Source organism: Zophobas morio, unplaced genomic scaffold, assembly GCF_036711695.1.
Source record: "Zophobas morio isolate AGI-343-1 ecotype UQ-CSIRO unplaced genomic scaffold, CSIRO_AGI_Zmor_V1 ptg000031l, whole genome shotgun sequence".
Classification (NCBI taxonomy): Eukaryota; Metazoa; Arthropoda; class Insecta; order Coleoptera; family Tenebrionidae; genus Zophobas; species Zophobas morio.
Window position 1 is genome coordinate 13,043,369 of NW_026972136.1, and position 62,711 is coordinate 13,106,079.

The following is a 62,711-nucleotide window of genomic DNA, read 5'->3' on the forward strand; positions in this document are numbered from 1 at the left end:
TCTTCAATTCTTCGATTTTTCGACTTCGCTTTATTGGTTTGTCGATTTCTCAATTTTTGGATATTTCTTTCAGTTTTGATATTTTTCAATACTTCGATTCTTTCATTTTTCGACTTCTAGATTTTTCTATTTTTTATTTTTGGATTTTCAGTTTTTTGTTTTTTATTTCAATTTCTCAATTTTTCAACTTTTTCATATTTTAATTTTTAAATTTCTAGATTTTTCAGTTTCTCGAGTTTCCAGTTCTATATTTTAATTTTTTAAATTTACGAATGTTTAAATTTTTTGAGATCTCAATTCATTGAGATTCGGATGTTTCGATGTTTTGATTATTCAATCTCGCTTTATCAATTTTTCCATATTTAAGTTTTCGATTTTTCGATTTTGGCCTACTTCGGTTTCTCAATTTTTTGATTTTTCGACTTCTCGATTTTTCGACGCCTCGATTTTTTTTGTCTTTTGATTTTTCGATTTCTCGATGTCTCAATTTTTGAATTTTACAATGTTTCTATTTTTCGATTTTTTGCTTTTCGGTTTCTCGATTTTTCGATGTTTTGATTTTTGATTTATCCGATTTTTCAATTGTGCAATTTTTAAATTCTCGATTTCTCGATTCGTTGATTTTTCAGTTTTTCGATTATTAAATTTTAGATTTTTATTTTTATTTTTGATTTTTTGATGTTTGGATTTCTTCATTTTTCAGGTTTAGGATATTTTAACTTTTCAGTGTTTTAAATTTTAGATTTTTCGATTTTTTAGTTCTTCAATATTTTTTTATTGTTCAAATTTTGACGTTTCTGAATTTTTAGTTTTCAGATTTCTCAATTAATCTATTTTTTTTATGTTCCCATTTCTCCACTTCCTAAAGTTTCGATTTTTCAGTTCTTCAGTTCTTCAATTTTTCGATTATTCAGGTTTCTGATTTTTCAATTTTTCGATTTTTTAAGTTTGCGATTTTTAGACTCTGCTTTTTTGACTTTTTTGTTTCTCAATTTTTTAATTTCCTAATTTTTTGATATTTCGTTAAATTTTGTGATTTTTCAGTTTTTCGATTTATCAATTTTAACTTTTCAATTTTTGAAATTATTAATTTTTTTCGATTTTTTGAGTTTTCAGTTCTCTATATTTCAATTTTTCAATTTTCGGAATTTTTAAATTTTCGATTGTCCAATTTTTTTTTTATTTTTCGATTTTCCAATTTTTCGATGTTTCGATTTTTGAATTAACCGATTGTTCAATTTCTCGATTTTTAAATTTTAGATTTTCCAATTTTAATTTTTTTTATTTTTTTATGTTTCGATTTCTCGATTTTACAATTTTCCCATATTTGAATTTTTCAGTGTTTTAAATTTTCAATTTCGAGGATTTACTGTGTTACAGTAGTCATCAGTCATTACTCATCAAGAACGATTATTGCTGTGCGTTAAAATGCCTACATACTGATAAGCACGTACATACAAGACACATTTAAGGCTGTTTTAGTATAATTTTTGCAATTTTAAATTTATTTCTTGATGTCTAAATCGTATATATTTAAATGGTGATGAATATTTTGTGATACAATCTTAGGATAAAATGCATTTTAGTTTCAAAAATAATATGTATTTAATGATTTGACTACTGTTAATAAAAAAAATACGTAAGAAGATGTTCATATTGAATTAATTTGGTATTCATAGTTTGATGATAATCCATAGTTATTCTTGACTTGTTACTTATTAATTAAAGTAGTGGTCGTTTAATTTCGTATACCTTTAAAGTGGAAGAAGGGACGCATATATTACAGTATAGTCTTCAACACGTACGTTTGCTTATTTTGTGACCATTTGTGACTGCTCCCCGTACAACGTACTGATTAATACGTCCGTTTACTACCTTATCGGCATCACGTGCTTACGGACTATTTTTACCCCCTTTCGTAAGGTACCGCCACTTCATAGTGAAGCGAGTGAGATGTAAAATATATATTCATTCTTTTCTACATGGGAATGTGATTGTCCGTATAGGTTGTCCAACTATAATATACTTAAACAATGGTATTACGTATTTTTGATAATATTTTTCTGAGTCAGACTATTATTAGCATTGTTTGGCGTTGCTAAAATACATCAATATATCATCTAATAAGATACTGATTTCAGTATCTTATCAAATGAGATATTGATTGCTAAGAGACCAGTATTTCATTGCTTTACGAATTTACTAATAAACCACTATTTATTATGAAAATGTACAACGCATTTATGAAATTCAAAAACTGATGCAGAACCAGTCGATGGTCCTTGAAGTTTAACTCCTTCGTCGCCGTTTGCACACCATTTTCCACAACATCACATGAAGACACACTGACAGAAGAATCTATTAGTATTTTCGGACAATTTTTATCTTCTGCTCTAAAGAATCTTCCACGTAGCCTGTTGCAACTTTATCAGAGGACTATCCACCAAACCTTTTAAGCGTAGTCATGTCAGCTCCCTGGTCCACAAATAACGTCTGTTGACCTGTCCCTCATCCATTGCTTAAACAGTTGATATTCACGATCGTATAGCTCTTTGGAAGTATCAGGAAGCAAATTCTGCACCACACTTAATGCCTTTTTACGGATTTCTACTGGAATTTCCATTATTTTTTCTTTGATAAAACTTGATGACAGTTTTTTTAAATTCCACAATTGTTTATTTACAGTTCTGTTATAGTAACTGCCGCCAACTGCATATTTTGATTCCGAATATATTTACATTTTATGAAGGAAATTAAAGAATATAAGCAGGTATAAGAGAAAATTTAATATTATACACGTGACAAAAATGCCATTATAAGCTCGTGAGTCAGTATAACACTCGCACTATGTGCTCGTGTCATACATACTCACTCACCTATACTGGCTTATTTTTGTCACTTGTATAATACATAACTAATATTTTTGTGCACTCAAATTAGCCACTACAAAGCACCCCACGAGAATAAGCAACTCATCTGCAGCTTGACAGTTTTGTACCATGGTCTAACAAATCCGTACTTGAGTTGAGTACCCGTGACAATTCCATTATCAGAGTATTGTGGGCTAAACTATACCAGTCCCTTTTTCAAACTTCTCCCTTCCCTTCTCGTATTCTACCTCCATGGATTCAACCCTGTGTTCTACGCTTCACGGGCGGTATTAATACAGAGTGGTGTTTTCTCAAGAAACGTAGGAATAAAGCAGGTTTGATTTTTATGTCAAGAACGTGAAATGTAACGTACAACTACAATATGTATAAACAGATAAAATAAAAATAAGTAAACACTTAAGCTTGGCAACTTGAATAATGAATAATAGGCAACCAATAATGCTGTCGGTCATGAAAGGTACGTTCTTATCACGTCTTATTTTCACCATGGTTTATGTAATAATTTGTGAATAGTATGTATAACTACAAATACACTTGAATAATCAATTTTCGTGTTTTAATTCTTTTCAACACAGTGAGCTAGTGAAATTTTTGATCCGTCTATGTATATATGATTGCCTAATAGCGGCACATTTTAGCTATCCCCTCTCTATTCTTTCTCCCAACCTGTGCTCCCAACAATGAGCGAAAAGGAGGTACGTTCATGAAAAAAAATACACGCAGCAGAGTGTTGTGATTTGTTATTCATTTTGATGGTCTTGTCAATGGTCCGCGGTTTATAGTTCTCGAATTGTGTACCTTTTTGACTCGAAATGGCTTCGAACGGTCTTTCGTTAGATGATCATCAAAGATTCACGCTGATGAAGGTAATAATTTATTAACATTAATTTATTTTCTAAAGCACTTTTACTTTTTCAATGTAGGTAAGTAGGAAATAAAAAAGTATATTTTAGTTTTGTCGTTTTCTGTCCATGCAGATTTCCAGTTATTACGATATTTTTGTTGCGTTATTAGTTTTATTTTTATTTGATCACTGTCTTTTGTATTGTATATGAGATAACTGTATCCGCATTGTTTAAATCTTGGTCATATTTTGATGAAAATGTAATAGAGATAGTTTTGTTTAATTTAATTTAAAGAGAAGTCAGGCTGTCGAACTGAACCGTTTTCAGTAGGGAAGTGGTACACCTATTCCTCCACGACTGTTATTAACAGCTTTCACATCTGACAATAGTTAAGTACCTACATACAATTTTGCTACAACTATTCAGAAGAGTGATTGTTACGTTATTAAAATAAATATAGAAAAATCATTTTGGCGAACTCTGTCACACCTGGATTTGTATGTAACTAAGTCTTAATCTTAAGGATAACAGTTCCACTACACAATATTACACAAACCTTGATTATTGGACGTACTTTGATAACGGCGGCTTTAAAACCGATTTCTACTAATTTAAAAGCAATGTTGTTACATGTAACGTATACTTATCTAAATAATATAATAATAAACACAACGGTCACGTGGTAGAAGAAACAGTTTAATAGTTCCTTTCTCATCCACTCTCTTATCTTATCTATCCCCCATTGTTTGTTGTTAGTCATAATTTAAACAAATCTTGATTATTATCTGTTTTCTGCTTTTCATTTAAGTTATTGCCAAATAGATCTGAGAAGCTACATGCATAATAAGGTTTCTGGGTATAATTTTTAATAAGTTAATACGGCATCAACAAATTATGAAAACTTCAGAAAAAAATAGCTCATCATATTACATAATTGGATGCTTTAACGAAATTATCTCGTAATATTATAATGCGGGATTATAGCATTCATGAAATTAGCACATTCGTTGCGCTCATGCGCTAAACTTTCATTCATGCCATAATCCTTTGCATTATAAACTAATATCATAATATACTATTAAAACACGTTACCATGAACGACGTGTTCTTAAAACACGCTACCAATAGCGATAATATTAATTGTTTATTCAGTCAAATTAATACAAAACAATAACAGAACCACCATCAACTGCTGATAAAATTTAGCATGAATAAGAAACACTGGAAAGCTCACTTCTCATTTATGTGAAAATGAAATTCACATTACGAAATAAACCCATACGCCGCCCCGGTACGACGCCTGTGGGTTTTCTCGAGGGCTGTCTAGTATGCACGGCGATGATGGTGACTCATCGTCGGTGACGGCGGCCGGGCGGCGTTCGCTAAAGAAAAGCCCGGAAGCGGAAGTCGCAATGTGTAGTCTAGAAAAACCCCCACTACGGAACATCTGGAAAAGAAATATGAGTTTAAATAGAGACCACATGTGATACAGTTGACAATGTCAGCGGCTACATAAAACCCCACCTTTTAGATTAAATATGTATAGAAATGTAAGGAAAAACGGTGGTCTTTGTTGCTATTGACAAAAACTTGAATATACCTTTTCGTAAATATTCACAGGTTTCAAAGGTAACAGTTTTTCTCGTAAAAATTTGGCTTTTTCTAATACATTTGCCGGAATTTGATTTTCACAACTGTGTATTTTTTTAAGCATTCAAGTCATTCAGGTTTGTTTACAAAACAAATCGCATTTTCCATAGCGATGCATCACTAAGGAGACCAACAACAAAAAAAATAATTGTTCCCTTGCAACACCGGTAGGTTTTAAACTTACCTTCACGCACTAAATATTTTAATAACATAATAACTATAAATTATCCTACCTTGGATTTGCCGATAATATTAATTTAGTAGCTTAAATAGGTAAAAACAAATCATTTGCTGTTGTCTATATTATCAGTTTTTTTTTGGTCTGTAATTGGGTTTAAATATGTTAATTAACTGACATAATAAGAATACTAATAATAATAAAATGTTGTTATTAAAAATTTTGATTTGTCTTGTGAAAAATCTCGATGCGAAGGTAAAAATTCAAGACGGATTCATAAGCCACAAGTACAGCAGTATTTTATATATTTTATAAAATTTAATAGCATTTACCATGTAAAATTTTGTCATTCCTACATACCTCTACAATTTGACAACAGTTGGTCTCGGCAGTTTAGGAGAATATCTGTCTTATATAATAAATTGACATGAATATGGAAACATGATACTTCTTACTTATATCTGGGAAGTGAAAAAAAAACATCGGGAAAAAACAACAAGTCTTATCACACGGTCCAGCGAATGTTTGTATAACGGATTAATGTAAAGTTGGCCGATTTGTTATGTTATTGTGAAATATGCTTGGTCAATGACTGGTCAAATGACAACGAAACGGTTAAATTCAAGATAATCGTTTAATAAACATAGATTTATGACGTTAAAGTTCTCATTAATTCTAAATACAAAAATAAGTTTTAACACTCCATAATAAATATTCTAGTTTTTCTTAGCTATTGATTTTCGTGACAGGACAGAAGAGATGCATCAAAGAAAATTTTAGTTGTATAACGTGTAATCAAACGTTCGGGACAAAGAGTGTTGGACGCTAATTGTGTTACTTGTAAATGATCATGTTACTATGTACTACATACTAATTAAAATGAACAATGAGGACTTACTTTCTAACGGTGCCTATGAGCACTCTCTTTTCTTGCATAGGCAATTCAGTGTCTAAAAATGAACGTAATAAAATTCTGTATCTCTTCCATAATATAGCGTCCGGAACTGTAATTTGATCGAAGTGAGTCAATTACTTTTTATTTGTAATATAATTAGTAATTACCAACTTCGGGTACTTCATATACATGTTTTAGTATGGAATATTTTTTTATTAGCGGACATATACAAACTGACTATCCTGACCTGACCTATCCGAGTTGCGCCCGCTATCTGAGTTTTCGAGCTCAAAAAGTCCGAATTGCGCACTTTTAACTGTATCTGGAAATATCACATCTATCCCGATTTATCCCTCATGAAGCAGGTAAAATTTTGTTCCAGGGTTTTTTTTTTCATAATTTCTAAATATGGTGTTTTTCTTCATTACAGAAAATCAAATTGCTTTAATACTTCACACACCACTGGATTTTCCAATGGATTTTTTACTTGCATTAGTAGGGTCTAAGAACACGGTAAGGGAGCAATTCGGACATTTTCCAAGCGGTAAAAGGGCGCAACTCCGATCTTTGTCAGGTCATGTGCGTAATTCGGATTCCCCCTCGATATGCACGAGATACTGGTCACGTATCAGAAAGCGACGGAAATGTTTAAACTCGTTTAAAATAAAAAGGGTAATTAATTTAGGTATTAGTTTAATTCCGTTTTAAAAAGAAATGAAATCTCTGATCGAATTAAACGAATTCGTTTATTAGTTCTCCAGGTGGTTAAAATTGTGCAATAACAGCCCCGTAGCTAGAAAACTTATTCAAGGGGGGCAAGTTTGTCGACAGAGGGGGCTTCATGTAAATATTTATATTTTAATAATACACTCAGATAACTACTTTATTTTTTCTGAGTTTTTATATTTGAAAGAACATTAAAATAATTGGAAACGTCGATTTTTCACGCTAAATTTTCGTAAAAACCTGTCGAAGTCCAAAAAATTAGTACGGTACTTGGTTAAAATGCTGGTTAAACAGAGAATGTAGATTCACAAACAGCTGTACTGCATCCAAAAATTTGTGTAGTGACCATATAGGTAACATCCAATTTGTTTGAGTTTATTTTTTTGCATGTTTAGTACATATTTTAAAAATCCGACTTCGAAACCAAATATTTCGAAAATTTTGGTACGGAACCATGAACTCGTCATGTTTTTTTAAACTCGTCGAGATGTGTATTTCAGAATTTTTTGTCAACTTTAACAAAAGCTCAATTTTTGGAAACCCATATAAAATTTTTGACTTTTCCCAAGCATTTTCGAAAATTACCAAAAGAATTCCTTTGTTCATCTCGATTTCTTCCAAAAATCGTTTTGGATTCAATTTTTTTGAAAATTCTTAATTTTTTGCAGAATCGACAGAAGAAAAATGGCAATTTTTGAGAACCTGTATCAAATTTTTGACTTTTTTCAAGCACATTCGAAATTACCAAAAGGGATTCCTTTATTGATTTCGATGTCCAGATGTTGTTTTTGGTTGTTTTTTCGAAAATGCGTACAATTTTTCCACAATCGCCAAAAGAAATATGGTAATTTTTGAGAAATTTTGAAAATTCGAGCTCGAAACCGAGTATTTCGAAAATTTTGATTCGGAACCATGAACCTGTCATGTTTTTTAAGCTCGTCCAAATCTATATTTCAGAATTTTTTGTCAACTTTTACGAAAGTTCAATTTTTGAAAACCCATATAAAATTTTTGACTTTTCCAAAGCATTTTCAAAAATTATCAAAAGAGATTCCTTTGTTCATCTCGATTTCCAGAAATCGTTTTGGACTCAATTTTTTTGAAAATTCTTACAATTTCTCCAGAATCCACGGAAGAAATATGGCAATTTTTGAGAACCTGTATCAAATTTTTGACTTTTTTTTAAGCACGTTCGAGATTACCAAAAGGGATTCCTTTATTGATTTCGATCTCCAGATGTTGTTTTTGGTTATTTTTTCGAAAATTCGTACAATTTTTCCACAATCGCCAAAAGAAATATGGTAATTTTTGAGAAATTTTGAAAATTCGAGCTCGAAACCGAGAATTTCGAAAATTTTGATCCGGAACCATGAACCTGTCATGTTTTTTTAAGCTCGTCCAAATCTATATTTCAGAATTTTTTGTCAACTTTTACGAAAGTTCAATTTTTGAAAACCCATATAAAATTTTTGACTTTTCCCAAGCATTTTTAAAAATTATCAAAAGAGACTCCTTTGTTCATCTCGATTTCCAAAAATCCTTTTGGATTCAATTTTTTTGAAAATTCTTACAATTTTTCCAGAATCGACGGAAGAAATATGGCAATTTTTGAAAACCTGTATCAAATTTTTGACTTTTTTTTAAGCACCTTCGAGATTACCAAAAGGGATTCCCTTATTGATTTCGATCTCCAGATGTTGTTTTTGGTTTTATTTGGTTGAAAAGTCGTACAATTTTTCAGCAATCGCCAAACGAAATGTAATTTTTGAACTTTGAAACCGAATGTTTCGAAAATCTTGATCTGGGACCATCTAGACCTTGTGTTTTTTGATTGAGCTCGTCGAGATCAACATTTCAGATTTTTTTGTGGATTTTTAGTCAACTTCAACAAAAGCTAAATTTTTGAAAATCTATAAAATGTTTATGACTTTTCCCAACCGTTTTCGAAAATTAGCAAAAGGGATCTCTTTATCGATTTCGATCTCCAAATGTTGTTTTTGGTTTTATTTTCTCGAAAATTTGTACAATTTTTCCAAAGCCGCCAAAAGAAATGTAATTTTTGAGAAATTTTGAAATGTCGACTTTGAAACCGAATTTTTCGAAAATCTTGGTCTGGGACCATCAAGACCTTATGTTTTTGGATTAAGCTCATCGAGATCTACAATTCGGAATTTTTTGTTGATTTTTTGTTAATTTCAACAAAAGCTCAATTTTTGAAAATCCATATACATTTTTTGACTTTTCCCAAGCATCTTCGAAAATTAGCAAAAGGGATCTCTTTATTGATTTCGATCTACAGATGTTATTTTTGGTTTTATTTTTTTGATATTTCGTCGAATTTTTCCACAATCGCATAAAGAAATAACTTTTTTTTAAGTCACTTTTGAGATTTTTTAGAAATTTTAGGTAGAACCCAATATTTCGTAAATTTTGCTCCGGGAGCATGAACATGTTTTTCGATTAAGCTCATCGAGATCTATATTTCAGAATTTTTTGTCAACTCTAACAAAAGCTCAATTTTTGAAAACTAAATAAATTTTGACTTTTCTTAGCATTTCCAAAAATTACCAAAAGTCTTTCTTTTATTTATTTCAATCTTCAGATGTTGTTTTTGGTTTTATTTGATCGAAAATTTGTGAAATTTTTCTAGAATCGTCAAAAGAAAAAGGAGTATAATTTTTGAGAAATTTTAAAAATTCGACTTGGAAACCGAATAGCAGCAAGACCTTATGTTTTTTGACTAAACTCGTCGAGATCTACATCTCAGAATTTTTTGTAGATTTTCAGCCAATTTCAACAAAAGCTCAATTTTTGAAAATCTATAAAAAAAATTTGACTTTTCCCACGCATTTTCGAAAACTAGCAGAAGGGATCTTTTTATTGATTTCGATCTCCAAATGTTTTTTTTTTGGTTTTATTTTTTCGAAAATTCGTACAATTTTTCCAGAGCCGCCAAAAGAAATGTAATTTTTCAGAAATTTTGAAATGTCGACTTTGGAACCGAATTTTTGAAAAATCTTGGTCTGGGGCCATCAAGACCTTATGTTTTTTGATTAAGCTCATCGAGATCTACATCTCAGAATTTTTTGTCTATTTTTTGTCCATTTCAATAAAAGCTCAATTTTTAGAAAATCCATATAATATTTTTGACTTTTCTCAAGTACCTACATAGTAGGCTATGGAATAAAATGTGACATGTTCATTTTTTTATACGGTCAACATCAACGGTAAGGTGATATTGCCAAATAATATACCCTGTACGAAAATAAAGGTGGGGTGGGTGGGGCCAGTTAATATGCTTCGGCAATCGGCATTATATTGAAATTTTATTACTAATTTGAAATTTATAATGTATAAGTCTTCCAGGGGGGGCAACCACAACTGCTAGGGGGGGCTCAGCCCCCTCTTGCCCCCCCGTAGCTACGGGGCTGTGCAATAAACTGAGGCACTATCTACATTGACGGTTATTTCTATATAGATACACTTGAAAATATTTAATTAATTGCAAACGTCTAAATAAAGGAGGTTGGGTCAACATGTTGGCCTTCACTAAAGCAAATGTATATTTTTATTTATTCTTTTTAGTTTACTACTTGTTTTGTCAGTGGCACCACACAAAACATAGTTTAAAAGATCCCGGAGTTACGTATTTGTGGTAATAATATGCATAGATAAACTACATTAAAAACTCGTAAAAGGTAATTTATGTAAAAGAAAAAAAAACATTTTTAGATTTTATTTTATAAACTAATGGTTACTAGAGAAAATGAGACGCAACTTTTGAATCTCCCATTAAAAATTATGTGTTTAAAAAATATTTACCCATATTTCCGTTTTAAATAACTACAAGTGAAATTATCCGGTTTATAAAGCGAGCCGTTACCGGCATGCGTTGGAACGCTATTTTTTCGCTACTAATATTAGTTCGAATTTTAAATATTCATTATCATTATTCACTGCTTCGCAGTGTTTTCGATTAGCTTTTGCATTTATTTAACAAATAAATAATACCCCATTTTGTCACCAGAATAAAAGAGTTTGCGCTCAACGAAAAAATACTGTAATAAACTCGTTTGTTGATGGGCGATTAACAACTAGTTTAGTAAATTATTATTAAAAATGTTAACAAGTAGCAACAGTATAAAAAACTGAATGATAAATATCTTATTTATTGAACAAAAACAAAAAAGTTCAGTCTGCGAAGGAAATTGTAATTGTAAATTTGGTACCATTTACAACTAGTAATAATTATGAACCGGTGTTCTTGACGGTTTTCCATAAAAAAGTGGTTTATTTTGGTTTTTTCTTTCGTGGTATTTTCTCCTATCCGTTCAGATACTACAGCCTATAAACACAGAAATAATTTATAGTTATTATCTTTATTTACTTTGTAATTCGTAAAATTCAATTATCAAGCCCAAACTTCTTATGACATGTTGCCAACACTACAGACGTCAAGACCAATATCGTCTGCATAACATTCCAAAATAAGTAAGCACATGACGACAATGTCACTACATGTTTTACATTGTATTACATTGTGGCAACTAATTCCTAGTTGAAACGGAAAAAATCGTGTTATTTTGAAAGAATGTATTGTAAATATATATACACAATTTTTCGTAATTTAATATGTAAGTAATATTAAATTTGCATTTTAGATAATGTGTAATTAAGAGCAAAGGGGATGAATCTTGAAAATAGGCTAATCATCTTCTTCTGTCGATGCGTCCCTTGCCCTTATAAGGTGAACTGTTTCCGCTTCCAAGGCCAATTTTCTTATATTGGCTAAGCATCCAGCTGCTGCTTCTTGTAAATCCCAGTCAGTAGTCGCAATGGCTTTAAGTAAAAACGGTACAACTCCGCTTTCGTGCATTGTTATACAATTAAAAGCATTTTTCGATAAATGAAAAAGAGCTAATGCAGTGGTTCTATGAACTTTTGGATTTGAATCAGCCATGTATGCTACCAATGGAGTTATTGCACCCAATCTGTAAAAAAGTAGCACAATGTAAGTCAATTAATGCCTAAGTGAAATAATTTTAAGTAAAAGTTTTTTTTAATAACGGTTCAATTATAGTGTTCACTCACCGTCCGAAAGTTTTGCAATTAGATCCCCATGCGCAACAATAAGCAATTGCGGATGCTAAGTGTTCTCGCAATTCCACATTTTGCGTGTGTACTAAATTTACCAACATTGGAACTACGCCATGATCAGTGATAACGGCTAGATTTTCAATATCTTTCGCTATTTCTGCAATGGCGGCACATACGCAAGCAAGGACATGGCAGTTCTCGGATTTTAATAAATTTACAATGAGTTCTAAGCCCCCCACGAAGCATCGGACCATTTCCCCGGAATCGGTTGCATACCTTATGCAGGGGACCAAGGACCAGGCTGCATTTGCTTGAACCTGCAATAAAAGTGTTACTAGTTATTTTATTTTGAGAGATGATAAATTAGATCATTGAAATGTGAATAACACCCGAGATTCCATCAGAAGTACAATGAAAGATACAACATTTTTGAAAAACTGTAAAATTTGATGTTGCCAATTTTATTTTTTTTTGTATGACGGCCCCTATAAGCTGAAGTAAATATATGTAATGTTGAAGTAAATGTAACGTCATCAGTTTTTTTGGAAGGAATAAACAGATATATTTTGATTAAAAATTTACCATGCTTATGATAACTTTAAAACATATAAATGTTATATGTATAATTTCGATATTTTTTTTCGAAACTTTTAACGTTTCGGGTAAAACTCAACACTTGTAGGACTATGTTATTTGACACAATTAAAGCCCATTGACTATATATAGTTTTGAGGCGACGTCATCACATTATTAGTGGGGATGATTAGACAAACTTTGGTTAGTGTTTTACCTTCTACATGATATTTATAATACACGTATAAAATTTGACAACAACCGGTCCGAATCTGTCATCAGTAACTTATATGGTGATGTAAAAGAAAATACGTTTATTAGGTAGTACCTTTGGTGAATCATTCTTAAGAAGAGACCAAATTAGCCTAACTCCGTCGAGTTCCTCAATTATTCTCATGGAATTTTCGTCTTCCGCACATTCTCGAAGAACCATAGGAACGTTTTCCAGAAGAGGAGGAAATGTATAATTTAGAAGATTAACTAGATAAGGGATACCATCAACTTGTCTTAAGACTTCTCTATTATGTGTAAACTTTAAACATTCACAAAGAGCACCCACTACATTTTTTAAAACCGTTTCATCTTCGTCCGCATTCTCCAGAAGCTTTACTAACACTTCCACTGTTTTTAACTGATCATATCTTTCAACATTTTCCGCACTGATAGCCGTTTTCCAGATAGCACCGGTAACTGCTGCTAATAAAGGTTTATTTTCTCTAGTTGCCGGATCTTTCGCCATATTAACCAGAGGATCTAGTCCGCCAGCTTGTCGTACCAAATTTCTAGTGGTAGCATCTTCAGCACACTTAAAAATTGTTTCAGCGCAGTGTCTTCTTAAAGAAGGATCCTAAAGCAGAAGTGAAAAACTATCTGTACATACCGAGAAATTTGTTTTAACTCTGAACATATAAAAAGAAGTATGGGCTTATTCCCTGTTGTTTTGAAAAATACACATCAATGCTTTGGAAGTATGTTAGAAAAAAAACTCAAAAACTTGTTTGAATTATTGTCTTAAAATATTTTAATTGAGAACAGCTTTTAGTTAGAAAATTGTCTGAATATGAATGTTGCCAAATTTACGATCAATAAGTGTTGTTTCAATAGAAGTGGCAAAAACTGTCATATACTGAAGGACATACTTCACTCATACTTACTTCGGCGGCCAAATGTTGGACGATATCTTTAACCATTCCTTCTGTTTGGATTGCTAATTGGTAAGATGGTTCATTTGCGCACTGCGAAATGGTACCCACAGTGGGAACAATAACATCCATGTGTACCGACCTAACGTTAATAGATGTACCTACCAATAAACACGTATTGACAGTTTTTATTTTTTACCGTAACAGTTTTGCTAAAAGTGGTACAGAACCACTTCTCATCATAACTTGAATATTTTTTCGACTTCTGGAAACCGACCATAAAGCTTTTGCTGCCGCTTTAGCAATATTTACGTTTTCTAATTCGTCTGGAGTTAGTAAGTCTTTAGGAGTTTTCAGACAGTTTTCGTTAACATCTAACAGGTCGACGAGTTTAGGTATACCGTCAAATTTCCTGACATGTTTACGTGCTTTCCTTATTTGAGCTACATTATAAATAGTTTCTGCTACAAGGATCTGTAAATCTCTGGCAGGATCTGTAAGGTTTTGTACGAGAAGTGAAATTCCACCAAGATCTGTAATGCATCTTCGAATTTGTTCATTTAAAGACAGTTCGCTTAAAACACTCAAGGCACCAAGTTTACATTTCAGGTCTTTCGTCTCAAGCAAATTTATTAGGACTTCTAGACCACCTATATCCTAAAATCACAAATGTAATTTTTTTCAGGCGTTAAGTGGCAATACAGACTTGAATGGCCATTTGATTGATTTCTGTGCTTAAATCGTGGTCCTTCAAACAACATAACGATATGACTGTTGCCGTTTGGTTCCCAGACTTCATGTATTTCACTAATTTCTGAATATGCCAATACTCGGGAGGAATTTCGGGCTTTGGACGTTCTCTTTGCTCATCTTCGGAAGAGGTTCTTAAAATGTAGAGTGTCAAAATATTAGTTAAAGTGGATTAGTTTCCTTACTCAGCCACTGAAGAATCGGAACTGTCGGATAGTTCTTCAACAATGAATTCTTTTGGCCCTTTAACTGTCTGACCTTCTTCTTCACTGGATGTATGTGATTCTTCTTCAGACATTGTGAAAAATTATTCTCTGAAACGATTTTATGTTGAAAATGTCAAAGTGTGTTATGTCATGTAGATAACAATAGAAAATGTTGTTTCTAGTGTTTCTACCCAGTTTCTACCTAATTTTTATCTAACCTACAAAAGATGAGTAACACCTACACAAAACGGTTACCAAAATTTGGAAATTTGATTGTTGCACCCTGATATTAATGACTTAGTTAAATATTTAAGATCATGTAATACCGGTAGGTTTTCGTACTAAACGCAGTATCCCTGAATACCATTATTTAGTAAGTAGGAAATCAAAATGTAACATTGTGGACAAAAGTTTGTGATAAATAGATGTCGTTTTGTGAAGATCTTCAGGAGACTTATGTATTGCATGATAAACTCCATTCTTTCAGGGACATAGATCTATCCACAAATCAGTATGTTAACAATATTTAGTTTAACAACATCACGTCGTCAAATCATAAGATCAAATGGTCCAAATATCTTTGATATTCGGAAATTATCTCAGAGAATGAGTTCGTTGCTTTTTTAACGAAGTCTTGTTGTGTTACCATTGTGAATTTTTATACAATTTGTTTGTGAAGACTTATTATCACTCTTCTATTTTAATTAGTTGCTAATTGAACGAATTGATCATAGAATACCCTCCCTCCATCCTGACTCCAAAAACTAATTAATACAAATTTTAGTCATAGAATGTTATGTAATGCGCGAAGATATTGAAACCTGTTGAAACTGATTATGCGTCTTTTTTGGATTATGTAATAAGGTTCGTTCCTATTTTTAGGGTTAAAAATTAAGTACAGAACATTAACTAAATTTATGTACGAGTATCAATCCCCTCCAGAATATTTGATGATGTCAACTCAAAAAATCATTAAATAAATCGTGATTCATTTGCAATAAAAAGCTGTGATTTTTTTTGTATTTATTGTTCACTAACAGTTTTGATAGTTGGTATATATACCGTGTCTGGAAAATGGAAAAATCAGTACGTTATGTGCGGGGGTCCCAAGAGTCTGAAAAAAATAATAAAAAAAATCTTTCTGATGTAGATTACGAAAAAAACGTATTTTTATAAAAGTAAGTTTGGCAACACTACGCTTACCTAAACTGTGAATACCTTTGGCTTTCGGATTTGTGATTACCACTGAAATCCACCTTTTTTAGGACAATAATCATAACCAGTAGTCATTAATACAATGGTTCGTTATAACTCCACCAAAATGTGAGAAAGATTTTTTTACTGTTTTTCCCAGACTCACCAGTTGACTGTTAAGAGACACCCGGCATATCTAACCTGTTGTGGAACAAGTTAATAGTGAAATATTTTATGTGTACGAATAACTTCTATACATCATTATTAGATCCAGATTTATTTTTTAGTTCAAGCGCAATGTTTCTGACGTCATACAGCCACATCACAATGAAAAATTTCTTCTTCGTTGGCTGAGAGGTAATTAATACTGTTCAACAAGTGGTCCTATATGTTAACAAAATTCTGTTTTAGCACGTTCGTGGAATGTAGAGGCAGCAGAAAAGATGCTTAGACAGGTTCTTAAATATTTTTAATATATTTTCGTAAGGTTAAATAAAATTGGTCTTCACAGTCCTTGAAATGGCGCAAGCAGTGGGAAGTAGACGAAGGATTAAAAACGTGGCAGCCGCCAGAAAATTTAATCCCTTATTATCCCTGTGGAACTACAGGTTATGACAAAACTGGAGCACCTGGTTTGTTTTCAATAGTTACTTGTAGTGATTGTAGAAACTTTCGAAATTTTGAGTTGTTATTTTAGTGATAATCGTACCTTTTGGGAATTTGGACATTGTAGGCTTGTTACATGCTTTTGGTAGACAAATTTTCGTAAAAATGACTATTCAAATGTTAGAAAAATATATGCAACTTGCTGCTGAAAAGAGTGGTCATAAGATTGTAGTTATATTTGATATGGAAGGCTTCAATTTGAGACAGTATGTTTGGCGACCAGGTAATGAAAGATTCATACGATCAAAAAGTTTTCCGTGTTGTTATGATTATTGAACTTTGTACAACACAATATCTTTGCGGATGAAAAACTTTTTGATTGTGAATTATATTTCTGTTCTGTAAAGTAAAAATTTGTTGCAGCGGGTGAAGTAGTCATTTCCATGGTGAGGATGTATGAGGCTAATTATCCTGAGATTTTAAGGGCTTGTTTTATTATAAATGGTAAGGAAGCAATTTGTAGGTTCTCGGTTTTAATTTTCGACCGTATTTAACATATGTACAGAGAACATTAACAACATGAATAATGGAAAAATGTAATTAAAAGATTTAAAAAATTTAATAAACACAAATATAGATGTAGAATGACAAGTGTTTTACGAAGAATTTTACAAGATTTATGTATTAAGTTTTTCTTTTGAAGAAGTCCATATATGAATCTGCATAATTTCCATAAAGTCTCTATAATTGCTCAACTATTTGGCTTAAAGTTCCAACTTTATTTGTTAAAATGTTGTAAATAATTTTTTTTCATTTTCATTGTTTTCAAATTTAATTTTTCTTCTGTTTATCACGTCAAATTTTAGATTCTACATTTTTATCTCAGTTTTGCTTACCCAGCGTAAGCTAAGAAGCTATACATAGTAGAGACCCTAGATATACTTTGGAAAAGAGTTGTGACACGGACATTTTCTGTCTCTATCTTTATTACATGACGGTCAGTTATGAAATAGCTATAGTGATTGCTGTCTTTATCTAATTTAGTGATTTAGTTTCAAAAACTTCAAAAGAAATTTATAGGTTAAGTTACATTTTCAAGCAGTGGCGTAGTGCTCCAAATAGTTTCTTTGAAATTTTGTTAACAGTACTGACACTGACAGTGCCTTATATTTAAGAAGTGTTATGCGGTTAAGTACTTCTTACAATTTGCAACCGGCATCGCTGGTAAAACAGAAAAATACGGAATACCTAATCATACTGATTTACACTTTATAAGATTACCTATATCACAATTTGCAGTTAAGTTTAAACACCATTCTGTACTTAGGTACTATCGGTGTTCCCAGCTAAGATTTGGAGAGTGTATCACATTGTCAGTATCTAATCGTTTTGCTTCTGCTGGTCAAAACAACATTTTGTAATTTAACGAACGGCACCGTGGTAAGAAATTTGAAGCATGTTTAGTAGGTTCTCTATCTACTACTCTATGATAAACAGTGTTTCTACAACGTCCTCACATTTCCATCATGAATATTTGCTCTGATATGTAGAATAATCTCAGTAGAAATATATAGATTCATGTGCCTCTATATTAAATATAACTTACAAGTTAAAATTTGTTACATCTTTTAATTAAAATAACAATGAAAAAAAAATACAAAAAGAAGCATGGTCATCGAATTTCTGTAACTCGAAATAATTAAGAAATGTTCCACAAACAATTAATTAAATTGCCGAAGAATACATGATGTTGGATTGAACATTTTTAGATGAAGGTGGAGCGTTAGCAGCAAAATCAACATTCCTACTTTTGTTATTTGGGTTAAATACTGAATTTTGGAACTGCGTTTACAAAAACTACAAAAATTTAAATCAAAAGTACAAACTTTTGATTTTAATTTCTTTTGCAATTCTAGATAATGTGTCTCCGTGTGTGGAATTCCCAGTAAAATGATAACCTACGATTTGCTTCCATCGTAAGCTTACACCTTCTAACATAAAGAACAAAACATAGGTAGCGACTTGATTTAAATTTGTTAAAATGTTGTTTCCCAAAAGTAATGAGGAACGTCGACAGTATTCTTTACCTGGATTGATTGCTGCTTCGCCTAAAAATAAACAATAATCTCTTTCCTAATCGTTAAAATTTTGAATTTAGATTGTTAAATAGGTAAAAATTTCATGTAAAATTCCTGGTAAAAACGGTATGTACTGAATTTTACGGCATAGGGTTCCACTTTGAAGGTAACGGAAAATTTATATTCAAAAGATATAGTTATGTCCTGATGTTCCACAGACAAATTTTTGTTTTAATGGCTTCTTCTATTGTTTTATTGTTGCGTTCTCACATATTTTGCATTCACTTGAAATATAAAATTCTCTTTTTTGAAGTGAACCTGTTGACCAAGGATTAGATGGAAAATACAATTTCGGACAACAACCTCGCAAATGTAAGCCCTTTTGCCAATTTTTCAAGATGGATATTGCATCTCTCTTCTTTCCATTTGTTAAGTAATATCTTGTTTTCGGGGCCTTTAAACAATGAGAAACCATTTGCTTCTGTATTTCTACAGTTTCGTATACAACAGACGATGACTATTCTCTTCCACGTCTATGTACTAAATGACAATTACAAACTGTCAAAACATGACTCAAAAAAGGCATCCGTAGCCAGCATAGTAAAATAAAATTTACCATTAATTTTGACGTTTCGTGTCACAACTCTTTTCCAAAGTATATCTAGGGTCTCTACTCTGTAGTAATCTGCTAGCGTCTGGATCAATTTTTATTAGCCACGTCTCCGAAACTGCTAGTCCGATTGTTCAACTTTGTATGTATGTGTATTAGGAATATAGGTATATGTAGATGGTAAAACGCTAACCAAAATTTGACTAATAATCCCCACCAACAATTTGATGACGTAATTTTAAAAATTATATTTCAAAATGATTTAAATGTTATACAACAATAGAATTCTATACTTGTGGTGTACGTGGCAAAAAAATTAACGCAGTATAATAGCCTTTTATCGCTAAATGCGGATATAGATATAACCGATTATGGCCTCGTGGCCAAGGCGTTCAGATTAAGAACGAGTTACTTTATTTTTTCAAAAACGTGAGAATAGGCATGTCTTTACTTAATAAATTAATAGTGTTATTCAGAACATTTCGTTCGATTGTGGGTTAATTCATAATTTTAGTCCTCTGTTTTGAGGAAACAAACTCATTCAAACCAGACTGATTTCTCTGTGACATTTTTTCGATGTATAAACATAAGCACTAGAGTTATGCTTGTTATTAATTCTGAGAGGACACTTTACCCCGTTAGTTATCTCCTTTAAATATATTTTACATTGTCTGTACTTTGGAGCACAAATTCCAAGAATTTGCATTTTTGCGGCGCAGTATTATTTATGCCGCTTTTTTGTCGGGTTATACTTCAAGGGCGAGGGAAATTATATCGAAATAACCTTCTACCACTTTTTTAACCATAGTACGTATACAGTACAAGAATTTTGAAATCGATCTACATCAAAATTGTAATTAACGCTCTGAAATAATTATTTTTGCAAAACAAGGTAATTAGTAACAAGTTTTCCTTACAATTAATTTTTGAAGTTGAGCGGTGAGTCAACAGAATAACTACAACGTAAGATTTCTGTTATTGTGTTGTGTCCAATATCTCTCGAAATTAAAAATTTGTATTCTTAATGACAAAGATCAAAGTCTTCTTCCTTTCTTTCCGTCGACCGACTCTCTACTTTTACGTTTTTTCGAACTGTCATGACCCCTAGAGTACCAAGAAATAGGTCTCCCGTTTCCGTCTGTCTGTCGTCCTGATTTTTATTAAATTTTATATTTATATTTGGACTATAATGTACATGATAAAACGCTGACCAAAATTTGTCTAATCATCCCCACCAATAATGTGATGACGTCACTTCAAAATTATACATAGTAAATGGGTTTCAAATTGTATAAAATAACATAGTCCTACACATGTAGTTTATGACTCCGTGTTGAGTTTTTACTCGAAACGTCCAGATTTTTGGGAAAAAAATCAAAATTATAAAACATTTTGCAATTTTATTTTGAATCTACTAACCCGAGTGTTTTGAAATGTTGCATATGTTTTAAAGTTGAAATAAGCATAATAAATTTTTAATCAAAATATCCTAAATATCCCCTCTAAAAATTTGATGACGTCAGCTCAAAATTTCGCCGAATAAATCCTATCTAAAATGTCCAAAATGTGATGAGTCTATACACAATCGCTTGCAATTCGCGCCCCCACGGCGAAGGGGCTGCGGGGGTCTTATTTATGCCGTTGGTTTTTACTTTATGTAGGTTATCACAAAACAAACATCGTAAAATCTGATTTTATAATTTTTCAACCAAGCGGAATTTGTTGGATTTGTACTTCAGGAGCGGGGGAATTTTTGTCGGAATAAACAGACAGCAGACAATAAATGTTGACACGGACGGAAATGGGAGACCCACTTTTTCGTACTCTCAGGACCATGAAACGTCGAGAAAATATTCATAACATTGAGCTATTCTCCAAAAAATCAGTTGTAGTATTGAAGTTTTTTAAATAGAAATGTATCTGTTAAATGTGTTTGACTGTTAAAAATCATCATTTTATATAAATTTAAGATTAATTTTTTTGTGAAGTTTTAACTTGAAATAAATCTGTACACATTTTTATTATTAATTTTAGCACCACCAGTATTTGCTATCGCCTTCAATGTCGTCAAGCGATTCTTAAATGAGTACACTTTGGGAAAAATGCAAATTTTCAAAAACGATCCCAAAAAATGGAAAAAAGTCCTATTGGAGAATATAGAAGCAGAAAATTTACCTGAACATTACGGAGGAACCTTAAAAGATGCAGACGGAAATCCACATTATACAACTAAGGTATATCACGCCATCTGTGTGTTGTGTACTTAAATCTTGCAATTAATTTAAGGTAGTACAAGGTGGCAAAGTCCCCAGGCACTTATATAAACGACACTATGAACAAAATTCAGATACCTTACCAGCAAAGCAATACACAACGTTGGTTATTAAAAAGGGCGATAAATTATCACTAGACTTTGTAGCTACCGAAGAAGGAAGCTTTTTAAAGTAATTCAAACGGACACAGTTTCACAGTAGTATTTGAGATGTGAGAAATTTTAGGTGGGATTTTCGAACAGAAGAACACGATATCCGTTTCGGAATAACAATGAAAGACGCTGATGGAAATATTACGCCAGTTATAGATCACAAACGCGTAGCAGCACACCAGGTGGACGAAGCCGGAGTCATCGCGTGCCAGGCACAAGCTACGTGTATGAGAAACAGTTCTTGATCAATTCAATCAATAATAATTTTTCATTGTTTTAGATACTGTTACGTTTGATAATTCATACAGTCTTTTACGAAGTAAAAAAGTGCAATATGACATTGGAATTACTCCACCTTTGGAAAAGTTACACATTTTAGATCAACACGAAATACTTGGTGATGAGGTTGCAGAAGTTGCAGCCACGAGTACCGAATCATAAGATTTTGTTTTGAAATGTCAATGTAACGTAGGTTTTTGTTAAAATAATTCAAAATGTGTTACTTAAGATGCATTGTTTATTCTGCCTGGAAAAATGTGCTATTGTTGTGTACTTAAAAAAATAAATGACTTAGTTTTGTAACTATTTTAAACTACTATTGCTATACAGTATGATTCGTTAAATTTTTATTTAGGGTAAGCTGTGATTAATGTAGCTAAACTTATCCTATTTCTTTTCAATAACCATTGCTTCGCTGTTTATCATGCCCGACGTGCGCTGATCGCAGCCAACTCTAAATTAAAAAAAATTTTAGTGTATGAACAATACAAAGTAGCGTGGTTTGTCAGGAAGAAACAAAGTTCTGACCATATAAAATGAAAAGAGGTAAGTGCAGTTTAGGCAGGAAACTGATACGTCAAAAAAAATTTTTTGCTGAATTTGTTTTCGAGATGCAAGGCCAACTTGATTTTTTTAAATGGCACTACCATATAATTAATGTATTTTTGAATAGCTTTTTTGTTCAAGGTAAAATTTTTGAATTTTTCGCGGGTTATAAAATTTTGCCCACGTATCAAATCAAGGGGACACGCTAGACGAGGTATAACATTTTTTTGGTTTTTTGTATGAAAAAATGATATTAATATAGATGTATCATACATCAAACTGCAGCTTTTTTCATATTCTAGAGCGCAGAGACCAGTTCAATCAGTTAAAAAAATATGGCTGAGAAATATCGTAAAAAAAGCACCCCTGTATGTTTTCTTTTCAAGTTTTTTGAGTCATAGCCATCATAGAATCGCTTGAAAATTCGCACGTGGATAAAACATCACTTTTTAATTAAATGTTTGTTAGTGGTACAATTTGTTTAAATAATAATGTGTTTATTAAAATCAAAATATACCACAAATTAATGCAATACGTCGAATAATTTTAACAGGAATATCAGAGGAAAATTAATGAGCTATTGGTTAGCAGAGTTTTTAACAAAAACTAACAATTATTGAAAAAAATGGATATTAATTCGACAGATTTTGAGCCGTTAGTTCAGTACTTTGCCGATATGAGCGCCACTAAAATTTACGGAAGCGACTTTCGGGTAAAACCCTTATCGCCTGCTCTACCATAAGCTGATTGTTAGCGTTCTCGGCTGATTTTTCTAATTTATGGCAAGGAACTCAGTTTTATAACAAGCCGCCAGGACCGGCCGAAGTAATCTATTGTTAAGGAAATTAACTTTTACGCAATGAGGTACTATCATAAAACCGAATTAAAACTGGGGAACTATAATATTTTTACTGCACTCAGGATCCTGAATTCAATACAGATGATTACTAAAAATTCATTGTAATATTATTGTTAACATATATTTTGCTTTGTTAATTAATAAAACTAATAAACATATTTATAATAATAATGAAAAATATATAAAATACAGCTTTTGTTTAACACGTGTAAGTAGCTAAGTGTATCTACTACTTATCCCAGAAAGGAGGTGTTTTAAAAAGGCCCTACGTCCAGTAACTTCTCCCTTCATTGTTTACTCGAAAAAAGTGCTCGTATATGTTTTCATTTGCCGAGAGATCATTTTCAAAATATATTTATAATAAAAATATGCAAATCTTGGTGATGAAAAAGGTACTCCTAATAAATTATTAAAGTACATAAAAAAATGGAAACAAATGTTATTTATTTTAAAAAAATCTCTCGCAAAAGCAGGTTCCTCTTTCTTCTTGAATCAATTATTTCGGGCAATAATGCGCCAAAGTAAAATCTGCCAAGTTTATCTGCCATCTTTTTACATATTTCTTCGTTTTTTTCCTATATTAATTCCTTTGGGTGTCCACACAAAAAAATAAGGATTTGTCCCTGGACTTGAAAGTAGTAATCATGATTTTTTTTTTGGTTTCAATTATCTGTCTGTCAATGTACAAAATTTGATTATTTTTTTCTAACCGCTTCTTCGGGAGACAAATCTTGCGATTTTGAAGGGCATTTAATTTCGACTAATGCACTCACTAATGCTGAATAAATTCTATCTAAAATGTACAAAATGTTATGAGTCTCTTCTTGTAATTTATCATCCCATTCATATTTTTTGGATTCGGATATACAGGGTAACTCAAAAAATTTAATGAATGCGCAAATGTATTTTATTAATTTAATCAGGAACTACAAAACCCAATGTTTTAAAATCTAATGTGAAAAAAAAAATTGGTCTAAAGAGTTTAGACAGTACTTCCCTCGCTGTCGGAAACTTGACGACTGCATGCCTATTGTGTTTTTTTTCTCATTACATTTTTGTAGTGGGAATTTAAAAAAAATTGTGATGACGTCATCAACATTTTTGCAAGGACAAGTATATCAGTTGGGATAGATGTAGTGTAATACTAAGAATAAAATTATTGTATTCCCAAATTTTCGGGAAAATGAATTGGGTCGTTTTGAATATTGATTTCTTATAATCAATAAAATAACGAAACAATTTACTCACGTATACGGCGCCGGTGTGTAATATCTAGAAAGCGGATTTCTGTCGGGCTAGGCAAGGCCAAACTCGGTACGGCTCGTACGGGATGCGAATTCATTGCGGTTGCGGACTGCACTTCGTTTATTTGAGATTAGAATAACGCTGTTTCGTTGCACTCTGCTGTTAATTCCCGTTCTCATTTACTTAGCCGTTTGATTAATAAATCGTTAATTATATTTATGGAATTAGTACCGATTAAATTCAGTGATTATCTATCACCCGGCGATCCAGCACGTCCCCCCCTATAATCGTGACGTAGCCCGACAGAAATCCGCTGTCTAGTAATATGAGGGGCAACTGAAAATCGTTTATGTATAAACATTCTTAATTTAAGATGACAAGCGTAACAGCATACGTGAGAGTCAAACAGAGAAACTGTAAACAAAACGACCATCGGTTTTATTGCTTCGACTTCCGCTTATTATATAAAACATTGGGTTTATTTTAATTCTTGACGGTGAAATTCACAATTGGTTGATTATAAACATGTCTATTCCACATTCGCGGAACCAAGTGAGCGCATAAAACAAATGCAGGTCTGTAATGTTAAAGTCGATGTAAATAAGCGTGCTACCCTTATGTTTCAACTGAGTTTTTCCTTTAACACATTTTGTGTCTACCAAATTGGGTTGGTTGGGGTGTAATACTAATAATAAGTGTTGCTTTTAATTTAATCAATAAAATAAATTGACTTCATTAATTTTTTTGAACCACCTCTTAAGAAAATCTAAAAAATATGAATGGAATGATAAATCACAAGTACAAACTCATCATAGTTTTTGCATTTTAGATAGGATTTATTCAGCAAAATTTAAGGGTGACGTCATCAATTTTTTTAGGAGGGATGAACAAATACATTTTGAACAAAAGTTTACCATGCTTATAATAACTTTAAAAAAATTCCCAAGATTTCAAAGCATTCGGTTTTGTAATTCCTGATTAAATCGATAAAATAAATTCACGCCTTCATTAATTTTTTTGAGTCACCCTGCATATGCAAATCCAAAAATATGAATGGAATGATAAATCACAAGTACAGACTCATCATATTTTGTACATTTTAGATACGATTTATTCGGCAAACTTTTGAGCTGACGTCATCAGTTTTTTGTAGAAGATAACCAAATATATTTTGACTAAAAATTTATTATGTTCTTTATAACCTTAAAACATCTGCAAGATTTCAAAGCATTCGGTTTTGTAGTTCCTGATTAAATCAATAAAATAAATTTACGCATTCATTAATTTTTTTGAGTCACCCTGTATATGCAAATCGAAAAAATTCGAATGGAATGATAAATCACAAGAAGAGACTCACCATATTTTGTACATTTTAGATAGGATTTATTCAGCAAAATTTTGTGGTGACGTCATAAATTTTTTAGGGGGGACGACCAAATACATTTTGATCAAAAATTTACCATGCTTATGATAATTTTAAAATATCTTCAAGATTTCGAAGCATTCGGTTTTGTAGTTCCTGATTAAATCAATAAAATATATTTACGCATTCATTAATTTTTTTGAGTCACTCTGTATATGCAAATCCAAAAAATATGAATGGAGTGATAAATTACAAGTACAGACTCATCATATTTTTACAGTTTAGATAGGATTTATTCGGCAAACTTTCGAGCTGACGTCATCAAGTTTTTGGAGGGGATAAGCAAATATATTTTGACTAAACATTTATTATGTTCTTTATAACCTTAAAACATCTGCAAGATTTCAAAGCATTCGGTTTTGTAGTTTCTGAGTAAATCAGTAAAATATATTTACGCATTCATTAATTTTTTTGAGTCACCCTGTATATGCAAATCCAAAAAATATGAATGGAGTGATAGATCACAAGTACAGACTCATCATATTTTGTACATTTTAGATATGATTTATTCCACAAACTTTTGAGCTGACGTCATCAAGTTTTTGGAGGGGACAAGCAAATATTTTTTGACTAAAGATTTATGATGCTCTTTATAGCCTTAAAACATCTGCAACATTCCAAAGCATTCTGGTTAGCAGATTAAAAATTAAATTTCAAAATGTTGTTTTATAATTTTGATTTTTTTTCCAAAAAGCTGGACGTTTCGGGTGAAAAGTCGATTGTTGTTGTAAACTACATGTGTAGGACTATGTTATTTTATACAATTGACAACCCATTTACTATGTACAATTTTGAAGTGACGTCATCGCATTAGTGGTGAGGATGATTAGACAAATTTTGGTTAGCGTTTTACCATCTACATGATATTCTTAATATAAGTACAAAATTTCACAACAATCGGTCGAGTACTTTCGGAGATTATCTGTCTAATAAAAATCCGGGACGGCAGACGGACAGACGGACAGACGGACGGACAGACGGACGGACAGACGGACGGACAGACGGACGGACAGACGGACGGACAGACGGACGGACAGACGGACGGATAGACGGACAGACAGACGGAATTAGGAGACCTATTTCTACGTTTTCTAGGGGTCATGAAAGATCGAGAAAACGTAAAAGTAGAGAGTCGGCCGACGGACTCAATTACAATACTTCCTTTGCTTACGCTCGGGAAGTAAAAATGAAAGAACACGGTGGGCGGGGTTAAGTTTAACTTTTTTCTACAATCTTTTATTTACAGACAGTAACCCCGCCCGCCCACCCTCTATTTTATTAGAATCTATTTTATTAGCGTAATTTGTCAAAATTAGGCTTTTTTAAAATCAAATTTTATGGGTATAATTTTTCAGAAAAGCAGTATTTGTTGGGCTGTATTTCAGAAGCGAGGGAAGTTCTGTCGAAATAGCCTTCGACCAATTTTTTAGCCTATACATTGTAAATTGACAAATATAAACAATGTCTAGAAAAAGATTTCTATGAATATTTTAGTTGCCAATAATACATTGATAAATTAAAGATTTAAATTGTGACGTCGGGAATCGTGACGTCACGACATATTCAAACAAAGGAATAGCTTCTCGAACATTCCCGAACGTGTTGTTGCGTCAGCCAACCAGTATTTAACAATTTTTTTAGCCTGTACATTGTAAATTAACAAATATAAACAAACAATGTCTAAAAAGATTTATATAAACATTTTAGTTGTTATTAATATATTGATAAATTAAAGATTCATATTGTGACGTCGCGAATCGTGACGTCACGACGTATTCAGACAAAGGAATAGCTTCCCGAACATTCGCGAACGTCTTGTTGCGTCAGCCAACCGGTATTTAACCAATTTTTTAGCCTGTACATTGTAAATTAACAAATATAAACAAACAATGTCTAAAAAGATTTATATAAACATTTTAGTTGCTAATAATACATTGATAAATCAAAAATTCATATTGTGACGTGGCGAATCGTGACGTCACGACGTATTCAAACAAAGGAATAGCTTCTCGAACATTCGCGAACGTGTTGTTGCGTCAGCCAACCGGTATTCAACCAATTTTTTAGCCTGTACATTGTAAATTAACAAATATAAACAAACAATGTTTAAAAAGATTTATATAAACATTTCAGTTGCCAATAATACATTGATAAATTAAAGATTTAAATTGTGACGTCGGGAATCGTGACGTCACGACATATTCAAACAAAGGAATAGCTTCTCGAACATTCCCGAACGTGTTGTTGTGTCAGACAACCAGTATTTAACAATTTTTTTAGCCTGTACATTGTAAATTAACAAATATAAACAAACAATGTTTAAAAAGATTTATATAAACATTTCAGTTGCTAATAATACATTGATAAATTAAAGATTCATATTGTGACGTCGCGAATCGTGACGTCACGACGTATTCAGACAAAGGAATAGCTTCCCGAACATTCGCGAACGTCTTGTTGCGTCAGCCAACCGGTATATATACAGGTCGGCGGCCACTTTTGGGCAGTCTGAGTTGAACGTTCACCACGTGAAGACGTCTGTTCCGAATAAGGAAAGTAAGGAAACAATTTCGCAACTAAGTGGCGAATTTATTTATTTATTTATTTTTTTTTTAAATTATTCGTTGTGTATAATAACACATGGTGATAAATGACAGATTTACAATTATTAATGAAATCAACTCGTGCAAACACTGCTAAGAAACTATCATGACACAATTAAATAATATTTAAACAATTCAATTTGTTTAAACATTGTTGAATTGCAATTTTCCGGGCAAAGTATGAAAAATAATTTTAGTAATCTCATGGTGACACACCATGACGTCACTGTCACGTGACCACTTGAGCAAAGGCACGGTCTTCGGTCCGTTGTGTTCAGTTTTGATTTCGATCTGGTGGCAGCAACGTCGGAGCATTCGGAGCCCCGTTCTGGCGTAAAACTACCACGTTTTAGCGAATTTCTAATTCATTGATAATAAATATTAATGAAAATGTTCTGCATTAGCTCTGTGAACACGAAACAAAGTGTGCATTTTTCCAAAAATTCCCAAAAACGGAGTAAATACGGTTGTAGTTTTAATTTATATATACTGTTTAAATATGATAAGTATTAATTAATATAATTAAAGCCGTTTTCCTACAAACGTGAACATATTAAAAACGTGCAATGTTCCAGTCAAAATATGAAAAATAATGTTTGCAATCTCATCGTGATGTTTGATGACATCACTGTCACGAGAGCCACCTGAACAAATATTGCGGTTTTCGGTTAGTTTTGATTTCGGTCTGGTGGCAGCAACATCTGAGCATTCGGAGCTCCGTTTTCGCTTAAAAGTAGCCCGTGTTCGCGAATTTCTAATTTATTGTTTTTCTCATGGCAAGACGCACTCCAGACCTCCTCGTATTGTTTGGTTCTTGCTGGGCAACAACAACGAGCGAGCACAGTCATCGCTCTTTGGTGGCAAACGTGGAGAAATTTGTATATTGTAACTTTTGTAATTGAACCATTTTGTACTGTATATTGTATGTGTTACTAACTTAACTTGGGTCTTGCCAGTTTAGCTCCAGTGGTGCAAATGCTTTGTTTTCACGGTGCCTTTGCTTGGGTTTTAATTTTGCAACAGTGCATTCTTTGGTTCCGAGACTGAATTCTCCATGTCGTCAGACGCTTTGGCCTGGGGGGGTTCTCTGGGCCCTTAGACGCTGGGTCATCATCCTAAAAGGATGAGGTTCATCATCCCAAAGGGATGAGGTCAGTCGGCCCTGTATCTATGCGGCTGCGTTCTCCCTTGGGCGTGTGAGCGCTGCGACCTATAGATTTCGTTTCGAGTTCCATCGGTGTGCTTGCTTGGGTTTTCATTTTGCAACAGCGCATCCTTTGGTTCCAGGTCTGAATTCTCCATGTCGTCAGGAGCTCTTGGTCTGGGGGGGTTCTGTTGGCCCTTAGACGCTGGGTCGCATCATCCTATAAGGATGAGGTCAGTCGGCCTTGGATTTATGCGGCTGCATTCCTGCCTTGGGCGAACGAGCACTGCGACCAATAGATTTCGTTCCGAGTTCCATCGGTGTGCTTGCTTGGGTTTTCATTTTGCAACATTCTCAATTTTTGGTGCAATTTCTTCCGGTGATGAATTGGGTACTAACTTTGCATTTGTTTTGTATCTAAATTGTATCTGTATCTGTAGTGTATTCTGTATTGTAGTTAGATTGTAGGTACCTGTATTGTATTTCTTTTGTATTGTACTGTATAACGTTCTATCCCTCATTAACAAATCCTAGCCCTCTCCTTTCCTAGCGAGATCTGCTCCAGACCTTCCCGTGGTTCTTGCTGAGCATCAACTATCGAGGACAGAAAATTCAAATTCAAAACCAGCAAAGTTTCACAAAAATCTTGAAAATCGCTCGTTGGTGGCCAACGTGGAGCAAAAGAGACTTTTGTAACTCAACTAACTTTGTTAACTTTGTATTCTTAAGGAAACAAAAATGTATTACATTTAATTTATTATTTATAAGGACAAATGTGAAGACAAGTTGTTAACAAATTTTTCCTTCATTTTCCTTTTTTTCCTCGGCAACTTCTACCTTTAATAGGAGTCGTTTCTTTGATAAGCGTCATCACTAAATCAGCAATGTTAGTGTTTTGGAGGGGATAAGCAAATATATTTTGACTAAACATTTATTATGCTCTTTTAAACCTTAAAACATCTGCAAGATTTCAAAGCATTCGGTTTTGTAGTTTCTGAGTAAATCAGTAAAATAAATTTACGCTTTCATTAATTTTTTTGAATCACCCTGTATATGCAAATCCAAAAAATATGAATGGAGTGATAGATCACAAGTACAGACTCATCATATTTTGTACATTTTAGATATGATTTATTCCACAAACTGTTGAGCTGACGTCATCAAGTTTTTGGAGGGGATAAGCAAATATTTTTTGACTAAAGATTTATGATGCTCTTTATAGCCTTAAAACATCTGCAACATTTCAAAGCATTCTGGTTAGCAGATTAAAAATTAAATTTCAAAATGTTGTTCTATAATTTTGATTTTTTTTCCAAAAATCTGGACGTTTCGGGTGAAAAGTCGATTCAGAGTTGTAAACTACATGTGTAGGACTATGTTATTTTATACAATTGAAAACCCATTTACTATGTACAATTTTGAAGTGACGTCATCGCATTAGTGGTGGGGATGATTAGACAAATTTTGGTTAGCGTTTTACCATCTACATGATATTCTTAATATAAGTACAAAATTTTACAACAATCGGTCGAGTACTTTCGGAGATTATCTGTCTAAGAAAAATCCGGGTGCAGACGGACAGACGGACGGACGGACGGACAGACGGACGGACAGACGGACAGACAGACGGACAGACAGACGGACAGACAGACGGAAATGGGAGACCTATTTCTTCGTCTTCTAGGGGTCATGAAAGATCGAGAAAACGTAAAAGTAGAGAGTTATTATTGACAACTCTACAACACAGTTTTTTAAGTTTCTTAAAATCAATGCAAACACACAGAAAACTAAAACTGACAAAGTTAGCAAATTTCACTCGACCGTTTTGTTTCAAAATCGATAAAAATGTATGCAATGGTATATGCACTTAAGTACTTAAGTTGCAGTATTATATAATTAAGAAGAAGCGATTACTATGCTCTGCCGAGATGTTTCAGTGTCGTGCATTTGTACAAATAATCGCGAATATTGCCAAGTACGGGTCAATGAAAATATTCACAATTTGGCAACATGGAGGACGGGCAAAGGTGTATGATACCAGAGAACATAATGATACTATGTTCTCTGATGATACCCTGCCGAGATGATGTCAGATTGTGTTCTGAACATAGGCAACTTGTAGGTTTCGTAATTAAATGCATTTTCATATTTTTAATAGCGCGAAATTCTCACATTTAAAAATGTGCTTTCATTTTAGTGGGGCATTGCCCGTTTGCCCTTCCTGCACCACCCGCCACTGGTCAAAACCCACCTCTTCTGGGCCTTGTCTGTCACAACTACATACATTCTACAAGCGTGCTCTACAGTCAGGGATTTATACAGACTGTTCATTTTATCTGTTCACGTCTGAACTGTGCCTGAGTATTTTTGCATAGGCAACCCATTTTACGTTTCATAAACAGCTTTGATTAATTTTTATTACTTCCCGAGCGTAAGCAAAGGAAGTATTGTAATCGAGTCCGTCGGCCGACTCTCTACTTTTACGTTTTCTCGATCTTTCATGACCCCTAGAAGACAAAGAAATAGGTCTCCCATTTCCGTCTGTCTGTCCGTCTGTCCGTCCGTCTGTCCGTCTGTCCGTCTGTTGTCCCGGATTTTTATTAGACAGATAATCTCCGAAAGTACTCGACCGATTGTTGTGAAATTTTGTACTTATATTAAGAATATCATGTAGATGGTAAAACGCTAACCAAAATTTGTCTAATCATCCCCACCACTAATGCGATGACGTCACTTCAAAATTGTACATAGTAAATGGGTTTTCAATTGTATAAAATAACATAGTCCTACACATGTAGTTTACAACTCTGAATCGACTTTTCACCCGAAACGTCCAGATTTTTGGAAAAAAAATCATAATTATAAAACAACATTTTGAAATTTAATTTTTAATCTGCTAACCAGAGTGCTTTGAAATGTTGCAGATGTTTTAAGGCTATAAAGAGCATCATAAATCTTTAGTCAAAAAATATTTGCTTATCCCCTCCAAAAACTTGATGACGTCAGCTCAAAAGTTTGTGGAATAAATCATATCTAAAATGTACAAAAGATGATGAGCCTGTACTTGTGATCTATCACTCCATTCATATTTTTTGGATTTGCATATACAGGGTGACTCAAAAAAATTAATGAATGCGTAAATATATTTTATTGATTTAATCAGGAACTACAAAACCGAATGCTCTGAAATCTTGCAGATGTTTTAAGGTCGTAAAGAGCATAATAAATGTTTAGTCAAAATATATTTGCTTATCCCCTCCAAAAACTTGATGACGTCAGCTCGAAAGTTTGCCGAATAAATCATATCTAAAATGTACAAAATATGATGAGCCTGTACTTGTCATTTATCACTCCATTCATATTTTTTGGATTTGCATATACAGAGTGACTCAAAAAAATTAATGAATGCGTAAATATATTTTATTGATTTAATCAGGAACTACAAAACGGAATGCTCTGACATCTTGCACATGTTTTAAGGTTATAAAGAGCATAATAAATGTTTAGTCAAAATATATTTGCTTATCCCCTCCAAAAACTTGATGACGTCAGCTCGAAAATTTGCCGAATAAATCATATCTAAAATGTACAAAATATGATCAGTCTGTACTTGTGATCTATCACTCCATTCATATTTTTTGGATTTGCATATACAGGGTGATTCAAGAAAATAAATGAAAGCGTAAATTTATTTTACTGATTTACTCAGGAACTACAAAACCGAATGCTTCGAAATCTTGAAGACATTTTAAAATTATCATAAGCATGGTAAATTTTTGATCAAAACGTATATTTGGTCGTCCCCCCACAAAAAAATTATGATGCCACCACAAAATTTTGCTGAAAAAATCCTATCTAAAATGTACAAAATATGGTGAGTCTCTTCTTGTGATTTATCATTCCATTCAAATTTTTTCGATTTGCATATACAGGGTGACTCAAAAAAATTAATGAATGCGTAAATTTATTTTATTGATTTAATCAGGAACTACAAAACCGAATGCTTTGAAATCTTGCAGATGTGTTAAGGTTATAAAGAGCATAATAAATTTTTAGTCAAAATATATTTGGTTATCTTCTACAAAAAACTGATGACGTCAACACAAAAGTTTGCCGAATAAATCGTATCTAAAATGTACAAAATATGATGAGTCTGTACTTGTGATTTATCATTCCATTCATATTTTTGGATTTGCATATGCAGGGTGACTCAAAAAAATTAATGAAGGCGTGAATTTATTTTATCGATTTAATCAGGAATTACAAAACCGAATGCTTTGAAATCTTGGGAATATTTTAAAGTTATTATAAGCATGGTAAACTTTTGTTCAAAATGTATTTGTTCATCCCTCCTAAAAAAATTGATGACGTCACCCTTAAATTTTGCTGAATAAATCCTATCTAAAATGCAAAAAATATGATGAGTTTGTACTTGTGATTTATCATTCCATTCATATTTTTTAGATTTTCTTAAGAGGTGGTTCAAAAAAATTAATGAAGTCAATTTATTGTATTGATTAAATTAAAGACAACACTTATTATTAGTATTACACCCCAACCAACCCAATTTGGTAGACACAAAATTTGTTAAAGGAAAAACTCGGTTGAAACATAAGGGTAGCATCGCTTATTTACATCGACTTTAACATTACAGACCTGCATTTGTTTTATGCGATCACTTGGTTCCGCAAATGTGAAATAGACATGTTTATAATCAACCAATTGTGAATTTCACCGTCAAGAATTAAAATAAAACCCAATGTTTTATATAATAAGCGGAAGTCGAAGAAATAAAACCGACGGTCGTTTTGTTTACAGTTTCTCTGTTTGGCTCTCACGTATGCTGTTACGCCTGTCATCTTAAATTAAGAATGTTTATACATACACGATTTTCAGTTGCCTCTGATACGTAGGTATACGTGAGTAAATTGTTTCGTTATTTTATTGATTATTACAAATCAATATTCAAACGACCCAATTCATTTTCCCGAAAATTTGAGAAACAAAAATGTAATGAGAAAAAAAACACAATAGGCATGCAGTCGTCAAGTTTCCGACAGCGAGGGAAGTACTGTCTAAACTCTTTAGACCAATTTTTTGATATTGTGTTTTCTCGGTTTTTAAATTTTTCGATATTTTAATTTTTCAGTTTTTAAAGTTTTAGGTTTTTAGATTTCTCACTATCTCGACTTTTCGATTTTTCAGTTCCAGTTCCAGATTTTTTGAATTTTTAGTTTTTGATACGATTTTTTTTTCAAAAATTTTCAATTTTTCCAGTTTTTAACTTTACGATACTTCAGTTTTGCTCGATTTCTCAATTTTTCGACATATTACTGTTGGGATTTTTCAATTTATCGATTCTTCGATTTCTAGAATTTCCTCATTTTTCAATTTTTCGATGTTTCAGTCTTACGATTTTTAAATTTTTTTATTTTTCAGTTTTTAATTTTTGACGTTTCTAAATTTTTCGATTTCTCAATTTTTCGGTTAGCTGATTTTTTGATTTTCCCATTTCTCGGTTTTTCAATTCTTTCTTCAATTGTGATTTTTCAATTTTTCGGTTTCTGAATTTTTCAATGTTTCAGTTTTGGATTTTTTCACTTTTCCGATTTTTCAATTTTCCTTCCATTTTTCAGTTTTTCAGTATTTCAGTTCTGGGATTTTGCAATGTTTCGGTTCTTCAATTTTTCCATTTTTTGATGTTTCGATTTCTCGGTTTTTCAATTTTTCGATAGGTATTTTAATTTTTCAATTTTTAAGTTCTAGATTTTCCGTTAATTTTTTTGTTTTCCTTGATGTTTTGATTTATCGATTATTCGATTTTTCAAGTTCTCGGTTTAGATTTTTTGGTTTTCCACTTCTTGGATTTTTAAATTGTTTAATTTTTAGATTGTTCAATTTCTCGATTTTTAGATTTTTCAATTTTTCGGTTTACCGATTTTTTTTCATTTAAAATGTTTCAATTTTTCAATTATTAACTTTTCGATTTTTCAATTTTCGTCTAATTTGATTTCTTAATTTTTTGATTTTTTGACTCCCCTAGTGTCGATGTTTTGATTTCTCGATGTTTCGGTTTTTGAACATTCCGATGTTTCGATTTTTCGACTTTTTGGCTTTTCGAGTGTTCAGTTTTTTATTTTTGAATTTTAGATTTTTGTTTTTTTGATTTTTTGGTGTTTCGATTTCCCAATTCTTCAATTTTTCGATATTTTAATTTTTCAATTTTTCGAATTTTTAAATTTAAAAAAATGACAGTATAAATACAGTATGTTGGATCATGGTCGACCAGTATAAAGATTATGGCCTGTCCAAAGGTACCATACGTGCTGCCATCTATTAATAATTCAAAAACGACAAAAGAATTATTAACACTTTTTGAAAGGCACAAAGGCATTCATACCAAAACAAACGACCATTACACGTTTTGAAGTCTCATAATGTCAAATCAAATTAAAATTTTGCTAAATTATTAATAGATGGCAACACGTATGGTACCTCTTGGACAGGCCATAATCTTTATACTAGTCGGCCATGGTTGGACAAAAGTGTGGTTACTTTTGACATGTATCTTTCATTAAAGCCAAAAAAGCAGTTTAAAATATTGTGGAAGTCATTAAAAACGTCAGGATTTTAGAATAATCAGTCAAAATAACTTCTATTTATTTGTGAAATCAAACGGTTACTCTAAATAAATTAAATTTTACTTTATAAACATGATATTTATTAAGCAACTGGGGAAAAGTAGAATAAGCTGTAGTTATTCACTCAATAAAATAAATTTATTTGATATATACTGAATTTGTAAGGTGTGTCCAACTCATTCCTCACCACTGAGTAGCATTTCTAAAAGGTCCAATTTTTCACACTGGTCTCCTTCCAACCGCTGTGGTTGTTGCCACCGTAAAACGGTTGGGAGCACCATTAATTTAGTTTTTTTATCTTTTCGAAAAGGACAATTCATGTCTTTCCAACTAAAAACGAAAGGCATATTAATTCTTATAATATGACATAGTTCCTATGCTTACAAAGGTCTGTCTCCAACTTGAACATAAATAAAGTGCCCTTCATATTTCGCTTTCTCTAAAGCCTCTTCAATAACTGGGGCAGCTGTGAAATTAAAACATTACAGTACTTCCAGTAAAATAAAAAAAAGTGGAACATTTTGTTGCAATACCTCTTACACAATCATCACACCAACTTTCTCCAGATGGCAGTTTTGAACCTCCAAAATAGATGTGTATAGGCTGACCCTTATCATCAAACTTTTCGATAAATTTACAGAATTCATCATAACCTTCTACAAAGTGTTTACTGACCATTTCCTATCTGTTAAATTTCACTGTAAAAAGTGTTTTCCCTGTATGCACTAAAAAAACAAGATAAACAATCACACTAGGAGCACGTGTTAACATGCACCAACTAACGTTGCCAGAATAAATAATCAGTGTAGTATAAATTACCTACCTCTCAGATAAGTCCAGTTTGATAAGTGTTTGGATAAATTTCTTTATCAGCGCCAAATATCACATTTTTTCTTTACTAGTTATAATATGATTGCACATGTAGTAATATCACCCTTAATTTCTGAGAAAAATTGGGAGTAATAACATTTACAATTTACTGCAATTTTAGAGGTTATGTTTGGCACTTATTTTATATATGGAGACTGTGCCCGAGTTGCCACAATTGTTGTCATGATGGGTAGACAACACACAATACACATTAACGTAAAAAAAACATAACTTAAGGGGGAAACGTGTTAACTTCCGTTTGTTGTGTTCATTTTTAGTGGTGATATAAAACTGATTCAACCGTTTTGAGTTTATATTTGTAGTGACTATTTTTCGAACTCTAGTTTGTATATTATACAGTTTTTTTTATGAACAATTACACTACTTTTCTTCTACTTTTTAGCACAACCAGGAGCGAACCTAATTACGTGATTTATGAAAAAAAAAATCCAGAAGATGCCATTCGCAGACAGACATACAGACAATATGAAATATATTTCAAGCAAATAACTAACGGAAAAGAGTGCATCATTATTAGTGTACATGCTTAATTTCGATTGTAAATGTTTATTCATCGAAAGAATGTCATGCAGAAATTTGTTTAATTTGAATGACTTGTTTCCTCAAAACGGAGGACTAAAATGATTAATTAAGCTACAATGGAACAAAATGTTTTGAATGTGATTCTTATTAACTTATTAATAATCTTATTTGATCATAATTAAATAATGCCGTGACTGTTCTCACATTTTCTAGAAATGGGTTTTAATTTGAACAATAAAAAATTGGTCGAAGGCTATAAGCATAATCCGACAAATCCAGCTCTTTAACAAAATTATAAAATTTTATTTTACGATTTTCGATTTGTGATAACTAGAGAGCGGAAAATATGCAGCAAAATTTTGAGAAATATGATCATATGATATGCACCAAATTTATGCAAATATGCAGTAACTTTCTTAATATATGCAGAGATATGCAGTTGCATATGCTCCAAAAATTAAAAAAAAAAGCTTAATAAGCGAACTAAATTTATTTATAAAATACAAAAACAGGTTTCCCGAGCTTACGTTTTATTACAAAAAATACATAAATCACATTGCATGGTGTTTAATTACATCTCACTAACACATAAATCACGTTTTTAAAGATAAAATTCTTGTACTAAAAAATAAATATAAACAGAACAAATTAAAAAATAGTAGTAATCCACTATTTAATTACTATTTTTTATTCTGTTGGGCAAAATATATTATTATTATTATTATTACTTTGGTACCAATTTATTTTTAAATATTTTTCGAAATATTGTAACAAAAAGTTTTTCCGGTGATTCTAAAGTACCTATATATATATTGGTAAATAGAAAAACTGCGTACTACGTCCAGAGATGTAAAAATACTTACCAATTTAGGGCAGGCGCGACAAAACACAGTTCGTTCTTGAAGAATAAGTTTAGGAAAAGGTTTAATCCATAAATTAATTTGAGTCATCTTCGACATATTGGTATACCTGTATCCCTTTAAATGCTTTCAATACAAACTCACAATGAAATATAATAGTATAACGTCCCTTCGACCACCACTAAACGTACAATTAATACACTTAACTAACGAACAAAAATATTGGGAATGAACGGTATTTCCAAATGTAATTAGGGCGCGAATTTACCTGAAAGGATAGCTTAACACCCAGTGGTGTCTCCAAACTACCATAAAACCCAAACCTTTCATAGTTATTTGAAGCTCAGGACAATATTTGCAATATGATTAATAAAATTTCGTTTTTCTAGATAAATGCCAATAGAATGACAATATTTTTTTTTTTCAAATTAACACAAAAATTGATAAAAATGCAAAATATGCACCCGTTCCGTGAAATATGCAGCAGAAGGCAAATATATGCAAATATGCAATTTTTTTATAGCTGTATTCATTTTTAATTAGCATGATTCGTTCACATATTAAATATCAAGACTTATATGCAAAAAATAACGGATATGCAAATTTCATAAAATCCGCTCTCTAGTGATAACCGCTGTAAAGTAAAAACCAGTGGCATAAATAACACCCCCGCAGCCTTTGTGCCGTACGGACAATGTAGAATATAATTAAAGCACATAACTAACGTGATAACATGTCCTTCAACACTAGGTAATAGCAATCTGAAGCTCAAGCTTTTATTTATGTTTATACATCGAAATAATGTCACGTAGAAATTAGTTTGATTTGCATTTTGTAGGATATGGCTGATTTTGAATTTTTCGACCATTTTCAACATCCAGAACTCATTTAAGACTTCGTTTCTTCGAAAATTTTTATCACTCTTCCAAAATCGCCAGTTGAAAATAGCAATTTTCACAGTTCCAGTAGCAAATAGTGTAACAAAAAATTACGATTAGCGCTTTTTTCTTACCTTTTTCAAATCCTAGATTCTATTAGTTTCCACTCCCACTCCATAGAAGAACATAATTTTCGAAAATAGTAGACAATGGGTCGAAATTTTCATAACGGATTTTGGAAATTTTGAGATGTAGATCTCGATGTGCTTATTCGAAAAATATAGGAAGTTAGGAATTCAATTTTTTTAAGAAATCTTAAAAATTGTCATATTTCAAGAGGCGATTCCGAAAAAATTGGAAGTCATCGGAGTAACGGAGCCGAAAATAACTTCTAGAGGTCAAAATCTACAAGAAAATGTGTTTAGGTAATTTTCGAAATTTAAAAATCAATTTATCTTTTTTTCTCACCAACGGTTTAACAGATTTGTCGAAGATTGTAATAAGTCAATAACTTTGTCAATAATTAACAGTGTTAAAAGTAGTCACCAGAATGAAGAAGGGGCGGGTGGGCGGGGCTATTGCTTGCCTATAAGACTGTCTAGTAAAAAGCTAATATTAGCCCCGCCCACCCACCCGTTCTCTCAGTTATTTTTCTTCTGAAATAAGAAATAAATTTTATAATAATGCACCAAAAAAGCCATGACTAGCACTTTTTCTACAGTCTAGTTTCTCTCAGTTACTTACCACTCCCACTCTAGAGAAAAAGATATAACTAACCCCGCCCAACCACCCGACTCTATTTCTGTGTTTAGTTTTATTTGCTCTGAATGAGAGGTGGATCTTATACAGAAATAAAATTAGTCGCTAAAACGAGAAGAGGGAGGGTGGGCGGCAATAGAATTTGTTAAGATAAGACTGAGTTTGGCAAGTGACATACCTCTGGGTTTAGTTCTTGCAACTACGATTAGCGCTTTTTTACAGCCTTATTTCTGTCAGTTACCACTCCCACGCTGAGTAAACCCCGCCCACCCGCCCGCCTTCCTTTCGGTGATTAATTTTATTTGCTCTAAATGAAAAGTGGATCTTATACAGAAATAAAATTAGTCATTAAAATGAGGAGAATGAGGTTGGGCGGGGCTAGTACTTGTTAAGACTGATTTTTGCAAATGATATATTCTCTAAGAAAATAGAGGGCGAGTGGGTGGGGCTAGTACTTGCAACGATAAGACTGAACAATATTAAAAGTAGTAATTGGAAGGAAATGGGTGAGGGTGGGCGGGGTTATTGCTTGCCTGTAAAAGACTCTAAAAAAAAAAAAGCCAAAGATTATGCCCCACCCATACCCGCCCCGATCTCAATTCTAAATTGTGATGAATTTTTTATTCTTTGTCAGATCCAGGGGCGGGCCTGAATTGCAAGATACGTATTTGTCTACAAGAATTTACCATGTTAAACATGTTTTAAGTTTCTTGTTTTGAAAAGACATATATTAAGAAAAAACGCAAAATATAAATGCAAAAAATAGTTTTGCATTAAAAAGTACAGTTGGTTGCAAAAAACGTGTTATCGAGACAAATGTTACATTTATAATGAGTTGGGCTGTCTTCTTGCTGCTTATATATTGTCCGGGGTGCGGCGCGGAAGCAGCTATACTCAAAATTTATCCAACAATATCCTCCCCCGGGGTAATTTCGTAAAATCCTACTGAAAAATATTAGTGATTTTAATTACTTAGTTACATGCCAAATTTAAAGTCTTTAGTAATTATAGTTACGGAAATCAGGCAACTTTAAAGCGAAAATATGAATCCTCTTTTCACCCGACCGGGTATAAAGTAGCAATAATTTCATTCATTATTGACACATAATGTACATTATTATTCTCTAGGAAATAAGAACTCGCTATTCCCTGGGGAATAATGTAAAGAAGCGTTTCCGTGAGGACGGCTTCCTTAAATTACCAGATTCAATGTAATGCGGTTTAAATTTAATTAAAGTTGTATCATTTTAGTAGAAAAAATTAGTCTGAAATCCTTATTCATACAAAACTTCCCTCGCAGGAAGTTTTTTAAAAAAATACTAAGAGCTCCCAAGATTCTTGTAATCTCTTTCAAAAAACATTAAACGCCTCGACACTTTTTTAAATTCTTTAAAAAATAAATCACAAAGGATTTCAATATAGTAAAAGAACAAAATTCTGTGTGTTTCGAGGAGCGGAAATTAAAAAAAAAATAATAGCTATTTATGGTATAAGTGAATAAAAGTGAATTTTATCCAACGAAACACAGTTTAGCATACGAGGCGAAGCCGAGTGTGATAATGTTTTTGAGTGGATAAAATGCGTTTATTCACATGTATCATACAAGATTTTTTCCAATTTCGCAAAATTTTTCAAAAAATTTATCGTTTAGGTAATCCATATATATAAATATTTGCTGTACTATTGCTAATATGATGAACATTTAAAGAAGGTAAATTGCCTAAGCTGCCTGTACTTTCGTCACCGTCAAATTCAAATGATGGTCCTGGACTTTCATTAGAATTGTTTTACAGGAGGTGGACTATCAAGCGTTGCAAATTAAATCAATGACATCTTCTTGTTGATATGAGTTTCTTCTAAGTCTTTGTAGAATTTTTCATGTAGTTGTTTTTGTTTTAGTCCACTTATTATTTTGTCTATTGTGTGGGGGGTGTGGATTTCTTCGGTGTTCGACAGATTTAAGGGTGTGTGGTTCAAATCAGCTCTTGCGATGGTGCAAAACATTTCATTTCTTTCTGCTCGTTTCAAGAAATACTTCTTCACATCTGAGATTTGTCTCTGATATAAGTTTTCTAGGTTCTGGAAACCCCTTCCTCCATTCTGTCTTGGTAATGAGAATCTTTCAATGGATGATTTTGGATGATGCGTTCGATACTGTGTGAAGATTTTCCTTGTTGCGATGTTTAAATTTTCAAGATCAGTTTTGGACCATTTAATGATTCCAAAAGAATATGTTAGCAATGGAACGCAGAATGTATTTACTGCTTTCATTAAATTTTTTCCATTTAACTGTGTCTTCGATATTAATTTTAATCTCGCTAGGTATTGATCTTTCAACTGTGTTTTCGTTTTGGTATGATTGATGTGGGAGGATTGACAGAAACCCAGATATTTGTATGTATCATTTCGTTCTTGGGCTTCGATTATTTCGTTATTCTGGGTTATATATGGTACTTGGTGTTGGACGCCTTTTCTGATTGCTTGGGTCTTACATTTCTCAATACCAAAACACATACCAATATCACCGGAAAACTGTTCAGTCAGATTTAATGGGTTTGTTAACTAATTTTGTGTACTTGCATATATTTTTATGTCATCCATATACAGCAAGTGACTTATTCTGTTTTCTCTTTGTTTGTTAATTCTTATATTGAACCCATAATTGCAGCTGTTCAGGATATCGGAGAGGGGATTTATTGCTAAGTAGAACCATAACGGGCTAAGAGAATCGCCTTGAAAAATTCCTCTTCCGATCATTATTGGATCTGACTGAATTGTTTGTTCATTTAAGGTCATTTGGAGGGTGCTCTTCTAAAATTCCATGGAACATTTGAGAAAAGTGCAGATTTTAGTATCAATTTTGTATAATTCCAGAATTTTGCATAGCCAGGAATGAGGGCCAGAATCGTAAGCTTTCTTATAGTCAATAAAAGCAGTATATATGTTTCGGTTTTCTTTTCTAGCTTGTTCACAGATGATGGAATCTATGATTAATTGCTCTTTGCAACCAAAGGATCCTTTAATACATCCTTTCTGTTCTTCATTAATGATGTCAGAGTTAAAACAGTGTTGACAGATTTTTTGTGTAATGCATGAGGTTAATATATTATAGATTGTCGGTAAACATGTGATAGGTCTGTATTTTGATGGATTTTTTGTGTCGTTATCTTTAGGTTTCTAAATCCCTCGACTGTAGATCACTTTCAGTCTCGGGATTAATATCGTTGTTTATTTCCTTGATTAATAAATAAATATTTTTCCCTATCCCATTGGAATTTCGAAAAATCGGGCCTTATTCCTTCTCTACCTTATAAAGGGAACCTCTGTGCCAAATTTCAGCTTTGTATTTGATTCATTAATGTACCAATATTATGTTATAATTTATAACAACTTGCTGTGTTTAGTACTGTACAATCTGCAAAATTTTGTAACTGAATAAATACTAATATTATTTAAATTATTAAAATGATTTTCACTTTAATCCATAATCCAAAATAAGTTGGATGTGTTCCCGTACTAAATGAGTATAGCTAGAGTCAGATAGACTGGAGTTAATGCCATGGCTAAATTAGTAAACCCCGGACCTGGACCGGAGTTGAAGTTCGTCGAAATAACGGTACATACATGAAACTAAATAGCACATATAGCAGACATGCAGTAAGTAAAACGACAACGGCGCAAAAAATTGTACAATATAATGAAAATCGCATTTCTAGATACAACTTTGACAGATTAGTAAAAGCCCGACCTGAGCAGAGCTGAGTTTCGCCGAAAAAATTCAGCTTATGGATCTTAAAGCGCCAGTTGCATTATGTAAGAAAAATTATGTAAGAAATGGGTGGCAAATTGCCTGCTAAGACTGCAATGAAAATCTCGGATTTCCATCTCATATTAAAAATATTGCTTGGTGTTTACTTGTTGCATAAAATAGTTAACGAAGCTACTTGTAATGCGATCTTGAGAAAAATAGCTTATGACTTACACATTAACAAGGTAAGAAGGCACAAAGAAATTTTTTTTTGAAGCGAAACTTACATTTTTACCGTCTTTATTCTTCATCTGCATAAAAACTGACAATTAAGACTGTTGCAATCTAAATTAACCTAAGGCTATTTAGGGATTGAGTTTAAATGGAAGAAAGTTTTAAAGATTTATATTAGGTGATTTCGCTTTTTAGATATATAATACATATTCAGAACTAAAAGGAGAAAGTAAAAGTCAGTGTACTCTTATTACTACACTACTAAATCTGGACCACATATTTTTTCCGTAGAACATTGAAAAATATATTACTGAAAAATTCGTCATAGCAAGAGGCCGTTTTTATATATTTAAAATTTACTTTATATATGTGTAGATATAAATCCAGCGTAAAATTTCATTTCCTTTCTTCCTGAATACCGTAAAATTGTGTAATGAAATTACTAAAACGATACACTTGTAACTTTTGAGGTCACTATCACTGGCTCATTAAAAAAAATTCGTGTTTATACTTCAACTTGTTAATAAAATTATGGCAAAAGTTGTTGCAAGAAAAGAAGTAGAGGAAATACCTTTCGCTTTCGATGTCTTCACATGTGTTCCATTATCAAAACACGATGTTATTAAACTATTTCAAGTTAACCTGTTGTGTAGTGTTAAATCTAAGTTACGTGAATTCTTTAAATTTTAACAACAATGCCTGTAGAAATTTGGGCAGTTATCCATTTAAAAGTGTTAGCGGAAATTGCTACGAAAATCCGGATGTGAGAGCCACTACGGTAAATTTTCTTTCCATTATTGTCCGTAGATCTATTTTTGTACAAATTTTATAGCCAGAAATTATACAAAGACGTGGTTTCAAAGTAGAATCACATTTGGTAACTACCCCTGACGGATATATCTTGCAAATTTTTAGAATACCACCTCACGAATATGACAACAGAAAAAATAAACAACCCATTTTTCTTCTCCATAGCATATTATCGGACTCATCTGCCTGGGTTTTTGCTGGAAACAGATCAATACGTAAGTGTTGTGAATAAAAAACGGTTTGTTTTAATTGCTTTAAAACAGTTTTTTTTAGTTTTAATTACTATTTTTTTAATTACCTTAATGTTTGATATGGTTGATGTCAGTTTTTGTTAGAAAGAGCAGAAATTTTCAAATTTTAGAACAGTATCCAAATTAAATTAATGAAATCAAATTATTTTTTCTAAATTTCATAAATGAATAATATTACCAATTCTATACTGACAGCTGCATCATAAAATATAAAGATAAAACCGTACCATAAAACATATCAACAAAATTATTTATTCTAATCTGTATTAAAAATTTTGAGGTTTATATATCATTTGTCGAAGTGTTAGTTGTCGTCCAAGTAGTTTAAATTTGGTTTGATGGCGTTACCGCAAATTTTAAGTATTTTAATTATACTAAAGGAATTCACTGGCTCATTTTTGCACTGGTAAGATTCATGTACCTGGGGATTAGACGTCCGAAACTGGAAAAATATAACTGCTTTCTAGGAACGCATTCATTATTTATTTATTATCTCTGTCGATATACCGTTGCGTTCTCGGACAAAAACCATCCACGTGGAATAAAAGTAATTTAGCAGGGGAGGGGAATGACAATGGCGATTAATATAAAAGCTGGAATTTTCAAAATTTTGCAGCCACTTTTCAAACAGCCCTTGAAGAGCAAATGTCGATCTTGTAATTATGTGTTATATTGTGATTATGAGATTATGATTATTATTATTACAATGACCACCTTAATTTACCTTGACTTGGCTATGAAAATTTTTTTGAATACACTGAGAAGTCGTCTAAAATTTTAAAAGCGCGATGTAAGCTTTATTTATCTGTAACAAAAATGTTATCGTCCAGTTTAGCAGTGCAGTTAAAGTGTTCCATGTTTTAGGGACATATTTATTATTTTGTACGGTTTTACATTTATCAGTCACATCAAAGATCTGAAAAAGATAAAAAAAAAAAAATAACTAAAACAAGAAACTGTTTTAAAAGAATTAAAATACATCGTTTTTTATTCATTAAGGGGACTCGCTAGACAAGGTATAACATTTTTTTGGTTTTTTGTATGAAAAAAATGATATTAATATAGATGTATCGTACATCAAACTGCAGCTTTTTTCATATTCTAGAGCGCAGAGACCAATTCAATCAATTAAAAAAATATGGCTGAGAAATATCGTAAAAAAAGCACCATTGTATGTTTTCTTCTCAAATTTTTACTCCACTCAGGATCCTGAATTCAATACACATGATTACTAAAAATTCATTGTAATATTATTGTTAATATATATTTTGCTTTGTTAATTAATAAAACTACTAAAAATATTTATAATAATAATAAAAAATATATAAAATATAGCTTTTGTTTAACATGTATAAGTCGCTAAGTGTATCTACTACTTATCCCAGAAAGGAGGTATTTTAAAAAAGCCCTACGCCCAGTAACTTCTCCCTTCATTGTTTACTCGAAAAAAGTGCTCGTATATGTTTTCATTTCATTTCATTCAGAGATCATTTTAAAAATATATTTATAATAAAAATATGCAAGTCTTGGTGATGAAAAATGTACTCCTAATAAATTATTAAAGTACATCAAAAAATAGAAACAAATTTTATTTATTTAAAAAAAAAATCTCTCGCAAAGGCAGGTTCCTCCTTCTTCTTAAATCAATTATTTCGGGCAATAATGCGCCAAAGTAAAATCTGTCAAGTTTATCTGCCATATTTTTACATATTTCTGCGTTTTTTTCTATATCAATTCCTTTAGGTGTCCACACAAGAAAATAAACTTGTGAAATACCCGTAACAAGAATTTGTCCCTGGACTTGAAAGTAGTAACCATGATTTTTTTTTAGTTTCAATTCTCTGTCTGGCAATGTACAAAATTTGATTATTTTTTTTCTAACCGCTTCTTCGGGAGACAAATCTTGCGATTTTGAAGGGCATTTAGTTTCGACTAATGCACTCCTATCCTCTAGAACCCTGTCTGGACTAGCAGCCAAGTAAGGAAATTGTTTTGAAATAAACAAGCCACACCGTTCAGTTTTTATATTTTTATTTATTTCAAAACACTTGACAGCTTTTTCCTCACTTTGTTGTCCATAGTATGTATGATTATTACCTCTAAATGTACTGTACAACAGAGACTCCACAGTTGTAGCTGTTGCTGTAGTTGATCTAAGTTTGTAAATACGTCCAAAATTTGAAGCCGTAACCCTAATTTCCCTTTCTTTTGCCCAAATGTGCCTATTGCCTAGTGTCTATTTCAATTTGGTCTAAATTCAAAGATAATTTTCTCAAAAAAAGCTCTTTGGCTGTCACAAATGCTTCTACATCCATGTCAGGATTATCTAAAAAATATTTAAACCATAATCGTAGTCGGGACCAGCATACGTACATTTTTTTACGACATATTTTTTTTTACGAATACTTTGTCTAAGACGAACTTGTTTCATAGACGAACAATATTTTTTTGTTATTAAACCAGGACCGTTTTAATCACAATATATTTACTTATCCCCTCTAAAAAATTGATGACGTCACCTCAAAATTTTGCTGAATAATTCCTATCTAAAATATACAAAATATGATGAGTCTCCTCTTGTAATTTATCATCCCATTCATATTTTTTGGATTCGGATATACAGGTGACTAAAAAATTTAATGAATGCGCAAATTTATTTGATTGATTTAATCAGGAACTACAGAACCGAATGCTTTGAAATCTAATGTGAAAAAAAAACATAATAGGCATGCAGTCGTCACGTTTCCGATAGCGAGGAAGTACTGTCTAAACTCTTTAGACCAATTTTTTTTATTTTCCCATTTCTCCATTTCTCAATTTTTCAATGTTTCAGTTTGGGATTTGTTCACTGTTTTCTTTAATTTTCCTTCCATTTTTAGGTTTTTCAATATTTCAGCTTTGGAATTTTGCAATATTTCGTTTCTACCATTTTTCAAATTTTTGATATTGTGTTTTCTCGGTTTTTCAATTTTTCGATATTTTAATTTTTCACTTTTTAAAGTTTTAGGTTTTTAGATTTCTCACTATCTCGACTTTTCGATTTTTCAGTCCATGATTTTTCGATTTGTCGAATTTTTAAATTTTAGATTTTTTGTTTTCTTTGATATTTTGAGTTCTCGATCATTCGATTTTCTGAGTTTTCAGGCTTAGATTTTTTTGTTGTTCAATTCTTGGATTTTTAAAATTTTTGTTTTTTAAATTTTCCTATTTATCAACTTACTGGGATTTCAATGTTTTGATTTTTTGATTGTTCAATTTCTCGATTTTTTTAATGTTTAGTTTTTGATACGATTTTTTTTTCAAAAATTTTCAGTTTTTCAATTTATTAACTTTACGATACTTCAGTTTTGCTCGATTTCGATTTCTCGATTTTTCATATTTTCGGTTTCTCCAATTTCTTCATTTTTCGATTTCTCAATTTTCCGATGTTTCAGTTTTACGATTTTTACATTTTTTTATTTTTCAGTTTTCAATTTTTGACATTTCTAAATTTTTCGATTTCTCAATTTTTCGATTAACTGATTTTTTGATTTTCCCATTTCTCTATTTCTCGATTTTTCAATTCTTTCTTCAATTGTGATTTTTCAATTTTTCGATTTCTCAATTTTTCAATGTTTCAGTTTTGGATTTTTTCACTTTTCCGATTCTTCAATTTTCTTTCCATTTTTCAGTTTTTCAAGATTTCAGTTTTGAATTTTTTCACTTTTTCGATTTTTCAATTTTCCTTCCATTTTTCAGTTTTTCAGTATTTCAGTTCTGGAATTTTGCAGTGTTTCGGTTCTTCAATTTTTCCATTTTTTCATGTTTCGATTTCTCGGTTTTTCAATTTTTCGATAGGTATTTTAATTTTTCAATTTTTAAGTTCTAGATTTTCCTTTAATTTTTTTGTATTCCTTGATGTTTTGATTTCTCGATTATTCGATTTTTCAAGTTCTCGGTTTAGATTTTTTGGTTTTCCAAGTCTTCGATTTTTAAATTGTTTAATTTTTAGATTGTTCAATTTCTCGATTTTTCGATTTTTCAATTTTCGTCTAATTTGATTTCTTAATTTTTTGATTTTTTGACTCCTCTACTGTCGATATTTTGATTTCTCGATGTTTCAGTTTTTGAACATCCGATGTTTCAAATTTTCTACTTTTTGGCTTTTCGAGTGTTCAATTTTTAGATTTTTGAATTTTAGATTTTTGTTTTTTTGATTTTTTTGTTGTTTCGATTTCCCAATTCTTCAATTTTTCGATATTTTAATTTTTCAATCTTTCGAATTTTTAAATTTTTGATTTTTCTTTTCTTTTATTTCTCAATTTTTGGATTTTTTAAATTTTACATTTTTCGATTTTACTATTTTTTGATGCTTGGATTTCTCAATTTTTCAAGTTTTTAATACTCAATTTTTCAGGATTTGAATATTGAGAACTTTTCAATTTCTGGATTTTCAACTTTCAGATATTTTAATTTTTTGATTTTTTAATGTTTCGATTTTTGGATGTTTTGATTTTTCGATTTTTAAAGTTTTTGATTTTTCGATTTTTCCGATTTGTTGTCTATTTTAAGTATATTTCATTTTTGAATTTGCGCCTTCTGCGGTATTATTATTTATTGTGCTGCACTTGACGGGCGAGGGAAGTTCTGTCGAAATAACCTTCGACCAATTTTTATACTTAGCACGTAGGGTTCTTACTAAGCATTCCTTATTTAACCGAACAGTTATTAATTTAACTAAGCAGCTATTATTTCACCAAGTATATATTATAATATAATAATAATAGTAAAAATAATTATTTTTACTGAGAATTTATTTTTTAACTGAGCATTTATTATATAACTTAGCATTTATCATTTTTACCGAGCAAAAATACAGAGCGTTTAAAAATAGAGCTGTGCATTTAATTTGTTCCCTTAACCCTTATCTAAATAATAAGAAAACGGTATTAATAATACATTTAGGCGAATAAAGTAATAGACGGGCTTGATAAGCCTTGTTTGCTCTACAGTGTCTAAATTGTGTTTGAATAATATAATAATTATCTCGAATATTAAAATTAATATGTCAAAAGAATACGAGACATGATTATTCTGTGCTGAAGGTATGTTGTGGGCCGCCTGTCATAAATTGTCATTATTCTTCATTATCGGCTTACGATGTTTTTATGACCCACGTCCGGTAGTCGTCTATCCCAGCGCGTCAGGTAGATTTAAAGAAGAATTGCTGGTTGCGTTTAAGGCAACAAATGGCGCCCAATTCAAACTTGTCTCTCGTCTAGCGTTCCCCTTAACATCTTTAAAGCCACGCACATCGAGGCATTCTAGCCCGTTGTCTGCCACCCCTTGCAGACAAGAACACAAATAAATTTTCCAACATTTTACTAGCTTTCCAGTTGGCTTCCGAAGGATACGATGTCTGGATAGGCAACCAAAGAGGAACCATATATTCACGAGGACATGTAGCTTTGAAGGATTCCAATAAAGAATACTGGGACTATAAGTATGATTCAGTTATACTATACTGGGTGTCTGGAAAATGACGGATTAACTCTCCGGTACGCTCTTAACAATCAACTGGTGAGTCTGGGAAAAATAGTGAAAAAAATCCTTCTCACGTTTTGGTGGAGTTATAATGATTTTAAAATTGGTTCTTTTGCTACGTTTAACAACTAAACAACACATTCATTATCACAATAACTAGTAATAAAACTTTAAGTTAATATTTTTCTCGGCCATGACCATGTTTAATTACCATTTCAGTTAGAATGCACAAAGATATTGTAATAATTTGATAAAATTCCATTTGACAACAATGTTTGCCTGATATAAAGCGAAGGTGGATTTCAATCACCATCGTTACTAAGAAACCAGAAAGTAAGCCGGAGGTATTCACACATAAGGTGTGTACTGTGTTGCCAATTTTACTTTTATAAAATTACGTTTTCTTCGTAATCTACATCATAAAGAATTTTTTTATTATTTTTTTGGGACTCCCGAAACTCCCGTATATAAGGTGCTGAAGAGTTAATCCGCGATTTTCCGGACACGCGGTATATTTATTTTTTAACTAACTTTTAGTTTGGACACGCTAGCAGCCAACGACATTCCTTCGTTTTTAAATAAAGTTGCCGAAGTTACTGGAAAAGCAGGTTCCATAATTTACATGGGACACTCTAGAGCCATTATGTTGTTGTTTATGTATACGTCGGAACACCCTGAAGAAATCGAACAATTACTAAGAGGAATCGTAGCCTTTACACCCACCGCGTATCTTGACCCTACTGGAAATGTTAAGAACTTTTTCACAGTGGCACAATTACTTGGGGTATATTCTTGTTTCTGTAGATGTTATTGACTATATGTTTTATTTATTTATTTTTTTTTAGTTAACTTTAAACAAATTTGGTATTGGTGCCATATTTCAATATCCTAAACCTATCATAGCACTCTCACAAGCCCTATGTCCAAAATTCCCTCAAATATGTCAGTTTGTGGCGTTCGAAATTATAGGGCACTCTAATTTACTTCTCAACGTAACTTTGCTCCAGCAATAATTCATCACATTTTATTAACAGTAGATTTTTAGGAAGACCTATTAAACTTTTTTGGTCATTTTCCTGCACCTTTATCGGCGAAAGAAATTATTCAGCATGGTCAGTTTTATGAAACACAAAGATTCCAAAAGTTTGACTATGGAGTAGCGAAGAACATAGAAATATATGGTCAAGACAAACCCCCTCTTTATAATTTAAGAAATGTTAAAGTTCCGACTTTCATTTGTTATGGGAAGAAGGATGTGTATATCAGTGAAAGAGTAAAACATGAAACTGCATTATTTATTACGAGATAACAGTAACATGTTCTTTTCAGACTATGATGAGGATATTTAATGAACTTGGAAGCGAAAGAAAAGCTGTTTACAAGATACCTATCAACGACGAAAATGAAAGGCACCAGTTCAGTCACGTCGACTTTTTATTTGCCGCTAATCTGACGGAATTATTGTACAAGGATTTAAGAGAAATTATAGAAAATGAATTATCTGTTTAATGCTTTTAATAAAAACGATACATACACCTGGTTATACATATAGAAAATACTTGACTAATATTGGGGCATCAATTTCTAGTGATCCCAAAAAATTCTGGAGTTTCATTCAACCGAAGAAGGGGACTTCAAAAATTCCAACACACATCAGTAGAATAACAGACAGCTTTCTTCTCCATCGAATATTGTGTATGCATTCCATCTCAGTTCGACGACCGCGTCTTTGGCCATGGAACATGGAATTGTCAAAGTGAATTTTTGATTCTCACTCAGAAATCACTGAACAATTCAAATTGGATTTTTTGATCCAGTGTACCGAATGATTATTATTGTAGGACAAATTAAACGGACTAATGCACACCTTGATCCATTCATTGGTGCTGGGTGCAGCACATGAATCCCTCGTCAAACGAGCCATCTCTGACTACACCCAGGCCGTATCCAAAAAGCCCGAAATGAAGACCTTCGAGCAGCTCGCCTTCCTCAACACCTCCATCGGCAGGATTGTGACATGTCCTGGGGGGCCGTCAAGCTAGGGATTTACTCGCGCTGCCTCACTCAGCAATTACTGAACAAGGCACACTGAATTACTTTGTCCAGTGTGACGATTATTCTTGGACAATTTAAACGGACTAATTGCACAAATTGCACAAAATATTTTATTAGGTTTTGCCGCACCTAAGGTAGTGTTGTAGTGTTTTGGAAAACATTTGACGTATAATCTAAGTTTTGTCCTACTAGTTTTAAGCTAGTGTGAATATTTGTAAAGGTTTTAATTTTGTTGAAGGAGGATATAGTGATCCTATTTTAGGAATTCAAGTTCTTAGTAAAATTTAACAAAATTGCAGTTTAATATTTAACACGTAATTTTCTTAGCTTTTAAGTACAACATTCATTTTGGAAAACGTGTCAAGCATGAGCGAAAAGTTATTCAACGGTTTATTCACACATGTTTTTATATACAATTTTATATACAGTGTTTGAGGGCAACTATACTTTTGACTAAAGGTTAAATGTTTTGTGCGAAAGTGAGAATGGAAAAAATGGATTGGTGTGTATAGAATGGAATATGTTCTGGAACATTATCGATTCAGTGAGTGGAAATACATCCCACCGATCGGATCGTCAGTTTCGAAAGATTCAGTCCGAGCACCTAGAACTACAATGCTGGATTACACAAAGCTTCCGAAAGCATCGATTAAATTTCACTTGGATGCTGCTATAATTCAATCCTGAAAGCCTTCATTCAACAATTTCTTCTCAAAATATCTAAATTCCTTGTGAAAGATTAAATTAGAATTTAAAAGTTCATGAAATAAAGAACTTTTAAAAGCGTTTTCAGAATGAAGCTGTCAGATTATGTAAAATGTTGAGAATGGAACTAGATTCGTCTTTTAGATAGTGAAAAATTGTTTTCATGCAAATTTCAGACGTCTTAAAAGCTTCTAAGTATTTTTTTTGAAACTGTAATTAGAATCAAATGTTAAATGAAATAACACTTTGACTTAACTTCATTGAGCCAACCCAACTTTGTTCACCTTTGAATTGTTTAGTACACAAAGGAGGAGTCATGGCTTTGCAGTTAGCAATCAGTGTTTGTTGCTGTTTGCTGATGTAGAAAGTAAGTTTTCCTAGTATTAATAAACACTACGAACTTGTGCTTAAAATATCTATTTTTATGGCAAAATACCTCTATTCTGTCAGACTTATTAATAAATAAAATGAGATTCGTGCATGAGAGTTTTATGTGTAAAATATGATGAATTTTTAATAATAATAATAATAATAATAATAATGTCTTTATTTCCCAACAGTGTAAAATACACCAATTACAGGTACAACTTAAAAGAACAATTGTATGTAAAAAAAAAGAACTAAATAAAAAGAAAAATAAACTACGAAACGATAGATTAGTGGCTAAACTAATACTAAATTAATACAAAAATTAATGAATACTACTAAATATTACCTACTTTTTCAAAAAAAAAAAATCTTTCAACACATTTTTTAAACGTTGAATATCTCAAATGAAATATGTCAACATCATTACAAACTTCATTATATAAAGATGACATCAGGTATAGCGGCGATCTAACAATCATATTTGTCCTGGGGATATTGTAGGTGAAAGTTGAATGATGTCTGGCATACATTCGTGGGACCAAAAAGTTCAGTTTTTCAAGCATTTAAGGTATATCCAATTGGGAGTGAAGTAATTTATATAATAGAAGTAGAACATTAGTTTGACGCTTTGCTAAAACAGGGATAAACTTAAATTCATCTAGGAGAAGATCGTGGTTATATCCTCTTGGGGGATAAACTTTATGAGATTTTAAGAATAAGTATTTTAGGAATTTACGTTGGATGTTTTCAATTATGACATTGTAGGTTTGATATATAGAATACCACACAATAGAAGCATATTCAAGCTTGCTCAAAATAAGTGTTCTGTATAAGGCGACGAGGCAGTCAGTATTATAGAAAGATTTACTATTACGTATAATAAAACCCAGCGTCCGATTACAGGATGAAATAATATTAAAATAATGTTGATCAAATCGAAAAGCCTTATCAAAGTATATACCTAAGTCTTTAACAGTGTTATATCGCGGGAGTATGCTTTGATCTATTTCATAATCATAAGTAATAATGTTGTTTTTTCGAGTAAATGAAATAATTTTGCATTTAGGAAGGCTCAATTTAAATTTATTGCTGATGCACCACTCATAGAGCCTGGTTAAGTTTTTTTGAAGAAAGATAGCATCTGCTAATGAGTTAATATTATGAAATATTTTCGCGTCATCTGCAAATAACAAAATTGAACAGTGTATGCTGGAAGGTAGATCATTTATGTATAAATTAAAGAGAAGTGGCCCTAATATAGATCCTTGAGGAACTCCTGAGCTAGCAATAAAAGAATAAGATACAAAGTTGTTATACTGCACAAATTGAGTACGGAGAGTAAGATAGGATCGAAAAAGGTTTAATAATTTACAAGTGAAACCAAAATTTACAAGTTTTTTAAGAAGAATATTGTGGTCAATACGATCAAATGCCTTTGTAAAATCCGTATAGATGACATCGACTTGTGATTGATTTTCCAAACTTTCAGATACAAATTGTGAGAACATTATGAGGTTTGTTGTTGTTGATCTATAATTTAAAAAACCATGCTGATACTTTGATATATAATTTTTCACTTCGGGGTAGATATGGGAATATAGGATTAATTCAAAAATTTTAGCAAAATTAGAAAGCAGGGAGATTGGTCTATAATTTTCAATTTTAGATGCATCACCGGACTTCAAGACAGGACAGATCTTAGATTCTTTCCATTTATTGGGAAAAACTCCTGTTTCAAGGGATTTATTAAAAATTAGTAGGAGTGGCTTAGCAATTTGAAACTTACAGTCCTTAATTATGAAACTTGGAATCTGATCTGAACCTGATGTCATACCTGGTTTCAATCTTGTGATGGCTTTTATTATATCATCTTCCGTGATCTTAAATATATTTACAACACATGAGGTAGAATTTACAGTATCAGCTAAATAATATTCATCAAGCGGATCAGATTCAGTATAGGTGGATCTAAAGAAATCACTAAAGGCATTTACTATTTCCATAGGATTTTCAAACTTGTTTATACCAAATGACATTTGGCCTGGAATTCTAGTTTTACCTTTTTTAGCATTAATGTAACCCCAGAATTGCTTAGGATCATGATGTATGTTAATTTGAATGTTGTTAATATACAATTTATAAGCAGTATTTATTTGCTTCTTTAAAAGGGACCTAATTTCTTTAAATTTCAGTAAATAAGAATGTAGACCTGAAGCTCTGTATTTCTTAAGGTATCGGAATTTAAATTTAATATTATTTATTATTTCCCTATTGAACCATGGCGGGTAATGCCGCTTTTTTGACCGAAAGACAGGTACATGTTTACGGAATAAATTGAACAGGATATTATAAAAACAATCAACCATCAGATCTACAGAAGAAAGAGTTGATAATAATGACCAATCAGTTAATAGGATATCATTGTAAAGAGAGATGAAGTCAGCTTTACGAAAGTTAAAGGCACTTATATTATGGTTATCATTACCATGGCGTGGAAAATTAATCGGTTTATCAACTGAGAAGGTGCAAACTAAAGATAGTGCTGGGTGATACTTGTCTTCTATTACCATTGGATTATCAAAGTGGCTAACTTCCCATTGAATATTCGAAAATGCTAAATCTAACAATTTATTATTAGAATTGAAAATATTATTTATTTGATTTAAATTTAAAAAATGTGCAAATGTCTGTAGACGAAGAATTGTTTTATTAGGGATGATGTCATTAAAATTTGGAATATTGAAGTCACCTATTAGAATTATGTTATTAAGACTCACTAACTCTTCCTCAAAGAAATCACAAACAGCATTTAAACCGTCAAAAGACGGAGTACAAGGAAAATATATTACAAAAACCGAGAGAGATTGAAAACCAAGTTTTAATTTACATCCAACAAGATCTATAGATGGATTATTATTTTGAAAAGCTTGAGTATCGATTTTTTCAACTGAAATGTTACCTTTGACAGCTAATAATACACCACCACCACGAGTTACGTTATTTGTTATCAAATTTCGATCAGACCTGAACACATTGTAAACATCTGTTAAGATAAATTCAGAATTATTTATAGAGTCAATTAACCACGTTTCCGTTAAACAAATTATATCAAAATCAGAATCACTTGAAGAAACCAAAAAATCATCCATTTTGTTTTTGAGGCTACGAACATTTTGGTAGTATAAGTAGAACTTTTTTACAGAATTGGGCATGCCTAGTTTAAAGTAGGTTTTTTCTGGATTGTCGGAACACCACGTATGTATTTAATAAACAAATCTAGCTCACCTTTTTCACGTCTGTTTGTTATCTGGTTCAGTAACTCCTTATAATACAGCCTTTGCTTATCAGTTTTATCTGATGACGCATGCACAGATTTAAAGTGCGGAACAGCATCAATATTACGACGTTTCCTTTTTATTAAGCCTAATAAATTGAATACATCTTTTTCTTCTTTAAGTGTTAATTTGATTGGTCGAATCTTATTGGTAACATACTTGCCAAGTCGAATTGGAGTTGAAATTAGTTCTGGGATGGAAGAACGCTCATTACCAGAATCATGTTGTAACAATTTCAGAAAATCGGAAACCAATTCAGCTTCTTTCTTTTTACTTGGCATTTATCATTGGATTCATATTTTTTAGATTTACTTAAACAGGTGGCTCAAATAAATTAATGAATGAGTCAATTTGTATTATTAATTAAAATCTGGAGCGGCTCACCCCATTTTCTCAGAAAATTTTGGGAATACAATACTGTTATTGTTAGTATTACATTGAACTAATCCATCAGCTTGCGTGTCCTTGCAAAAATGTGTAAAAAAAAAACCTCAACTCGAAAATGCTGGATGCGTTTCATTGTACTTTAGGTCCGACAGAACTTCTGTCATAACACCTCTCGATCAAATTTTTTTATTTCATTGGTACATTCCTTGTTGATAGTAATGCTTTTACCGAAGTAGATTTGTAGTGCATTCGTTTAGTTTTATGTTCTTTATGTTGACTGTTATCTATTTGAAATAAATATATACAGATTTTCCAAAATATTGCACATCCTTTCAAATAGATTTGCATATTTATTTTGATTCTTGGTATGTTTTAGCCCAGCATTTACTGTCATAGTTTAACATAGTTTAGTAACTGGATTTGGTGAAGCTCTTTTTTGCTGATCGTCTGTGGTAACATCTTGCTTTGAGATAACAAAGTGTTTAGCCCGAACGAGCTGTACACACAATGCAATTTATACAACAAAGTGCACGTTTGAAACGAGCCGTATAACTAACTTTAACGCCCGACTGATTTAGGAAATTTCCACCTTCCTTCAAATCTTTCAGATGCCGATAGATCAGAAGCTTACGTTTAAAATTTATTTGGCCACATTGTTGAGTTTCAAAAGCTTAAAGCATATTTTTGCAGTACACTCAATAAAATGGTGGCTGCACCTCAAATAGACGTCTCGAGTTAGATTGAAATTGATGGCCTACAATAGTGATAAAGAGAGTTTGGCGATGACATAAAATACTGATTGAAAACGCTCACCGTCTATTTTAAAATCAAGGGCAGCAACTGGGTTGAATAAAGAGAATAAAATAATAATCTGCTATATTCTCCACTTACTAGTTAAAGTTTGTTGTATATTGTGTTGGTGATTTTTAACACAGTATGCAAGAACGATTTCCGTAACACAAAAGTACCTAATTAACAAATAAGTAACATGATGCTTGAAGAGAAATTTTAGATTGCAAGCTTTTTGGCGGGTAATTGAGCTGATCGAATGATAACTTTTACTGCTTTGAAATAGAGTTAAACACTTAGGTCAAGAACTACGGTTCTCTTGATCGCAGAAACTTTCGTAATTTAATTAGGTAGAGCGCCCATCGAACTGTTTGGTAATGGATAGTTAATTGCTACGAAATAAAAACTGATAAGTTGTGATCCAATACTGATGTCTAAAACCTTTCAACAATTTTTGTAGTCAAGTGATTACTTTATGTGGGAATAAGTTTGAAGGTTTATTAATTATTTTATAAGGAAGTAGTAGTGGAGAAAATGTAGTACCATTTATGGCTAACCAAAAAATTGAAGGGCAAGGTAAACTTGCACCGACAATACATTTGCAGATTTTGAGAAAAATAAATTCTCTAACCGTATATTTTGAATAAAAAATATTTTGATAAACAATACATTAAATTGAAAATTATAGAAAATATTTTACCGTGCAAAAGTAGTTATAAAAAACTTGAAGGCATTCATAAACCAATAATAATATAGTAATATTGTACATTTTTTAGATGGAGATATTATTCAAAATTTTGAGATGACGTCATCAATTTTTCGGAAGGGATAAATTTTGAGTAACGACTTATAATACCTACGATGACCTTACAACGCTTGCAATATTGTAGAGGTTTCAGTTTGTCAGATTCCAAGTAAAACTGCAAAATGTCATACAATTTTGATTCTTTTTACGAAAATCTGAATGTCTAAGGTAAAAATTTGATCGAAAGATTATTTCGATAGAATTTGCCTCGTCCATATTATATATACTTCCTTAGCTTATGCTCAGTAAGTAAAAATGGCCTCTCAGCAATAATAACAACTGGAAATGTTTAAGTTTTTACATCGGAAGAATGTCACGTAGAAATTAGGTTGATTTGAATGTGTTTCTCGCCTCAAAAGAGAGGATTAAAGTTATTAATTAAGCCACAATCGAACAACATGTTCTGAATAGTATTATGATAATTCTTATTTATTCATTATTACATAAAGACGTATTGACCAAAATTTTGTAATGACGTCATTCGTTTCAATTTTTTTTCCAAAAATCTGGATGTGTTGGTTAAAAACTCAACACGGATTCATAAATTACACTTGCAGGAATATATTATTTTACACAATTTAAAATATATTTACTATGTACAATTTTGAGGAGACGTCATCACATTCTTGGTGGGGACGGTTACCCAAATTTTGGTTAGCGTTTTACCATCTACATAATATTCCTAATATCCGTGAAGTAGTTTCGGAGATTATCTGCTTAACAAAAATTGACGCAGACAGACGGACAGACAGATGACAGACCGACGGTAACGGAAAACCACTTTTTTCGTATTCTAAGGGTCATGAAACGTCGGGAAAACATGAAATTGGCAAGTCGCCCGATGGACTCGATTACTATACTTCCTTAGCTTGCCGGGGAAGAAAAATGAGTTATAAAAAAACCGACGAATAGATTATGTAAGCATTGTAAGCTATTAATTTAAACATAATTTATAAGAAAAAATAGCCAACTAATGCCACGTTTGAAACGTTAGTGTAGATAAGTTGGTTTACTTATATAAACTGAATATAATATAAAAGGAGAATTTCTGGTTGACATTTCACATTTATGTGCGCCTCTAAAGTTCATTCCGGAGGACTTTCATTTGTAGTTTTACTCAAAAATAAAGTTGTTGAAGTTATTATCTTGTGGCACCTTAACATACATGTAAGATATAGCAGGAAATGTATACGGAATTGTCATAAAATATAACATATGTATCTCTAGTTCAAACACGTATTTTTCAGGATCTATTTACCTTCGTATAATCCCCAGACGCTTACGTCAAATCATCTTAACCCTGCAACAGAAAACTGCTTTCCAATGTTGGTATTCTACTTCCCTTTCAGAATTTTCATCTGTATGCAACGAATTCTGAAAAATTTGGAATATTTTTACATTAACTTGTCAGGTTGCTTTTTTAAGCGACAGCTTACATTTAAAATGAAATAAAATTTGAAGAGAAGAAGGTGGTTTTATTGCATAAAAAAAAACTTTATGGTCGTTAAGTTCGGTATATAAAAGTGCACATAAAAATATTTCAGATAAATAATTTAGTTAAATATAATATTGTACAGTTCAAATACAATCCTGTCAAGAATCGATCACCCATATTTTGTTCCAATTGTGTGCATTTCTAGCAGTTATTAAAATTAATCACTCTCTAATTTTGTATTGATCAAATTAAGAATGAATCACCCCATTTTCTCGAAAATGTGAAAATACGAACGTCTTTATTTAGTAAGGATTAATTAACAAGAATTATAGTAATAATGTTCAGAATATTTTGTTCAATTGTAACTTACTTAATAATTACATTTATTCCTCTGTTTTGGGGGGACAAACTCATTCCAATCAAACTAATTTCTACGTGACATTCTTCCGATGTATAAACATAAACAAGTTGTTTTACTTATCGAGCGTAAGCTAAGAAAACACAGTAATGGAGTTCATCGGGCGTTTATATATAGGTATATCAGTCTTCAATCGCACCTCTTTTGTTACACACGGCAGACATGATTAAATTGTTTCGTTATTTGATTGATTATAAATCACGATTCAAGGCGAGTCACTCCACTTTCCCGAAAATTCGAGAATACAATACTTATTGTGTTATTAGTATTACACTAATCTATCCAAAGTGACATACGCAAAATCGGATTTTATAATTTTTTCTCAAATGCTGGATATGTTTCATTATACTTCAGGGGCGAGGCAAGTTCTGTCGAAATTAGTTTCGACCAATTTTTTTGACTCAGTGACAGGTGCCATAATAATTATTAATGCTGGAACAAGTTTCTAGAAACATTTTAACTTTTATAAAAACTAAACAGGAGACAAACCCTACTCTTTTCAGATTGTTAATTCTGCGTCTAGTTTGGTTACCGACTTGTACTCATTCAATTGGTAAAGGCTTCCTCCCTCCGTTTCATTTAAAGTAATGTTATATTGATTTAACCGTAAAATGGCAAACGCTCTCCTTTACGATGTATTGATATACTTGAAAGTAGTAAATTGATTGTTTGGTAAATTGTATAGTAAGGTTTACATTTGATAAAGGTACCTACTTTAGAGCTTGTTTTATATGAACAATATTTAAAAAAAACATTTGAAACTTTGTTAAATTGACACCAATCGTATAAAAATTTTAATATAAGAACTGTGAAAACTTGATGTATCTAATTAAGATTAGCAAATTAGCAAATCCTGTGATATTAGGCTGTTACCTTATTTTTAATTTGAAAAACTGTTGAGCCAAAAGAAATATCTTTACTATCATTCAGAAACTTTTAGTTAGATAATTTCAGACGTTATTCAGGGTGTTTCGAATCCACTGAATGTTGTTTGCAATACCACGTGTACCATGTGTTTAACGTATGTAATCCAAACCATTTTTTTTCAGTCAGATCAAAACCACTTTTATTTATTTTTAAAAGTATGATTGTATTAAGTTATTGCAGCAATATTTTTGTACTCACGTTTGTTTCTGTTTCAATTCTAATTTACTAGAAAATTTTGTCTTTAAGTCGGTGTGAATTTTGTCTAACAGTGTTTACAAAACGATGCTTAAAAAACAATAACTTTTTTTTGTGAAAGCGCAAAAAAACGCTTTGAATTTGAATAAAGATGATAATGACCAATTAAGATATTTTGTACAAATACTTCATTGTTTTAGTCGAAAGCG

General features: G+C 32.0%; 4 protein-coding genes across 5 annotated transcripts; 2 read left to right on the forward strand and 2 right to left on the reverse strand.

Moving 5' to 3' along the window:
• The first annotated feature begins 3,568 nt into the window (after positions 1-3,568).
• On the forward strand, positions 3,569-22,448 carry LOC135139674 (SEC14-like protein 3). The gene is made up of 10 exons (XM_064069992.1): positions 3,569-3,757; positions 16,435-16,504; positions 16,559-16,602; positions 16,659-16,779; positions 16,845-17,036; positions 17,177-17,257; positions 21,476-21,675; positions 21,728-21,885; positions 21,940-22,091; positions 22,147-22,448. The coding sequence occupies exons 1-10, from the start codon at positions 3,704-3,706 to the stop codon at positions 22,305-22,307; spliced, it is 1,233 nt and encodes a 410-aa protein (XP_063926062.1). The 5' UTR covers positions 3,569-3,703; the 3' UTR covers positions 22,308-22,448.
• Positions 11,781-15,260, reverse strand: LOC135139499 (armadillo repeat-containing protein gudu). The gene is made up of 8 exons (XM_064069756.1): positions 15,196-15,260; positions 14,933-15,061; positions 14,704-14,881; positions 14,197-14,654; positions 14,010-14,139; positions 13,184-13,702; positions 12,277-12,599; positions 11,781-12,176 (listed from the first exon to the last, which is right to left on the reverse strand). Exons 2-8 carry the CDS (start codon positions 15,043-15,045, stop codon positions 11,891-11,893), a joined length of 2,007 nt encoding a protein of 668 aa, XP_063925826.1. The 5' UTR covers positions 15,046-15,061; positions 15,196-15,260; the 3' UTR covers positions 11,781-11,890.
• Positions 22,449-36,663: 14,215 nt separating the features above from the next.
• On the reverse strand, positions 36,664-37,617 carry LOC135139321 (thioredoxin domain-containing protein 17-like). Of its 2 annotated transcripts, none has more exons than XM_064069518.1 (4): positions 37,430-37,617; positions 37,140-37,331; positions 36,991-37,072; positions 36,664-36,936 (listed from the first exon to the last, which is right to left on the reverse strand). In XM_064069518.1, the coding sequence occupies exons 2-4, from the start codon at positions 37,282-37,284 to the stop codon at positions 36,783-36,785; spliced, it is 381 nt and encodes a 126-aa protein (XP_063925588.1). In that variant the 5' UTR covers positions 37,285-37,331; positions 37,430-37,617; the 3' UTR covers positions 36,664-36,782. The 2 variants fall into 2 exon arrangements, with proteins under 2 accessions (XP_063925588.1, XP_063925589.1); XM_064069519.1 differs by having other exon boundaries at positions 37,140-37,357.
• Positions 37,618-45,114: 7,497 nt separating this feature from the next.
• On the forward strand, positions 45,115-53,350 carry LOC135139377 (lipase member J-like). The gene is made up of 7 exons (XM_064069584.1): positions 45,115-45,276; positions 45,331-45,523; positions 50,927-51,041; positions 51,620-51,866; positions 51,928-52,074; positions 52,128-52,355; positions 52,412-53,350. The coding sequence occupies exons 1-7, from the start codon at positions 45,115-45,117 to the stop codon at positions 52,589-52,591; spliced, it is 1,272 nt and encodes a 423-aa protein (XP_063925654.1). The 3' UTR covers positions 52,592-53,350.
• The last annotated feature ends 9,361 nt before the right edge of the window (positions 53,351-62,711 follow it).

Coding starts and splice junctions, on each gene's coding strand:
- LOC135139377 (XM_064069584.1), top strand. CDS start 45,115: ATGTTATTAAACTATTTCAAGTTAACCTGTTGTGTAGTGTTAAATCTA. Junction 45,524..50,926: donor TGCTGGAAACAGATCAATAC/GTAAGTGTTGTG, acceptor ACATTTTACTAG/CTTTCCAGTTGGCTTCCGAA. Junction 51,042..51,619: donor AAAGAATACTGGGACTATAA/GTATGATTCAGT, acceptor ACTAACTTTTAG/TTTGGACACGCTAGCAGCCA.
- LOC135139499 (XM_064069756.1), bottom strand. CDS start 15,045: ATGTCTGAAGAAGAATCACATACATCCAGTGAAGAAGAAGGTCAGACA. Junction 14,882..14,932: donor TCCGATTCTTCAGTGGCTGA/GTAAGGAAACTA, acceptor CTACATTTTAAG/AACCTCTTCCGAAGATGAGC. Junction 14,655..14,703: donor TCAATCAAATGGCCATTCAA/GTCTGTATTGCC, acceptor TTGTGATTTTAG/GATATAGGTGGTCTAGAAGT.
- LOC135139674 (XM_064069992.1), top strand. CDS start 3,704: ATGGCTTCGAACGGTCTTTCGTTAGATGATCATCAAAGATTCACGCTG. Junction 21,886..21,939: donor GAAGAAGGAAGCTTTTTAAA/GTAATTCAAACG, acceptor GAGAAATTTTAG/GTGGGATTTTCGAACAGAAG. Junction 22,092..22,146: donor GTGCCAGGCACAAGCTACGT/GTATGAGAAACA, acceptor TCATTGTTTTAG/ATACTGTTACGTTTGATAAT.
- LOC135139321 (XM_064069518.1), bottom strand. CDS start 37,284: ATGGTCAGTAAACACTTTGTAGAAGGTTATGATGAATTCTGTAAATTT. Junction 37,073..37,139: donor GTGTGATGATTGTGTAAGAG/GTATTGCAACAA, acceptor TTAATTTCACAG/CTGCCCCAGTTATTGAAGAG. Junction 36,937..36,990: donor CAAGTTGGAGACAGACCTTT/GTAAGCATAGGA, acceptor TTTCGTTTTTAG/TTGGAAAGACATGAATTGTC.